The sequence below is a fragment of the Helianthus annuus genome, chromosome 2 (assembly GCF_002127325.2).
Source record: "Helianthus annuus cultivar XRQ/B chromosome 2, HanXRQr2.0-SUNRISE, whole genome shotgun sequence".
In the NCBI taxonomy this organism is placed as follows: Eukaryota; Viridiplantae; Streptophyta; class Magnoliopsida; order Asterales; family Asteraceae; genus Helianthus; species Helianthus annuus.
This window is the reverse complement of record NC_035434.2, coordinates 168882648-168954736: the sequence shown is the minus strand read 5'-3', so window position 1 is coordinate 168954736 and position 72089 is coordinate 168882648. Positions and strand designations below refer to the sequence as shown.

Sequence of the window (72089 nt, the reverse complement as noted above, 5' to 3'; positions counted from 1 at the left end):
AACCGATGGCGGAATCATCGGGGCGCGGCACTGAGCGAAACAGATTGTCCAGAAGTTTCCACAACAACTATTATTACAAATTCAGTTAAGTGATACGTCCCATACCGTATCCCAAATAAATAAACAAGTTATCATAGAATACAACTAAACAAGCAGTACTGTTTCGACAACTCAGATTCAAATTATTACAGACCAAATGTTTAAAAGTACTGCCCAGAGTCATTAAGACTCGTCCGGACAAGATCTACAGACAACTAATGCCATAGATGCTTGATCGAACAACTCCAATGGCTCCATGGCTATAGTTTATTCGCTTCTAGAGACCCCTAGGTAGGCTACGACCTACAACTGCTAGATGGGCTCTAAAGCTTTATTATTGCCTCGCTTTCCTAGCAAGTAAGCATCCTAATTACACAGAGGAAAATGATGCATGTTAATTATCGACATGGGACCATCGGTACCAACGACTGCGGGTTGACCGTTCGAGACGGTTCGCAATACATGATTACCTCCGTAATCCATGCAAGTAATTGTCCTTAACAACCCCCGTGTGAACGGGTGCTGAGTCCAAACTATAGTACTATGTTGCTAAGGCAGGTAGATAGCACTCCACGTGTAAACATAATAAACAGCATTCATTTAGTCAAATAGCACATGCAATTTGGTTAGCGTTCAAATGGTTTGTGTCTGATTGTGATTTGATAGGTAACGTATGTAACACCCAAAAGTGCTAAAAGCAAAAAGGGATCGAGTATACTCACAATGATTGATTGTGGACTGAAGGGAGCGCTGAGAGTAAGATTAGCCTGAATAGTTCGATAGCATAACGAGAAGTAACGCGGAAAAGTAAACAAGTATGGATGGATTGAATGGGCTGGTCGATCGAACGGCAGGTTCGACCGGACGGCCTGTTCGATCGGCAGGTTCACTCGATCGGCTAGCTCACTCGATCGGCTAGGAGCTTCAAAGTTAGTCCCCAACTGAATGTCGCTCGATCGAACAGTCTATTCGATCGACTGGCATTCTCTACTACGATCAAGTTGTGAAAATGGTTAAGTGTTGAAGCATAGTATCTCATGATCCGAGCAGTAATGTTTACCAATCGAGTGACCTATTCGATTGAATATTACTTCGTCAATACTATACTTCAAAAGTTTGGGAAAGTGGGACGCCATGTGCTAGCCGATCGGCTGGCCCGGTCGATCGGCTGGTGTGTCCGATCGGCTGGGCTGTTCGAACAGCCTAGCCGTTCGGCCAGCATTTCTGACCTGGTCGGCCCTTCGTCTAACACTTGGTCGTCTGGTTACTTGCCATTATATCGAGGTAGTTTGATAACGAGTTGAACTATGATACCTTCGTTCTTACCCGTCTCTCCGGCTTGGACAGGAATCACCCAAGTCCGGCCGGTGAACGGTTCGGAATGTCGGTTTAGAGTTTAATCCGAAATCGGTGAACCTTGTTCATAAAACACGAATCTTGAACCTTTTATCCGTTTGAATGATTAGTTAGCCGGTTCAAGCTCCGTTTCTATCGGTTTGAAAGCATTGAGTGTAAAAGAGTTGAAAGAAAGTTGGAATCCTTCTTTCAATCCTTTACATCATGAAAATGTTTAGATCTATGATGGATCTTAACTTGTTTATGTGGAAATCGGTTAGATCTAAGCTAATCATAGTGGAATGAGGCCAAGACATGATGTTCTTCAAGAACACCATGATGACATCACCCAAGAACACTTAGATCTTGGTGATTTCACGGTTAGAATCCAAGTTTTGAAAGATAGAAAGGTGTAGAATCAAGTAATGAGCAGAAACGTACAAGAATTAGAGTGAAAACTTACCGGGATTGAGAGAAATCTGAGAAAACGTGAAGAAGATGGCTGGTTCGGTCAGAGCTTTCCAAAAATGGAAAGTATGACAATGACAGCCCTATTTATAGGCTTCCAAAAGAGGAAAGTGGCATCCGATCGGTTGGGAACTCCGATCGAGTGGGCTGCTCGATCGGCTGGCAAGGTGCTAGCCGATTGGCTGGCCTGTTCGATCAGGATGCTTCCTGTTCGATCCGCCACGCACTTCGAGTATTTTGCGACGTTTTTCAACGTTTCGGTTTCGATGGACGATGATATGAATACGATAGAGTTCCTAGTCAAATTACTTTTAATCCCAACCACTATATCTAACATACAATCTTCTATAAGTCACGTTTCAATGTCGGTTTCGATTGAGTTTGATTGCTTTTCGAGTTTCGATTCGATTTTCGATTGATTTGCTTGAATACCACACCAATCATAAAGTAAGCACGCACAAGTAACACATAAGGCACACACACGTAAAATAATACCACAATTCGCATGATTCGAGTCTCGAGTTCGATTGATTGTTAGATCGGTTTGATTACTGATTGATTAACTTTATCGCATTGTTATTCACAGTCGTACATCGGTTCGCGTTAAAACACATTCGATTACTTCGGTTCTGGCTGAATACAACACTTACTCCACATAATACAACTAAAACACAAAATCGACTATTTACAGTCAAAGAAAGTCAAAGTTGACTTGGACTTTGACTTTGACTTTGACATTCGAAAACACGGGGTGTTACAATTGGGGGTCCTCCTTGAAGAAAACACCATAAATATGTGCTACCTAAACTACATGATGGAAACCTTGAACAACGACGATAGTGTTACCGAAGGTACCCGACCCCGTCACATTGTTCTCAGGCAAACACACACACAATCATCACCTACTTCAATCAGTAAACACCACCCGCATACCCTATTTGATTTGCCGTACCTGAATCGCCGGTAAGGGTGTTAACTATCAGCTAGGGGTACCCGATAAAGCCTACTCGATAACGCCTCTTCCTCCCTTAAATTTGAACAATCAAACCCAACCTAACTCGTTTGGTGTACCGTTTAGTGAACGTAGCTAGTGGATAAACTTAGGGGGTGGCACCACAACCCCAAATTATGCAGTGTCATGTCACTCACTTCATCCACTACCCTAAACTATCCAACTTGATGACACCACTACCCTAGAATACCTTTTTGTTTTAATTTAAAAATGAACTAGCTTACAACCCCGTGTATTACACGGGTTGAGTGACGAAAAATATAAATTATAAACTTCTATACAATCTTTATTAATGAAATGACTTATTTAGATAAATTAGTAAAAATAAAGAACAGTTATATTTTCGTTACTTGTACATGTAATTTGATACTTTATTAGTAATTATAGTTTATATCCAAATAATATAGTTTATCTTAACAAATATATATGGTTAGGGTAAAATAAAAACTTCTACAAGTTGTGAAAACTTAGAGAACTCAACTTAGAGAACTCAACCTTACAAAAGGTTTTTTGAATTTTTTACGGAGGGTGTGAATGAGCGGTTAGAGACTCAAAGTATTAAACTTTTTGATTTTGGATTCAAGTGGTTAAAACCACTAAAACATAGGGACTCAAAAAGTAATTTACTATTAATTAAATTTGAAATTATACGTTTGATCTCTAACTATATTAAATAATATTATACTTATTATATTATTTGATACATTTACATTTGTTATAGATAATTATTTATTTAAATTTGAATTTAGACGTTTATCTCTAACTATATTATTAATATTATATTATATTTTGTGTATAAAATTAATATGTAATACTATTATTAAAAAGGAGGAGGCACCAGAGAGTGACACGTGTACAAAAAGATTTTCGTTTATTAGTATAGGAAGATTAAGTTTTCAAACACAAGATTAAAATTTGTAAATGATAAAAAATAAAATTAACACATAAAAAATGATAAAAGATAAAATTAACAGATAAATAAGAAATTAAACAGTTAACACACAGTTAAATTAATACATGCTTAAAACTAAAAATATTTCATAAATAACTAAAAATTAAAACACACAATTACGTAAATGAAATTTTATATACATTTAAACACACAATTACATAAACTAATAACCAAAGAGGAAATGGGGTGACGAGCAGTCACGATCACTTTCACTTTCACGTATGTCCAACCTCTCGTGTCGACATTGATAATTGTAGCGTTCGGATGGGCCCCTCCCTAAGACCGAACGTAGTGGGGCGTTTTTTGCCCGGAATCTCGCCGGAAAACGCTGGCACCTCCGCCCCCGTGGGCGTGTTTGGCTTTTTTTGGTTTGGGCGTTTTATAAATCACGCCGGGTGGGGGAAATCTTGTCCAATCACATTTGAGCTTCCATTATTTGGCCAATGAGATTTTTAAATTTTATTTTATTTTATTTTATTACAAACATAGTGCCCCACATCCCCACTACACCCATTTTAGAAAACGCCCCATAATGCCCCATTGCTGACTGGGCTGTCACATGGCGCAAAACGTCCAAGGGTGAATATTGCCCACAACACATGGTCTAATTCTTATTCTTGCTAATTGTAGTTGACTAAAAGTATAATCATATACCTAATTCAACTCTTTTACAGTGGAATTGTTAAGATGATGTGGATGATAGTCTTATAAAAACTGATAATGGTGGTTTTGAAGGTTGAAGGTTTGCACGGTGATAGATGATCGTTGAAGGTTTGAAAGAGGTGGGTTGAAGGTGGAGGGTTTACACGGTGACGTGTTGATCGTCAACGGTTCCAAGGTTCTGCGGATTCAATCGATAACGTATAACAATTCCTCATGATGATCAAATGTGGCGAAATTTATAAAAAAAAAAATGGAGACGGTGACATAAATGTGATGAAAAGGTAAAGATTGTGAATTGGTACAAAAGGTAAATTGGTTTAAATAGTGAAGGAAAAATGGTTAAAATTAAATTTATTTAATTGAATTTCCTTTTTAAATCAAACGGTCCAAATGACCGTTACAACATTTAAAATCATCCGGCCTCTTCGGCTTATACTACCCCTACCCGAACATCCTTACCTGACAGACCGGTGTCGGTGTTGCCGGTCCTGTAAGGAATACCCAAAAGCCATCCTGCTTATGTCCCGACCCCTTAGAATTTTCTATAAAATAAACTGAAACATAACCAAATATAGTTATAAGTTTCTTTTCATTTTATGAGACTAGACAAAAGGTAAAAAGGTAATTTTTAACATAATAAATTACCAAAAATATAATGTTGAGGATGAGAGTTCATAGGGGTGGCATTGTACTAGAGATACGATGCCAGCACATTTGATGTTAATACGATTTAAATTATTTAAAATGAATTACTACAATTTAAAAGGCCCATTTTCCTGACCCACTACAATTATATGTCAGGGCCCAAGGTGCATTAAACATAGGTGCCCATGATTGTCCATTATGCATTAAAGTCCCAACAACCCTCGTGATTTTAATGCAGACTGCCTAACATAATTAAGTTACACTCAGTTAATTACTTTTTTTAGGGTTGATGACGACGTTGCACACTCATCACCTTTTAAAGTGGAGGTATCAGTTCGAGTCTCGCCAAAAGCAAAACTGTTTTGGGTTAAGCCATAAGTTTTATTAAAGTGGGTCTTCGAGCGCTGGGTTTTCTCTAGAATTATGGCTAGCTAGGTCATTTACACGGTCTACATTTGCAGGTGCAGGTGACCTTTCGTCATTAAGTTTATTCGTGTGATTGGGCTTTTGTTGGTTGTTTAAAAAAGTTACTATTTTAAGACGGAAAATGAGATTTACTGAAAAAGCTTCTAAGCAGGGCCATTTCAACGTTCTTGAAGTTCCTAAGCAAACTATAAAGATGTGGCCCTTTGAATGAGTATAAAAAACAATCGGTGCTTCTTTCCTCCTTCTAAGTCTCGGTCGCAAGCACAATATCAAAATTCAAAGTATCAATTGAGAATTTAGGGAAAATAGTGATTAAGTGAATCACAATATATAGAGATTACTATAAGAAATTGTCGTTAACCAGCCTTGATTATCTTTGCAAGACCATTAATTTCCCCTAATTTCACGTCTATTTTCCCCTAATCCACGATACTATTTAGCAAAATGAGCATGTGCGACTTTACCGTTAGTGAGAATAATGACGACGGCCTAATTTAAATACACGTTGCATATTTCTTGAAGTTGGACTTAGGCTCTATTATTTAAAAAAATGGTTATTTATTTGAACCTAATATAATAATACACATACTTTATATAAAGTTTTTTAAAATATTAGAATGCTATAATTTTTGGGACCCTAGACTATTACCCAGATTTAAAAGCTCCTAGGTACGGACGGTTATAAGAAACACACAATTACAACTATATTGCACTTATGTAATTGTTCCTTTTAATTATTAGGTATGACTTTATGTCACCGTTCTAAAAAAACCCTATACGTTACAATTAAGATTGCCTAAACTAAAATTGCACCAACCATGTGGTCAGTTAATTACTGCCTGACAACACTAAATTAATATTGTGTAATTTGTGAATCTTACCTTTTGTTCATTAAATTGTTTGGTAGTGGCTCTGGTAACTGAACGTTTTAATAATATTATAAGAGTATATGATATGGTTTAACTAGATGGTGCACCACGTTACTACAACGTAGATAATGAGGTTTTAATTAACTCATCATTTTCAAACTTGTTATGGCTTAACTAAAAAAATAATAAAGAAAAAAAATACAAAATAAACAAAAATGGTGATTTGTTGAAAGTCACATGGCCCCATCTCTTTATCTAAAACGCTCATTAACGCACTGTTCCCGAGTTTAATATACTTAAGAAAAGAAGAGACAATGAACTAAAGAGAGAAAAAGAAGTGGAAAGAAAATATTTAATTTACTATCGTGTTTCCGAGTTCGAAAGAAATGAAAACAAAATTAGAGATTTTATATATTAAAAATATATTCCTTCCAAATCTCTCCAATTTTGAAGGAATTAAAATGAAGGAAATGAACTTTAGTTTTCTTTCCAATTCCCTCCATTTCCAACTCTCAAACACGATTTATTTTACATTCTTTCAAATCTTTTCTTTTCCTTTCCTTCATCATATGAAACTCATGAACACTGCGTAAGAGGGTGGTGCCTCCATGTTTAGCGCTCTCCTTTACTTTGCCCGTGGTAGTGTTAGAGGGGCGTTAAATGCCCATGTGGATTGGAGTGTTCGCCCACCCCATATGGTCTAAGTTCCATAGATCATGGTCAACTTTGTGAAAGATTAACTTTTGGTTCCAATGGAGCATAGGCCCAGGCGGTAGGGGACGCATTGGGCCAAGGCAGGATAAAGGGGTAGCATATTTTTTTGTCCTTTCATAATAAATAATGTTACCACCACATATAAATATTTGAATAAGGTACTAAAACTTTAAGGCATCTTGTATCCTATTCAAGCCAGTACCCTTTTTGCTATTTTTTTAGTTTAGCGTATTTGAGGCATCATAACTAAATAGGTTGAAACAGAGCTATCACTAGCAAATTGATTGAAATGACATATATTATGACTACAATAAGGGATCGGTAACTCGAATTACGGATGAGCCTTCTTTACCGAGTACTGGCATTGTACCGGACCGATATCAACCGAATAACATTAGTACAATACTATAATTCATCTTTATGGTTTTCGGTATTTTTGCACTTTTGATTCTGAATTGGTCCCGTACCACCATAATGGGTACGGTATTCTGTTTCTATTTTACTCAATTTTGATTTTGAAATTTTTGGTATGGATACAGTACCAGTCTTAACTTTAACAACAACAATAATGTAGTTATGATACTAGATTATTTGTTTTTTTTATTAAAAAATCTAGAGTGTTGATTATTTTTACTAAAACCAATATTTTGGTTATGTTTTTATTTCACTTATGTCTTAAATCAATATGTTGGATACTTTGATAAAATCTAATGAATAAGCACTGGTAGAATAACCTATAATATATTACCATTTGTAATGTTTTAGAAAGTTTTTGATATATAGTAATAACTAGTCTAAGTACCCGTGTAATACACGGGTGGCTAAACAACAAATAAATTATACTTTGAAACGTAAATTCTTTATTACAGGTTTGTTTCGAATATTATGATGTATTTTAATCTACATAAATGTAAAGTTAGTACCTCAGAATATTATGATCAATGATACGTAGTGATAATACCCGCGAATATCGCGGTGTTGAACAATGATATGTTTCTTACTTTTTCAAAACAAAGTACGTTGTTATCATATCAATTTGAATTTAAAATATAAAAAAAAAAATTCATCGTACTACAAATGTAAAAAAAGGGGATCGATGATGTGTATTTAAGAAATATGATTTTCGGATGTTCAATATAAATTGAAAATCTGTTACTCTTACACTTATGGTTGCTGGAGTTTCGTAACAAATAACTTCGAATTCGTTTTAGACCAATTGAAAAAACTATCAGTTGTACATTACTATACTTGTAAATAGATTTTACAATTAGTTGTAAAAATATTAAACATCTAATAATAATTTTATATCCTAAAATAAACAAAACAATAGCTATTAAAATTGTTTGAGTTAAATATATAAAAGTAAAAATTTGTTACCAAAAATTACCGTGAAATTTACTGTTATTTTAATAAATATTTACGGAACATATCTATGAAGATAACATTTAAGTAAAAAATCATCATTACAAATATATCATATCAAGTTCTGCAAAATCAGCTTACCTTCTTCACATGCTTCAAGAAACATCAACGGCGGTTCAAAGAATTGGTAAAGGTAACTTTCGACTTCATCTCCGATCAGTTGTAAGCATGGTTGTAAAAGTCCCGCCTAGGCTCCGAGTACTCCCCGAGTACTCGCTACAAGGTAGGCTTCCGAGGCCCGAGTATTGTTCACCTAGGCCAATTACTCCCCGAGTAATCTCCGACTAGGCCGAGTACTTCCCGAGTACTCTCAAATCCGACTAGTGGGCGCCTAGCGACTTTTGCAACCATGGTTGTAAGAAGATTGTTACTTTGATTTACCAACTAAATTTATCATCCGTATTACAAACAACTCACGAATTGTGTTTATTTCCAACGATTAATGACGAATTAGACGTGAAATCAGAGTTAGGTTTTTATTAAATTGAAAGTTCTGTATGTTATATGTATTTAAGAAGGAGTATATGTATTGCATGTGTTTGAGTGTATATAATTTCGGTTAATAGTTTGATTTGGTTGATAGATTTTGATGATATTGTTATGAAAAAAAATATTAGTTAATGGTGTGATTTGGTTGATTGAATAGATATGATAATCATTTTAAATTTATGATCCAGAATTTTTTTTGTTGAATTGTATTCAAAATAAGATTATATTTAACTCATATTGAAGACTATCAAAGGATAATTTTTGGTAAAAAAAAAATAATTGAAACATTTAATTATTTGTAATATTCTATATAAATATAATGTTCAGATAAAAGTTGCTTTAGTCTTGTTTATATGTATATTGTATATAGTAATTGTATCAGCAAAATGTGTGTGAAAATCTGTTTAAGAAGTTATTTTCTTATTGATATGAACATATATGTATCGATTCAAGTTCAACACTAAATGTTTATAACACATGTTGGTATAATGCAGGTTTAAAAAATGAGTCCCTCATGCATTGCAATCTTAGAAGAGCCATCCTCGTTAAAACTTGTATGTATAAAGCTTACAAAATAATATATATAACTTGTATTACAAATTATATAAAACCTAAATTTAACCGCAGGTGCTGCCAGTTTCTTTGGCAAAGGAAAAAAGTAATGATAAATCATGAAAGTCGTAGAAGTTGGCCAGTTTCTTTAAGAAGTGTAAGTGGGGAATGCATTATAACCGACAGATGGAGTAATGTAGTAAGGGATCTTGAATTGACAAAAAGGACGATATTGCGATTAAGGATAATGGAGGACAAAAGTATGGAAATCAGTTGCTTCGTTGAGAACATATGTGGTGAATCTTTTGTAACATTCAATCGTTACAACATTTTAAAGTAATAGTAAGTATACTATTATTTCTTAATGAATATTATTTTATCATACTTGAAATATAAATGATTTACATAAATATATATCAATAAAATGTTACATTACTTTTCAGGTGCTTCCAGAAACTTATGTCACAAAATGTTACTCGTACGTACCAGTAAACGACTGTTATAAGATAAATGCAGCAGGTCATACTTGGAAAGTTGAGACGGACAAAATCAATGATAATTATGTTTTTACAAAAGGTTGTCCGAAGTTATTTCATGATCTTGGAATAGAAGATGATGATTTACTGTTGTTGACGAAAACTGACAACGACACATTTGAGATAAACATATATCGTAGAGGAGTTGAGTTAGTTCTGAACATCAAAGAAGAAAGTGATGATGAATCTGTGCTGGAAATACCTAAAAACACATACTACAAAAACGTTGACTTTGTAAGTATTTTATACTAAATTATACGAGTTTAGTGAAAATTCCGAATTACTTACGTATGTTATTGTATGACAGGCTTTCTGTGGAGATAATGATTCAATTGATCAGCTTATGTGTGAGGTAATAAACTTCCATTTATGTAGATTAATATACATTAGAATTAGCTTTTGGGATTTTACTAAGTATCAATGTATCATAAACAGATGAATGAAAGTCGTAACAAAGAGGAGGTGAATAAGAACATTGTTGGAGAAGAAGTCTCGAACGTGGAAACAAAGAGTGTGATGAGAGAAGAGATAAACCAACAACCAAAAGAAGATGTAATAATTTGAATCATAATAATACATGAGTAGTACTTTTAATAAGTTTACCCATATTTATTTTTTACTTCTTGGTTATTGATGTCAAACATAAGAAGTTGTCTTAACAGGTTAAGAAAAAAGGAAAACAGATTGAGGGATATTGTAAGGCAGACAACAGTAAGGCGCTGATATGCGGAACAGAAGTGGAAATGCAAACCGTTTCAACCGTTGGAAAAAGAACACGCAGCCGGTTGGTACGTATAACAACATTTATTTATGATTAACTGAAACAAAATTAAAATATATAATACATATTTTATTTTAAACATTATGTGTTTATGTAATAATTAGGAAAAAGACATTAAAAAGAGATCTGGTAGTGAATTGAAAATATTAGATGTTGCACCAAAACGTGTTGCAAGGAAGAATTCTGTTGATAAAGATGGTAACTATGAATTTACACAGAAGGGAGGTAACAGAATGGTATGTTTTTACAATACTAGTTGATAAACAGTAAGACTATAACATTCATAAGGCTGATTTAATTGTTAATTATCATATTCATGCAGAGATTGCCTGCTAATGTTGTAAGAATTGGCGGATTCAAAAACAAAGTGCATGTGTTAAAAGTGAGTAACATGAAGGGAAAAACAATCGATATGAATCTTAGGCGACAAAAGAATGGAGATGATGTGAGGTATGCAATCGAAGGTTGGCCAATGTTCATGAAAGACAATGGGCTTCGTTTGGGTGACACAATGCATTTCAAATTCGTAAGCACAGGAAATCTGCTGATCTTATCAGACGTGGATGAAGTTACTATAGGTTGAAAGGTAAATTTATAAGCTAATGATGAAGGTTTTTGCGTACTCGAAATCAAGACTATTTTATGCTACTTATGTTATGTTTACTTTTGTTTTGGACATGTAATCAGTGGTTATGATGTTATGTTTACTTTTGTTTTGGACATGTAATCAGTGGTTAACCTTAAAGACAATTAGTGTTATATCATGAACCAAAAAACCATATTTTTGAATGTAAGTAACGTTGGCATCGTCTATAAAAGTTTGTTGATTAAGAATGTGTATGTATATATATTTACATAATAAGTTGTTGTTGTTTATATGTGAATCGGATTCTTTATATAATTTGGAAGTAATTCGTTTGTCAGACGGAGAAAGATTGATTCTTGGAATAAAAGTTCTTGTCCCAATATTATTACCAGAAATAACTTTTGCTTCAATAATATGATCACAAAGTGTAACGACTTGTAATCTTGTAATCGACAATTAGTAGTATATCATCGAACCGCGTACCGTATTTTTGAATGTAATTAACAGTTGCTATAGTGTCTACAAAGTTGTTGAGAATCAATGTTTAAATAGATATATTTGGAAAGTAAGTTTTGTTTGTTTATATGTGATTCGGATTGCTTATATAAGTTGGAAGTAAAGAGGTACTACAAATGTAATATAACACACGCAAATACATGTTATCTCCTTAATCATTATTATAGGTTATTTCGGATTGCTAATTATTTAAATCATAAATACAGAATTAAAAAAAAACATTAATTACAATTATGAAATGACTAAATATTTAAATATTTTATTTTATAATAATTTGGAAATTGGAAATACGACACTTTAATAAAGTGTTAATATCGATAGTAAATGAAAATAATATCGGTAACATCAACTCATAAATACTAAATAGGTGAGACAACGGTCTCTTCAAACGATGCTACTTTGTATAGTCCTCGAAAGGCCTCAGCGTCTCGTAAGTATAGAAAATCTTTCAGTCCAATTTGTATCTCAAGAATACCACAGCGATCGATCTCAAAAGACCAAGTGTCACCTTTGTTCTTAGCTAATTTGTTACGCCATGAATCAAATGAAATTGAATTTACGTTTGTAAAAGACGACACTTCTGACCATCGTTCGTCTTCAAATTTAAATAGCTTCACATTTTTTTCAGGGGTGTTTCCAAAAATAAACATATGAAGTGTGTTGCGGATTTTGAAAAAACTGCTTTGGCGACCAATAACATCAGTACATTGTGGTATGGAAACCTTCGAGAAAGTTTCAGAATCCACATCAAAAGCAATCATATAACTTTTAGCAGGCGTCCAATAGTGTGGAGATGGAAAATATAAAACATTATTGCATAAAGTTCCGGAAGACAACCAATAAAACTTGAACCGTAATCCGGTCCTTTCAAGAAAGTTAGAGTTTTCCATTCACATGTGTTCCGAGAATACACACGCGGTACAACATCATCCTTACGACGTTGGAGAAGTATTATTTTAACATCGTTAGATGAATCAATATAAATCCCAGCTGCATCTTTCTGTAAATCAAAAAAATTTTTAGGTTTCTTATCACACAAATTCAAAAATTTGTTAGTTGTTGGATTCCAAAGAATCAATTCGTTCGGTAACCAATGGATGGAGATCAGTAAAAGACCATATTCAGAAGCAAGAATTGTTAGATTTGAAAGACAGGTGTCAACGGGGAAGGAAATAATCTTCCTTGAAGAAATGTCTACCTTTCCACTAATCAAGTTATGAAGAACAATTGATGACTTGGTCAGCGTGATAAGCTTACAATCTTCATATTTAGCGGTACAGCGATAGTGAATAATCGCAAAAAAATGTGACGACAATTCGTATCGCCATTGTTTGGAAACACATCTTAATCGAGCAACACACTTTGTTGGTAGCCTTGATAGGATTTCGTTAGCAAACATTTCAAATTCAAGACGTTCCATCCTACAAAATATTTCATAAGAAACAATTGATGAGAATTATGTACTCGAATTTGTGAAGTAAGCAACCAAGTTGCATGAATGATATACAAAACATATAATATAGCAAAACTGAATCGTATGAAGATTAATGACAAATTATAAACAGAACATAATGAAAGATATATAACCAAACAGAAATTCCGAATTGGAGATAATTACCTTTTCTCTCAACACAAATAATCTGACCAACTAAAATGTGCTTTATTTATAATTGCATTGGAAGGTAAACTTTATAATTAATGAGGATATTTTATTTTAAGAATATGATATATAAGATATAATTCACTAATACATTAAATTCATTAAATAAGAAAATAAATGAAAATATTGTCTCCAAAATTAGATAAATGAACCATTCAGAACCATGTAAGTTGGAAATGATGTACCTAATGATAATTTTAATTTCGACATTTAATAGAATATATAAATAAGTGTAACTAATTTTATGTGATTGACCAATTTCCATATTTACATATAAACTATAAATTTTAAAGTAAGAAAGTTTGTTAAATGATGTACATAATTCTAACTTAAAATTCGACATTCACTGAAATAAATAAATAATTGTAACTAATTGTATGTGATTGTGAAATCTCCATATAAACTATATTTTTTAAATTTAAAAAAATTGCGTAAAGTTAAACATAAGAATACAAACTTTTATCTTCTATAATTTGTTTGAAAATAGTTTGTTCTATTTAAGATGCTAGGTTAAATAAGGGAAAAAAATAATTAATGATAACATATAGCTTATTAATCGTTAATCGATTAAGAAAGTAATTAGTCGTTACTATATTAACATAGTCAATTCTTTAAAAAAAGAATTATAAATGGAATGATATATATCATTATTTTTTGTCAAATTAATTAATATAATATGAAGATGTAACAAATATAAACAAATAATAGAATATTCGTAAGATAAGTTGTGCTAATTGATAATTTCCTAAAATTAATTAAAAAAAAAACAGTTGACTTATTTCGGTTAAGTACCCGGGTACTACACGGGTGGCTAAACACCAAGTAAACACATAGAAATACTATACGTTTAAGCGTTAAACTATTATTTCGAAACCAAAATATTAAAAGATTGTTAACCATACGTTTAAGCGTTAAAAAATGTAACAGTCACAATGCCAGTACAATTTTGCAATAGAAAGCCTATCTCTGTTGAATATAATTTAATGCGTAAATACTTCGTTATAGGTTTCTTCGAATATAATAAAAAATGATACAAAGTACGTGAAGTAAGATAAAAAATGATAAACATAAAAACCTCACAATACATTGAATATCTCTTTATATACAACATTCATTGTTTTATTTGTAGGCATGCCTTCATTGTCAAGTATTAGTAACTTGATTCCATCTCGTCTTGTAACCCTGGATAAAGCTACGTACAATTGACCATGTGTGAAAACTGGTTGTCTTAAGTACAAACCAACCTTAGATAGCGACTGGCCCTGGCTTTTGTTAATCATCATCGCAAAACATACTGTTATTGGAAATTGCCTCCTTTGAAATGCAAAAGGAATCTTTCTGTCCGAAGGTACCAAATTCATTCTAGGTATGAATGTCCGAGCACCAATATTTCCACCTGAAATTATCTCAGCTTCAATAACACGGCTGTAAAGTTTTGTCACCTTTAACCTTGTACCGTTACACAAACCATTTCGTTGGTCAATATTTCGCAACAACATTACTGGAACACCAACTTTTAGCACTAACCTATGATTTGGTAAACCAGACACTTTAAGACCATTCAGCACGTCGGGTGAGTATATTTTTTGCTGATCAGCATTGCCATCTTCAGTAGGGCATAGACTGTGAGAACTAAGATACTCTTTTTCTTCACCTGGGAAAACTGCCAACAATCTGTCGTTAATCTCATGAACAACCTCATTCTTAGGCGCAAGTATAGCTCTGGTACTAAAGTAATTACGATCATTGTAGTTCTCCAAGATTGACGGATAGACAAAATCAATCAGGCTAGAAATTGGATCAGATATGTTGTCAATTAAAAGCTCAGGTGGTATTTCAATTATTGCTTCTCCATCATTGGAACCACCAACATTTCCCTCACCAACGTCCAACAACCATTTTGCAAAATTACTGATCTCTTCAACTTCAGATGATGGTCTTCCAACGGTTAACCTCATGTTTCTAGTTAACGTCAACAACTTACACTTACTCCACAGATAAGACGAACATAATGAGGCATTCACAATTTCTTGTCGTCCATCGTTTGGAACAACAGGTAATATTTGCCTAAAATCACCACCAAATACAATTACCTTTCCTCCAAATACAACATCAGACCTGGATGAATTAGATATATTGAAAATGTCATGCATAGTTCTATCCAAAGCCTCAAATGCATGTTTATGAACCATATGAGCTTCATCCCATATAATGAGTTTGGTCTGCTGTAGTAATTTAGCTACATCATCGTCAGGTTTAATATGACAAACGGAATCCTCATTAAGATTCAAAGGTATATGAAACCTAGATTGCGCCGTTCTTCCTCCCTCCAACAGCAATGATGCAATTCCGCTAGATGCAACGTTTAATACGATCTCACCTTTTGACCTAATTGCAGCAGACAATGTTTTCCATAAAAATGTTTTACCAGTCCCGCCATAACCGTAAACAAAAAATACTCCCCCATTGTCTCCATAAACTGCGTTCATAATTTCTTCATATACTGCACGTTGTTCATCCGTTAACAAATTCACCTGACCTTGATAAACATTTTCTAACTCTGTTCTGTCGTAAGCAAGCTCTTCGTTAATCAATCGGCAGCGAAAGTTATCTAAAGATGAAGTATCCGGGTAAGGCATTGATACAAATCTTCGAAGCGATGAATTATTCCGAGTTAAAAACTTCTCGATTTCGCATAAAACATAGTTCTTTAGTTGCTCATCAGGAATTGATAAACCTGTGAAAAATCAGAACCACATATAAATTTAAGAGTGAATTACAAGTTGTGTCCTTTATCTTTATGCTAAATTTCATACGGTGTCCTTTATCTTTAAAATTGATAAGTTTTGTACTTAATGTTTAAAAATCTTACACGTTATATCCTTTAAGCCTAACCTACTTAATTTTAACCATTATGTGAAGGGCAAATTGGTCTTTTTACGTATTTATTTAACAACATGGTTTTAATAATTTTAATAATTAAACACACACGTTCTTATCTCTCTCAAAGACTCAAACACACATTTTCTCTCTAGATCTCCCACCCTTACTAGTTACCACCACCTGCCGCCACCAACCCCCATATCACCACCGCACCACCACCTGCCACCCCACGTCTAGGTCGGATCCAGACCCACCTCAGAATCATTTGCAATGATAAAAAAGGTTTGGTTGCCATGAGTCAAGTCGTTCAAGAAGTGTTGGTTATCAACCGGAGTGTAAACCAGTTTGGATACAAGCCATGTTTGGTTCGAAAACAAAATTCAGTTAACATAAAAGCATGGTTCGAGTCATCATCTTCCCCAAATATGAACCCTGATTTGTCCCTTTCAATTTCACGTCAAATTCGAGTTCCATGATCACAGTTTTTGAATAAAACCTTAGGGCTTTTGATTAGAAAATGAAAACAACTAGAATGGTGGCTTTCTTACCTCAAATCGGTGCACTAATTACGACGGTTGCCCGTCGGAAAATGAAACAGCGACGTCAATAACAACAGAGCAGGTTGTGATTTCGCGGTTGCCGGATTGTTTTGCTGAAAGAAATTGATTCCCAGAGCAAAACAACGAACAATTTAAGGTGTTTGTTCCATGTGAGAAAAGGCAAAACGTGATGAATAATTAAAACCACACCTCGATGGAGCTAAGATGAAACAGGAGATGAGAATAGTAAAAGAAGGCGCTGGGGTTGCTGGAAATCAGAACGCTGATGGTGGTGTAGTGGACGCGGTTGGTGTAAACGGTTTTTGTCCGAAGGCCTTCTGGTCACACAATTGTAGAAACTAAAACTAGAAACCATGTATTCAAAACGAGGAAGAAGATGCAACCAAAAAGGTCAAACTACTTTCTTATTTATTAAAACCTTTTGTTTCACAATAAATAAGTAAATAGACCATTTTGCCCTTCACTTAACAATTAAAAGTAACTGGGTTATGGCCAAAGGACAAACCTTGTAAGATTTTAAAACATTAAGTACAAAACTCGTGAATCTTAAAGACAAAGGACACCGTCTGAAATTTGACACAAAGATAAAGGACAAAACTTGTAATTCACTCTAAATTTAATGGTAAGTTTTTAGTAATTGTCACAAAAACATAATATGAAATTTATAATTTTACCTGAAACACGATGATACTTTGAGAATCTGTACAGAAAATCATCTATTATATACTTCCATGTGCTTTCCCAGACTACTTCAGGTCTAGATAAAGTGCTTGACAGTAACATGGTGGCGAATAAATTGCAAATATAACCTGCGCTACCTGATATATTTGCTTCTTTGATGGCCTCAATGTACTCTGAGTCGTCATCCAACAAACCAAGCGCATAGCAAGCATCTCTAAAAGTATCGTACACTCGACCATTAACTGTTTTAATATCATCAAACGATGTTGGTCCTTTAACTTTGTAAAGAAGAATTCTTAAATAGTACGCTTCACCGGTAGACAGAGAAACGGAATGAATTCTTCCAATTGTTTTTCCTTTTATTCTCGGAACCCATATACGCTTGTCAAGCTTCCACACATAAAAACATGGAAACTATACATATGTTAATGTACGTGCAACAGGGTCGTTAGGATCTTGATTACGTTGCATCCAAGACAAAAACATTGATGAGTTCACAGATGGTTTGTTTAGCACTTGATTAATATCTTCATCAAGACCGAAACAAACTGTTTGTTGTCCAGGAAGATGGAAAGGCAACCGCATAACAGAAGGACTCCTATAATTAACTTCATTCGAAAAAATCCTCCAAGAGGCTTCACACGCCGATATATACCTACAGTCATAATACTCTTTAATTTCATCATTTTCTGGTTGCTCGTTTTCATTATTGCTCGGAACCACCGCAACTGTTGCTCTATCAGGACCTTTATTAATATATTTGAACAAATACTTTATTGACGCCGCTTGGTTGCACCATTCCATGTTTATATGCGCCTGATATCTTTTCAAAAGCTTTTTGTTGTAAGGTACAACACTTCTGTTGTCTAACTCAATTCTATTTTTTAAAACGAAGGAACCTTCATCTCTTCTTCTGTATAAGGGAAATCCGTTACAATCCAAGGTTGAGTGATCTTGAAATTTCTTTGGAAACCCTTTTGAACATTTTCTATCAACCATACATGGAGAGCTCATTCTAGCGTTACCACATGGACCGTGAATCATATGGTCTTTCACAAGCGTATATAGTTCCGGGTCTTGGTTTATATCACGGATTTCTGCAGAAATAAACTGATCAACATGGTCTACAGTTGGAAGTTTGTAATCATTCTCCATGAATAAGCACATATGCGCATGAGGCAATCCTCGCTTCTGAAACTCAATAGTGTAAACAACTACACAAAAAGGTAAGAAACTGTTAATTATCATTGAGATTATGTTTAAAAAGTAAATTTATTAACATACCAGCTGAAGCTTTTCCAAACAAATCACGGTCTTTCAAATCTTTACAAATTGCATCCAGCTTTATTTTAAAGATTCGCGATAAAATATCAGGCCTATCCTCTGGATTAAGATTTGTGTCCTTAAGAAACCTTTGAACCTCCGGCCACTTGGGATTGCAGGTAATGGTTATAAAAAAGTCGGGATAACCATACCATTTACAAATGGCCATAGCGTCAAGATAGTTTTGCATCATATATCGTGACCCGCCTGTAAACGAAGATGGAAGGAAAATACGTTTTCCAACCTTAGACAAATCTTGTTAGCCGTTATATCTTAGTTTTCGGATATTCTCATATGTATCAGACCTGAGATCTTGTTGCTGAAATCTTATAAAGTTAAGTCGCTCGCTCTCAATCATCGTATAAGCATCAACCAAGAACTGTTGGAATAACCGTCGAGAAAAATTTAGAATCAATGAAAACTGGTTACTACGATCTTGTACACGATACGCAAAAGACTCTCTCATTGTACAATTCGGACGTTTCTTGTTAGTAACATCAATGACACCCCTATGGGGTATGTCAATTCTGTAACCGTCGTCTCCATATGGGAACAAAATAGGATACTGAAGTGCAAGATAGGAAGGATGCAATTCACTTATTCTTTTTAATGACCCTGTTTGTGTCTCGACAACGATATCTCTATTCTCAAGAGCGTTATCAATATCTCCAACAATAAGAGCAGCAACCTCAGAGGAAGTAGGTAAGTTATAAGTCCGACCATCTTGTTCTCTTTTCCCAATAAGGCGAAGCTTTAAAATGGTATTAGGATTCTGTTGGAAGCAATCTCTAACCATCCTATAAATTTTCACAAGCACATTGTTGGCATCCAACATTGCTTTGATTTGTTGTATTAGCTTATTATCAGTTTCGTCTGAAGAGGTTGATGACGAAGCATTGTCTGAAGACCTGTTTCATAAAATTGAAATAGTAAGTAAATATATACTTAAAATAAATGTTATTAAAAAAATTAGTTCATGCATGGTACCTAAAAACTGATTGCCTGTTTGCCAACTCATTTTCAGTATCATATATGTATAACTGACAAAATTTAGGTTTCCCTCCGTTTTCTGGCACAAGACTACCAATAGAATGGTAATTTTCACCACTAATTCTGTAGCAAAAAGGAGCATTACCAGTATTAATGGTCTGGTCAACCTTACCACCCATTGACGTAAACGCGAACATAGAATTGTAACGTCGAATGTTCTTTAAAAAGTGTCTGCTTTCATTGTCATTGGACATGAATAGACTTTTATAATAAGGTGTCGCAGATTTGTAATCCGGTAACACAACTTTGGCATAACCACAACATAACATATGACATATTTTGCCACCCTCTTTTCTTCCGCTTCCTTTCTCTGCATCCCATAACTTTGCATAACAAACTTCACAAGTAATAACTTGATCACCATGATCCAAATAATCTGTTAAAACATACAACATTAGAGTTATATATACAACATTCATTACAATAATAAGATATACGTATTTAAGACTTGGTATTTTTACACTATGTAGCACTACTTATCACCAAACCTAACCTGTGGAAACACCTTTATAAGGATCTCGTTCGACGGTTTCCTCTGTGGTCAAGTCGATCATTGGTATAGGAGATGAAATACGTGGTTTGGATACCAACTTACGTTTACCAGATGATAGCCTTTGCAAATTATAGTTCAATGATGATGTGCAGGTGGTTGATGTGATGCCAGTTGAAATATTAATTCCAAAACCGTTTTCTCTCGTTGTCCGATTGCTGGTACTACAAATAATGTTACCTACTACAATTGACAAAAAGGATACTCAAAATATCGATGCAAAATAATACAAACATAAAAAAATATAAAAACATTAAATTAAAAAATTACTTACTTGTTACCATACTTGACGGACTTGGAGTAACATTATTAGCCACATCAGGAGTGGATTCAAAATTGTGACAACCAGTTTTGTTGACTATGTTATCCGATGTAACACCTATGGTAGTAGATCTTCTTTTGTCAATAATACATCTAGGTAATCGCATGCTATCTCTATGTTGTGTAACACACGGAGTGGAAGTGGAATTAATATTGGTGGATACAATATTAAGGGATGACGATGTAGTTCCCCCATTTGATCTCTTATTATCCAAGTATAATTTTCTTAATTTTCTTCTATGAGATGCCTCGTCTCGAGTAACAATTGGGAGGACAGCTAACAGAAAATCGTAGACATATTGACAAAAATTATAATGAACAAACAATAACAAATCAAAATAGTTAGTTGTAGATAAGGAAAAAATAATTTTCAATTTGTTATAAAAATATATAGTTAAAATAATACCATTCGTTATGCTTGATAAAGGTCTTCTGCCTCGTCGAACTTTGAAGAGACATAAATAAAAAAATGGAAGAATTAATAAACAATTCGAGCATAATAGTTAGCTAACTAAGTAGGTGTAAAATAATATAAATGGACAATGAAATAATTAGTGTTATACCGTTAACAATGCCGGAGGATGTGTTTCCATTTCGGTGAACTGCAGATATATATATATATATATATAAAATCAAATAATTGAGAAGGAAAAAAAATGTAAAACTTTAAATAACTTACCATCCTGAGTGTTTTCTTTATCAATCTCATTGTATACGGAGTCAATCTTTGGTCGTTTAGGCATTGCTATGAATTAAAAAAAAAGTGTTACATTACAGAGTTGGTATGTTGGATCACATGTTAAGTAATATTTAATCAATCAAGATTCATATATAAACTGTAACAAACCATTATGGTGGTAATTGTGTACATCGATCTATATTTTATACGGACTCATAAATCATAAAATTTATATAAACGGATATAAACAAAAAGCAGTTGCACAACAGTGTATATCAACAATAGAATGAATTCACATTAATGAACAAAAAATAATACGAAAAAAATAATAATTTCTAAAAACAAAATAAAACAAATAAATTATATAATAAAGTGAGTACTTGGGAACAATAAAAACAGAACCAAAACAAATTATATAACTTCTAACTAAAAGGAGAAATAATAGTCTCTATAAATAACGCTCCATTAACTCCGTTAAATGTATCAACATCTTGTAAATAATGCAACTCTTCGTCCGTTACTTTAACGGTAACCATATGTCCCCAATCACTAATTAAAATCCATGTGTTGTACTCAATTATATGTGGTTGGTGCCGCGTATTTTGGAAAGAAACTGTTTGAGAATTCTGAAAAGATAAAACCTTATGCCATACTTCACCTTCGAGTTTGAAGAGTTCAACAATAAGCTCTTTAGGTTCGGAAACAACAAACATTTGAATATTCCGTTTTAATGTGATAAGATGCCCTTAGCTAGAAATAAGATCTTTAGTCAAAGGAAAATTAATAAGTTTGAATGTTTCAAATAAAACATCAATAGTGATTGGGGACATATGGTTACCGTTAAAGTCGAGAATAGACACTTGCAAATACATTATTGTATCGACGCTTGATGTGGAGTACTATAAGGTCGTTAGATTGGTTGTAGTACAAAGTGAAGTCTCGATAGGAAAAGATATACTTTTCGTTGAAACAAATTCAATCTTGCCACAGATAACGTTATCAACATCTATTGACATATCATTCAAAGATATTAGCTTCCGATTTTTAGATTTATTAAGGCATACACAATGCAAAATGGCAAACTGATTAGTTGATAATTCTGCACACCATGCTTTACTAAAACATTTGAATTGACAAATTGATTTTGAAGGGAGCCTAGACAAAACTTCCACGACTAAGGTGTCAAAATCAATAACTTCCATGATCTGAACTACATCGGAACAAAAAAAATATGAAATACATAACAATTATGATTTGTGTATTATATATGTATACATATATTACTATAAAGGTGCATTATAATGACATCATGCAACTTAAGTGAATGATACTATGCGAAAACAAATATTGTGAAAAAAAATACATACAGGTTCAAATAAGATGGTAAATCATTAAATAACAATAGATTAAAATACAAAGTGAACAAACTAACCGAGTTCAAAGGTTGAATACCCAGGAGCAAATTAGCAACGGAAGATAAGTGTTTTGATCAATTCTTATTGAATCAGCCAATACGAAATGAAAGGGGGATATAGAACTAACAAATTGGAACAAATCTATATCAATATATAGATATAGAATATACAAAAAATGGAAAGATATTTATGTAATATGTTACTTTTGGAAGTGATTAAATTGTAATATAGGTTTCCATAAATGAATTTGCTTACCTTATATTCAATATTTTATTTAGGAAAATGAGATTGATGACATCTTTGCAATTAAATAAAAAAAATGTATTGTGGAAATATGAAGATTGTAACTACTTACTATAATAGACATATCAAACACTAACAACATTAAAAACCTATTACAAAATAAGTTATTGGTATCATTACAAAACATCTAAATAAACTAAACCATAGGAAAGTACGCAAAGTTTTCATGTTCATCACCACAACCACCAAAATATATTGATGTGCGTGAAGTGTGTTATATTTTTAATGTATATTTAAGCCCTTTTTACACTTTTAGCCAAGTTTTAAATTTATAAAACACGATATTCACTAACACTAAACACACATATGGGCAAGTGCACCCATCGTTGACGTAGTATAGTGTTGGTAAGATACCGAGGTCGTCCAAGGACACAAGAGCTTTTAATACCGGTTTATCCTCAACGTCTAATCAAATCAAAAAGTGAGAAAAATGTTTTTTTAGCTAAGAAAATAAAAACTAACTAAATGCTGAAAAATAAAAATAAAATAAAAACAGATAGACAAGATGAATCACTTGGATCCGACACGTGTATTAGTATAACCTTTGATTATTTTCGCACTTTTGCACTTGTTTAAGAGATTATCTTAGTTATTGTAGCAGGCCCCTCTTTTGAAGGCGACGTTACCCTTAACCCAGTAGTTTGAGTCAGCAAGGATACAATCCTAAAGGGTCGGATTATTGAAAGATAATGAATTAAGTTATTAATGCAAATTGTGGTAGGCCCCGCTTTCGGCGGTGACGTTAGCCTCGGCTAAGTAGTCTGAGTCAGCAGGGATACAGTCCTAAATAGCCGGGTTATAGTATTAATAGTAGTTAACTTATGAGGGGGTCAAAGAGTTTGGATCCCCGCCATCCAATACCTATGGGCATTGAAGGAGATCCTACTAAATTTGACCCAGGTCCCAAGCAGGACCTCTAAACGCTGAACAAGGGCAAGACCTTTACCAAACCGTTCCCTTAACCCCCGACCAGGTAGCCAACATACCTCCATATAGACCGTGGAGATATGAATGGTGAAAATCTTTTATTTTATATAGACAGTAAAATAATGCCAAGACACCACGGACAAACGATAAGGAAAGATCACATTCAACATAAGCAACTAGTTATTAAAGTCATTAATACAAAACCAAATAAAAAGTGCAAAAGATTAAAAATAAAAAGTATTATACTAAACACTTGTCTTCACCAAGTGATGTAAGAGACTTAGGCAAACATGACCTTGATTGTCAAGAACTCTTACGATCAATCTTGGATCCCGAGACGACTCACACACTCTACGATGGACAATGGATGATGGTGGTGGATGATGGTGTTATGGTGGTGGTGGGTGGTGGATGAAGTGTGAGAGAGGTGGTGTGCCAAGGGATGAGATGGAATGAAACCAAGCACTCCTATTTATAGGCTGAACAGAAGGCTGGGCACGGCCCCGTGTCCGCTGGACACGCCCCCGTGCCCGTCTGACACTCTCTCTCCTCATTAATTGTAATTCGCAATTACAATTAATGCGCCTGCTGTACTTTCACCACGCCCCCGTGCCCGCTGGACACGGCCCCGTGGTGGGCAATGGAAGCTTCTATAAGTTTGTCTTTTATGCTGCTTCTTGGGCACGGCCCCGTGCTGGCTGAGCACGGGGCGTGTTCAGACTTCTGCTTTCTCTTCTTTGCCTTGGAGGATGCCGTTGAGGGTCCGGGCAGTCTACTTTTGTTCCTTTTCTTGTATTTATGCTAGAATTAGTTGTCTTTTTGCTTCTTTTGTGAATTTGAGCTCATTTCATCCTGAAAATACAAAAGAAAGACAAAAACACTCTTTTTCCAACATTAGTACTTAAAAAGGGTTAGTTTTATGCCTTAATTGATGTGATTTATATGTTGTATTTTACACACATCATATATCTATTTAAAAGACTAACAAATAGCTAACCAAACCATAGCTGTTTTAAACACACTTTATAGCAGTCTTCGTTAGATTGAAGTTACATCGTTCAACACAATCTTCCTCTGTGAAGTTACATATGTGAAGTGCAACATGTGTCCAAACTGCAACTGGTTATCATCCATGAATTTCCTCCATCCATCAACAGCGTAATGTAACGTACCACTGTTTAACTCTGTCTTTGTTTCATAAACGTCAACATCACCATTCATGTTTTGCACAGATATAGTTGCAAGCTTTCAGACAGGCCGGCTCTATTAACAACCTCAACAGGCAGCCGCTAAATGCGTTGAAAGAAAGCAAAATATAAGCAAACATAAAAAATTATAAAAGTTTTTATGGTTGATCATGTAAAAAAAAGTACCAGCCTATACTCTGCTTTACGGCTAAAGTTGAAGAATTCTGGATCCATGCCGAGACCGGAAACTTTGTTTGCATTCCTTGTAACCTTCTTTCGATGCTACACATTTTGAACAGCAGTTAACCGTTTCTTTGCCTTTTTTAAGGAAAATAAATATATAGAGGTAGTTAACAACAAATATAGTATATATTGTACAATTAAAGTTATTTAGTACAAAGCCTATTTATGAAATTGGATAACATACTCATTTGGCTGAAAAACAAATAGTTTACTTAAAGATTTTTACACATAATATATACACTTTGTAAGACTTAAAAACAATTAAGAACATTGATTCTAAAAGTAATCACTTTTTACTAAACTAATACTGGATTCATTCTACTTGAAAATAAATCTCAACATATTCAATACGACCACAAAGAAATAAAATACGAAAAATTCAATAATTTAAATTTTAAACTTGTTATTCAGCAACAATTATCAATTTTCTATCAAACCTTATGAATATAACTAAGAAAATAGTGATAATACAAACGGATATTAGTAAACTTAAAATAAAATACATAAAATATTTAATACCTTGACAGTTTGAGCAGATGTTGTAGAACGTTTTCGGCCTTTGCATTGTTTGTTGAAATTATCGACTGTGACGGATCGGTCGACAAAAAGTTTACCTTTTCCCTTTCCTTTAACCTGTTGTGAAAGAATAGAGTTAGCACATGAAATATTTTACATCTTATATGTTTTATAAATTTAAAGCTAAAATTATTCTGCATCAATTTACATATACAAAATGTACTATATCTTGAGAAAAAAAAAAGGCTAACATACATCCTAGACTGTCTTTCAATTTGATCTAATAAAGTTGGAGGTTATTTTTCTAATATACTAAAGTTATTAAATTAATTGTACAATGTCATAATTATTAAATTAATATTTGACTGGTAAACCTAGGAAATAAACAATATAGTTGTTAAACATCTAATACAACTAATATGAGCATTGAAACTATTTCATGTACCTTACTTAAAAAGCAAATTGATTAAACAATGTGTTTGTACAAACAAACAAAAAAAACAGCCTATAAAAGTAATGATATAGATGAAACCGTAGGTTTAAAATCAATACTAATGTTGGTATGGGTTAATTGAAGCTTGAATTCATAAACATGAGTTATAATACGCAATTATCATAACTAAATTAATATAAATATATAATAGTAGTTGTAAACTTACATCTTGGCTTGTCTTGAAACGTAAACCATCACCTACTTTCAACATCTCTTTAACATGAACCTTCTTCGGTGTACTTGACGTGACTGTTCCTGATGGACTTTTATCAGAAGTGGGTTGGTTATCATCTTCCTCTATGTCTTGCAAACATAATATTTAAAAAAACTTAAAAGAAGGATAAAAATGGATACAAAATTTAATACTTAATAGATACGAACCTTAGAAAGCGCTTTATCATAATCGGCCTTAGAGATCTGAATTACGTCATCATCATCATCAGATTCAACTTTCTTGCTCAACCTTATCTCAACCTCGTCTCGATACACGGTTAAGCCAAACATAACATCATTAAGTTTTTCAAAAACCAGTAAATCATCTTCTTGAACGCCAAGATCGTTGCAAAGTTGAGCCCAACCTTGTGAAAATACATAGTTTGAATTAACCTTACTTGTTGACACTGTCCACGGAGAACCCTTATAATTAATTTCATATGAGCCAGCCACTACATTGTCTCCAAAACATTGTTGAACAAAAGAATCTTCAATGATCTACATAATATGAAACATAACACATTGAATGTTGGCTATGTACGTTAGATTATAAAAAAGTGAAAAACATGTTAAAGATAAGTTGTAATGAAAATGAAATGAAATTACGTACCATAAAACCCATTCTTAGATGACGATTAATTGTGAAATAAGATTGACGATATACGCCATTAACATAAGATGAAAGATGGAGACCAAAATGGTTCAATGGAAGAAATGTAAGCAGACAATCCTTTTGAAGTTCAAGCTCTGAAACAACTGTTTCCCAGCCGTCAGTTAAGACCGGCATACCTTTTACTCGTTTCAACATTACGACCCAGTTTTTCCCACTTGAGTGATATATACGCAGCTTCCTATCGGCCCAATCCTCTCCATAGAATTGAGTAACAAATGAGATCGGGACATCCTATATATATAATAGTGTTAACTATATTTTAGTATTATAAGTTTCAAAAATCAAAATACTAAAAAATATTACTAAAAAAACTGAATTATAGGTAACATATAGAATGCTTACTATACTCAATGATGATGGCTTCAGAAGATACTTTACAAACGAAGTATACATTTTCAAACCTGCAACAACAAAAATGCTAAGACGAATGATTTCAAAAAACAAATAATTTCACATTCTCATACTTTACTGAACAGTAATATATACAGTATAGAACAAAAACACTACAGACAGAACACTGATTGACCTAACAATACTGAAGATTCAAATCATGAAAACACAAACTTATGTGGTTGAATAATCCAAAATTTCTATGACCTTACAGATATTATTATAACTAATTTGAATGATTTTGAAATTTAAAGTTCTTATACCCGTATCTATCAAATTTAAAGTGAATGATTAAATACAGAGTAATAACCTAACGTTTATGTATAAATTATACTCGGTATATAAACAAAATTTGAACATAGGATAACAAAAATAAACTACAAACACTAATTTCTACCAATTAAAGTCTAGATCTTACGGAAAACAACATAAACGGTTAAGATTCGAAGTATATCAATGTATAGGTAAAAAATCAAAGATAGAAAGGATTATATCAAAAATTCATCAATAATCTAAAGGAACTTAATGTTGTTACCTACAAATCAAGATGCCAAGCCCTAATTCCGGAGTCGATCAGCTTAATAGAGAAGATTCCGGCGATAATCGTAGCAGTAGTTCCGGTCGGCGATTCACTTTAACATTGGGATGATGAAGTTTTGATATGATGGTTGCGTATGGTAAGGAATCTAAAACATAATTACAACCGTCATTTGAAATGTTACATAAACAACCCCTATCCTTTGAACATTGACGCCAATACAATGGATTTAACCATAAATTATAACAACACCCTTTTAGTTCCACTAATGGTTAATAAATATTGAAGAAAGTGTTAAAATATTAGTATTTTTAAATCATGTATATCTAACCACAAAGAATTTCCTTACAATGTATAACCACAAGGAGTTTATTTAAAAAGGTTAAATTCTGTATATTTAAAGTTTTTAAATTTAAAAACGGATTTTATTATTTAAATTCTGTATTACTTAAAACGTTAATTTTTTTTTAAAATAGTATGAAATACTTTCTATAACCTGATTAATATGTATGTTCAGAATTAATTATGGTAACTGTTTATAAAAGAAATTGATAACGTATTTTGTACATTACCTAAATACATTACATCTATAATTAAATTGCTCATAATTTAGAAATGATCATGAAATTGATTTATCGTTACAAATTTAATAAAATAATATGAATATTTTACAGTTACATATAACACAAAAAAAATATAATTAAAGTTTTATATAACAAAAAAATTTATAATAAAATTCAAACTTTATAAATAAAGACTTTGAAAATTCAAAATTTGACGCTTTTACTGGGACGGAGAGAGTAACATTATTTTTTTAAAAACGGATTGTATTAAAAATGATTCTGATTAATATATATGTTTATATTAAATTATACGTTTTTTAAATAATGTAGAGTATATATAGTAAAAAAAAAGTAGAATAATCATGACATATATAAGAAAAAAAAGTATAATTAACAACAATTAACAAACAAAAAATTTGTTTCCCGAAATAAACAACTAAACCATGAAACAATCACGTTCATATAAAATAACCACACGAGTCAAACCAATAACCCAACAAAAATATCCAAAAAATGAACACAAAACAAACGATGATATCAAATGTTTAAATTATAGATGACTAAGTTTCTTTCTTTGGAATTAGAAGCACTTCATCGACACCACTGTCTTTACGCATCTTTGATGAAGACTGGGAAGAAACATCATCCACGTCATACACGGTATCCAAATTGCGCTTCAAGTCACGTTCGCTGTTCGTATCCAAGTCAGCATCCTTCTGATCAAACGATGTTGTAAAGCCAACTTTAAAAACATTTGAGCAAGGGGTTACATCGTCTCCCGTTTGGGATATAGAATCCTATAAAAATAAAATAAATAAATAAATAGGGATGAGTTATAAATATTCATTTAACAGATAATGAGTAAAACTTAAATGATATATAAGGTAAAGGATAGTAAACCTTAACAGGCAAATCATCATTACGATTTGAATCGGATGGTTCGACATTGACGGCTTCCTCATCAATAGGCTGATTTTTTTTATAAAAAGTAAAAAACAAAAATGATATTAATTAATAGTTAAACATTGTTGGCAAATTGTAATAATAGTACAAAGGTGAATATGAATAAATATACCTGAATAGTGTCAAAATGTTTATCAAGCTCGGACAAAACAACCGGGTTATCAGTCATCTTGGAGACTGAGTAGCCATCAGACTTCTTGCTGATGTTAAAAGAAGAAACAGCAACCTTGAACGCAAACTTCATATTGAGTAAAGAATTTAGCTCCTTTGGAAAGCTTCCTTCGTTTGCTAACTGTTGAAAAACAAAATATACTTTAGTGTTGTATAATAACCAAAAATATGATAAAATGAATTATTTAGTACATACTTCAATGTTGTTGTCTAAAAGCTGATTAGCATTAACCTTCAAAAGCTTTGTCACCTCACGCTCAAACAATGTTAGACTCACAATACCAGTACAATCTTGCACACGTATATAAAGCCTAATTCTGCAAACAAATATTAATGAGATTTACTTTTTTTGACAAACAAAACTTAACATGGATAATATTTACCTTGGAATTGATGAAACGGTCCTTGTATTACAAACATCAGTCTTGCATTCCAAGACAGTAGCCTCTTCAAAACCATCAGTACCATCCTGCTTCTCTTTAACAACAGTAATGGTTGAAACCTTTTTGTTGCAGTTTGTGCACGCGTTGTAAAACCACTCATTGTTCGATGCAAAACTCTTGATAGTCCCAACAATGACAACAAACTTCGTCTGTGTTTAAGATATAGATAATGTATAACAAAATAGATAATGTAAAACATATTAAAACAATTTTTTATCTGTGTTACCGTATCTATTGAGTTTAACGACCCAATGGGATAAAAAGTCAAGTCAGAAAGGAACTCTTCAGTGGCAGACTTCACAACAGAAGAACTTAAGCCAGAATAACTGGAAGAAATTTCGGGAGAAAGTTTCTCGATGAATCTAATAAAAAATGAAAAATAATAATTTAGAATCACAGAAATGCATACAAAATTATAAAAACATATTAGGATAGTGAACCTTTGTTTAAACTCAGCAACTTCATCAATATCACTGTTAATTAAGACTCGGGTGACGGTATACAAATTAGAAACCGACAAATGCCCTGTACATAATTATAATTTTTTTAATTAATTTAAACAGTTATTTAAAGTGACACCGTAAAGAAAAAACACAATATATTTGAAGTAATACGATACCTCCCCAGAATCTGTATTTCCCAAACTGAATGATTACGACGACATTTTTTTCACCTCGATTGCTGCTCTCATACTCCATTATTTGATCCGCATAACCGTCCCAAAGTGTCACAAAGATCTGCTTATTGCTGAACATTAAAAAGGTTAACAAAAAAAGTAGTAGTTTAGAATACATAACATAAAAAAAATAATATTATAAGGAATAAAAGTGAAGATAAAATAAATAAATACTTCAAGTCTTCAAGCATAAAGGTGACTTTCTTCTGGTTTTTTCCATTATTAGTTTCCATGTCTACCTCGAAGGGAAAACTTTTGATCACAAAACCAATCACATCTGGGGAAAAAAAGTAAAAAGTGTCAACAAAAGAAAAAATGTGTTATGTTGTATTATATAGTTTTAATTGTATATGATACCAATTGGACTTTTAAAGAACTTGTTGTCAGCTGTTGGATCCTCCACAACAGAATCAAACGGAGTAAAATCAAAACCCCATTCAGAACCAATAGCATTGTGGCATTCCTCAACAATGGTGTTGTTATTAAGGTTAATCTTCAAACCACTGTTAGCGTACTTGACCTTCTGACGATTCTCACCCAAGGAAGGATTTCTAATCGTCAAACAACGCTTTTCTTCTAAAAAGATGTTGATATCCAGATGCGTTTTTAGCCAAAACAAAAGCTTGCATTTTTGTTCCTTGACAAACAACAACATTATTTTAGAAAAAAAATACGTACTTTAAGAATTAACAGTATATAATATTAAATTAAAACATAAGTCTATGAACACTTACCTCACTGTCCATGACTATCATATCATAACAATAAACTTTTCTAGCGGTATTGAAATCAGCTCTTGTCCACAAACGAACAATGCGTATTCTGATGGTGTAGTTATCAACGTTGAGGTCCAAATTATTCAACAGTGTGATTGCAGCTTCTTCCATTTCTGCATAAAATTCAAAGGAAAGATTAGAAAAAAAAACAATATATACTAACACATTGTAATAAATTATCAATCAATATCGTATAGAACAGTCAATGGCATTCTTACCAACGCTTATGAAAACTGATAGACAAATTGCTGAGTAGAGAAGATTGATTACAATGTGAAATGTTTAAAGAATATTTATAATAGGTAGGCAATGTTAATTAAGTAAACATTGTATATTATACAAAATTAAAATATCAAAAAAATCAATTATAATAAACGATGAACATGGAAATATGTAACAGAAAGGTCTTTTCTAAAAATACAGTCAATCAATCTAAATGTCCAAAAATAGGATAATATGTCATAAAAAATGATAAATTGAAATGTAACAAACCACCTTAGTAAACGGATTTGAAATATTAAATTCATTCTTTAGCTTTAATTGAAAATGAAGCTTTCCAGCATTATACAACTTTAGCAGTTATAAACTCAGCACTGAAATATGACATATCACACATTCAGGAGCATATCCATATAATGTGCATCAATATCACTATCTATACTATATTTCTTTACTTTTTAGGCTAATTATAGGTCTGTAAACGATTCAACTGGAAAAAAATAAATGGGGCATATTATCAATTTCCATAGTTATCAATTTGAAATTGCAAAGTACGGAGGGAATTTTTATGATTAATAAGTTTCAAAGTAATGAAAAAATCTAGAATTTGCAACCTATTATCTCGTAGCTGAGATTCTGTAATTATAAATAATATAAAATCTATAATGCAAGGTGTATAAAAAGTTTATAATGTAACAACATAGTGTTATATATTATAAATAATATAAAATCTATAATGCAAGGTGTATAAAAAGTTTATAATGTAACAACATAGTGTTATATATTGTATATATAATACTAAGTTCATAATACTGTTTTATGAATACCTTAATATTATCTGAATACCTTAATATTAAAATCTTTATATATGCAAAAATTAGTTTATATATCGTTTTTTGATATATAATATGTGTAGATTTGTTAGATATATATAACACATTGAACTTTGATTTTATAAACACTATATTTAGTTGTAAACAATAATCAGCAATGTTAATATGCGAGTATATCAATTTAATTTTATCCATAAAAGTAGTTTGTATATCGTTTTTTATCTATGATAAAATGTTATAGTGGGAAAAAAATTTACTAAAATAATAGATTAAACTTTTAAGTAATGGCATATAGTGGTTAAAATAAGAATTAAGATGAAAGTTATATAAAAACTTGAAGTTCAAGAACAAAACCAATGTTAAAACCAAAAATCTTGAAAGGCAAAAAACATGCCATAATTGTCATATAACTAATTACTACGGCTAACGTAAGGTACAACCCTCTCAACACTCAAAACCTGCTCATTTTCATCAAAAGAATAGTGAACCTGGTCACGGACCTTAATTCGAGCGGCTTTCATGAACTTCTTCCAAGAGGTTAAAGCGTATCGAAAACCACGACCATTGGTTCTTCTTTCACGTCTGGTACCGTTGGTAATCTGGAGAGGCGGATCCAGATGTAAAAATCTTATGGTCAAATCTTTTAAACCTTCATGAAGCTTAGCCATGCGTGAAACAGGATCAGGAATTCTCTGTATTGAAATAAAATTAATAATAAAAGTTAATGTTTATTAAGTAAAAAAAACATAAAACTTGTTTATATCAGTTTTTAAAATGATATCCAAACTTACAAAATAATCTTCACCAGCCATACGAACAAATCGAGTAACACCACCATGTATTTGTTCTTCAACTTCATTTTCAGCGTCTACAGGTGCAACTTTAGTCTGCAAATTAATATATATAAAATGTATTACATTATGATATGTATAAAATTTATAATTAACTACCAATATTGAATTTACCTCATCAAGATCTACGTCAGGATAAGTTATTTCAACACCGTTTTTCCCAAAGACTTTTAAATAGAAAAAATGACCAAAACCTTTGGTGAATAAGAAATAACTACTAACCTCCAACTGAAACAGACTAACAATTACATCCATACCAACGGTAAAACCGACTTTGCCGTCAAACGTTACAATGGAAACGTTAAACGTTTGGTTGTCTATCATTACAGTAGAGATTACATCATTTGACGAATAATCGTAACTCTTTGGCAAAATACATTGAGGAATGACTGTAGGATGATAAAAAAACAAAGTGAAAAAGGTTAGTATTAATATATCTAAAGTAATAATTAAATACATTAGGAAAAATAAAATCATATTTATCTTACATAAAAGTTACATGATGGAGGGAGCATATATGTCCAGAAAGAGCCACGACTAACCCCATCAACGAAACTTGTTAATTTAAAGGTAGTAGGATCTACAGGATTAAATACTACCAAACATCCTTCGGTTAGACCCAAGTGTTCTACAACATTGGACCAACCATGAAAGAAAAATAACTTCCCTTTAGAAGCGCTTAAAAAAACATTAAAGACACGGCCGTCTTCAGTGTGAATCATAACATTAGAAGGGCCTTTGTCAACACCCCATAGTTTGGAAGCAGCATCCTCGGGAATGGACTAATAAAACAATGAAATGCAAAATGAATTATAATTATAGTCAAAAGATTAAAACAATACAATAATAATAAACTGTATTTAATAAGAAGAAAAAGAAAAGAACACAAATAACTAAAGTAATAATTATTCATTTACCAGAATAAGTTGGTCTGCTCGATTCATTACCCTACAGAACCAGGGTCCTCTGTAACTGAATTACATAATACAATGTTAACAAAATATAACATGTTAAGGTTATTGTTAGAAAATAATAAAAAAAGCCACAAAATACCTTGATGAACTTTCACCCATAGTGAATACCTACAATAACGGGATACATAAACAAACGACATCAAATCAAATATTATGCAATCAAAATAATTAACAAACAAAGGTTTCATGAATAAGTTGAATCAGGATTTGTATAACTTAAAAATAACAAATTGAAAATTTTTTATAAAAATATTAATTCATAATTAATAAAAATATATATTACATAACAATCGATAAACTGATTTTCGTTTCAATAAGTTGAATCAAGATTTGTATATCAATTGTATTTAGAACAATTGTAAAGAGAGATTAGGGTTTATGATATCGATAACAATTAACATATATCCGTTACAATCAACTACAACATACAAATCAAACAACTTAATTGTGGTTTTATAATAAAAAATAAAAATCAATAACAGAGGTGCAATATACTTACCGATGCTTGTATTTGGATGTCTGATGATGAACAAAAAAAAAGAGCACGCTTCTCAAGTGAACGATTGAAACATTATATTAAAAGCAAAATTTTGTATATATGCAATACAAATGGAAACGGTTCCAAAATTACCTAAAATAAATTACGATTATTTAATAAGATTGCAACCTTCCATATATAATGAAAATAAGGCGGTTAAAAAATTGAAGGGAATATAGAGGAGATCTGTGGTGAGAAAAATAAACAATCTGTTGATGAAGCAACCAGTGAGAGAAATTTGATGGAATTTTTTTGAGGGGTCGTTGACATTGCCGAGGAGCGTAAGGAAATGATATAACTTAGCATTTCCTGAGACTCCTTGACAACATCAACGACACCTCCATGTTCCAAGCAAAACACTTTCACTGTATTTTTCTTCAACTGAACGATTCTTCTGATTACCTTTAATATGTATCATCTAAAATGTATAATACAATAAGTTAGTGAATAATAAAAACAAAACGATACCTTAATGAAGAAGTCCCAGGCAAATTAGAAACCTACAAAAAAAGGTTTGAATGACAAAAAAAAAAAATCAGATCATATATTGTAAATCATCCGTAATGTTAATACTAAAAAATAAACAGATCTTGAGAGAAAATCAGATAAAGGCTTAAATTAAAATAAAAATGATCAAAAAACAAACAAATGAAACACATTTAAAAATATTACATTTAAATAATTTAGGGTTCATAGAATACAGATTCAATCAAATTAAAACAATTTTTTCATGAAATTCAGATTTAGCGATTTGAATCAATGTAACATCAAATTCAATAACAAAAACATACAGAACGGGAGTATGAATAAACATTATATTCAATAACAAAAACATAATGGTAATAAACAAAAAACACATATCTGGAATTACATTCGGAATTAGGGTTTATACAACAGAACAATACTTCTTCAAAAAATTAATCAAAAAACAAAACAAAAGTTATTAAAAACACAGATCTGGATAATAAACATAAACAACAAATCTATAATGACAATCGGAGATAGGGTTTTTTGGATAATAAAAATTAATCATAAACAAAACAAAAGGTAGTATACATTACAATCGGTTTAGGGTTATGAGTAAACATCAAATTCTATACCAATAACATACAGATCTTGAGAGAAAATCAGATACAGGCTTAAATTAAAATAAAAATGATCAATAAACCAACCAATCAAACACATTTAAAAATAATAGATTGAATTAATTTAGGGTTCATACAATACAGATTCAATCAAAATTAAACATTTTTTTTTAATTAAATTCAGATTTAGGGATTTGACTAAATGTAACATCAAATTCAATAACAATAACATACAAATCTGGAGTATGAATAAACATCAAATTTAATAACAATAAAATAATGTTAATAAACATTAAACACAGATCTGGAATTACAATAGGACTTATGGTTTCTATAACATAACAATATTTCTTCAAAAAATTTATCAAAAACAGAAGAAAAGGGATTATACACACATATATGGATAGATAACATTAACATACGAAATAAAAGATATTATACATTACAATCGATTCAGGGATATGAGTAAACATCAAAATCTATAACAAAAACATAAAGATAATAAACATAACAACAGATCAATAATGACAATCGGAGCTAGGGTTTATTGAACAGAAGAATAGTTTTTCAAAAAGTAAATCAAATTCCGAACAAAAAAATAATGATTAAACCAAGAAATTAACAATCTACACTTACAGCTTTCGATATGGATCAAAGAACAATTTCAGAAATCAATTGAAGATGATGAAGAAAAGGACGCAGTATATGTTGAAGAGAGAAGGCGGTGCTATTCGAGATAATTGAAGAGAGAAGGCGGTGAAGGTTTTTGTGTATTTAATAGCATTCAAGGAAATGAAGGAAATAGGTAGAAAATGAGAATGGCGCCCAATATCACAATTATCTGGCCAAAGAGAATAGCCACATCATGGTCAAATAGTCAACCATTATTTTGCTTTAGTATAATAGATAGATGTTTTTTACATTAAGTCTTATATAAATGTTTGCTAAAACGTATCACATTTAAACTTTACATGAACATTTGCTAGAATATATCTAGCCTGCTATTCGCTTCCGTCTTGTGTCTCATTTTTTTTATTCATTTGACAATTTTAACATATTATATTAACAGAAAAATTTAAAATATTAATTTGACAATTTTAACAGAGTTTTTTTTTCCTATAATGATGTTGGTGGAGAAACTATTTACCAAAATGGTGTTGGTGGAAAAATATTTACCAAAATAATGTTTTTGGTAAATTCTTTTGTTTCTCATTCCTAATCTCATTGGATAATTCTAATAATTTGAATAACTATTAATTTAATCATGATATTGTGTCTCTCACTTAACTTAATTGTTTTTTAAATCTTAAAAAAGCCTTCTTTTTTTTTTATCAAACCTACTTTTATATATATATATATATATATATATATATATAGTGAGAAGATCATGCGAGAACCACCTCTTATTGTGAGAACCGCGAGAACCAATGTGAACACACCAAAATGCCTAAAAATAGCTAAAAATCACACAAATTTTTTTTTTAATATTTTTTTATATAAAAATCGCTACTTTTCGAAGCCAAAAATTTTTTTATTTTTGGCCACTAAAAGTAGCGTTTGAGCATAAAAAATATTAAAAAAAAAACTTTTTAGACTTTTTTTTTGATTTTTTTAGATTTTTTTAGGTTTTTTGAGGGTTTAGTTTTTAACATTTTAGCTTGGGGGGGGGGGGGGGGGGCGGTTTAGGTTTTTGGGGGGTGGGGGAGGGGGGTTTAGGTGTTTTTTTTTTTTTTTTTTTTTTTTTTTTTTGGGGGGGGGGGGGTTAGGTTTTTTTAGATTTTTTTAGCTATTTTAGGTTGTGTTCACATTGGTTCTCAAGGTTTCTCACAATAAGGGTGATTCTCGCATGAGACCCTCCCTATATATATATATATATATATATATATATATATATATATAAAAGACCCTCTTGTGATCTCAAGAACTTTATCTATACACATTTATATTCTCATAATTATATAACTAATAAAAAAACTAAATATTATATAAGAATTCTAGTTAATATGACTTGTATAAAAAACACTTTAAAAATTAATTTTTAGAATATTATTCATGCTTTTTTTTCTTCTATACAACCCAATAATTTTGTTGCATTATAGAAAAACTTAAAAGAGGGGTGGCGAAAGAAATGGGTGTAGACGTGTAGATGCTCGACATCTTCACTAAATTATAATCTTGTCATCCTGTCAAAAGATATCATTTCTTTTTCCAATGATTGGATATCTAGTATTAAATACAACTAATTTTTTTTTGTTTGAGTAAAGAATATCATTTTCTCAACCAATTCATTAATGAAAACTGGAGTGAAATTTGTAAAAGAATACTGCATTTAAACCAAAATCACAAGAAATACGAACTACAATCATTTTTAACACTTCTACAATATACATTATCAAGGACAAAGATCAAAAGAAAGAGCTTGTAAGGTGAGATTGAGAGAGAAAAATATATGTACCGTAAATGAACCGAAATTCAGCGAACAGTTCGTGAACCGTTTGACAGAAAATTCGTTTATGTTCGTTCGTTTAGTTAATGAACGAACGTGAACAAGAAATCTCGTTTGATTAGTTAAATGAATGAACACGAACAGATGTCTCGTTCATCTAATTGCGTTTGTGAACATTCATTCATGTTCGTTTGTTTATGTTGTTCATTAAACATTTAGCTTTTATTATTTTACAGTAAAATGCACGAATAGTCCCTGTTGTTTGGTGAAATTTCATCTTTAGTCCCCAACTTTTTAAAATAACATGGATGCTCCCTATGATTTGAGAACTTGTTACTCGGATCGTCCCTGAAACGAATGGACATTAGTTTTCTCAGTTAAGTAGGTTTGAAAAGACTAAACTTCTCTTACTAGAATAAAAATTAAATAAAATAATAAAAATATAGTTATTCTTTAAACACACAACACACATAAAACACACAATTCTTTACTCTTCTCCCCTTACTTTCTCTCTCTAACCCTAATCACCTGCTACCATCACATGTCATAACCACCACCACCACCTACCAACCACCTCCGGCTGTCACCACAACCGTAACAACCACCACCTCCGGCAAACGGACGAGGCTTTGATTCTGATACACTCTATCATTCATGACTTGCTCCGACTACCACCCCACGAACTCTCGATTCTAAATTTTGGGGTTTCGATTTAAACATATTCAACAGATGATATGGAGTAGATGAGTTAGCAAGTGGGGGTGCGGCGATGAAATTTTTGGTGGAGGTCGATTAGGGATGTAGTTTACGTCATCGTCGGAGAAGATAAGTGTAGTCGGAAAATGAAAAACAAGATATTGTTGGGGTGGTGAAAAAAAGGGAGGGTGTGGGGTATGGGATAAGTATTTTATATTTAAATAAAAAGTGGGGTCCAAATTAGTTATTAAATGATTAATTATATTTATTTTAATTTTTTAACAGTAAAAGGTAGATTTGTCATTTCACATGAACTTAAGCGAACTAACTAACCTCCATCCATGTTAGAGGTTATCCGAGTAACAAGTTGTCAAATCATAGGGAGCATACATGTAATTTTAAAATGTTGGGGACTAAAGATGAAATTTCACCAAACCACACGGACTATCCTTGCATTTTACTCTTTATTTTATCTAAGCTTTTTATATTCCTTAATTCTTATTTATATTATTACCCAAAAAAATAAAATATGAAACCCTACCTCCACCTTATTTATGCACCGTTCCCTTTTCCTTCTCATTATTCATATTGAAAAATTCCATCGAACTTCGTCGATTTTATCTGTGTTTGTGAACCGTTCATGAACATGTTCCTTTCCTTAGTGAATAAACACAAACAAAAAATCTCTTGACACATGAACAATGACACACGCTCATTTTATGACATTCGAAAGCGTGTGTCAAGGAAAAAATGTCATGATTTACAAAATTCACTAAATTTATGACACTCTTTTCTGTGTGTCTATCTTTTTAGTGTCATAAAACAACCAAGATTTATATTGACACGCGAACAATAACACGCGCTCATTTTAACAAATTATAAAACGCATGTCAAGAAAAAAATATGTGTCAACTTGACATACATAAATTCAATAAATTTATGACCTTCTTTTTGCGTGTCATCGTTTTAGTGTCATAAAAAACAACACTATCAAAATATGTATGTCAAGTTGTATGAAACTCTTTTTTGTGTCAATTTTTTAGGAAGTCATGTTATATTTCCACTACTAGTATATGAGGCTAATGTAACTTTTTAGGAGTAATTTTTTAAAGTTATGTTGTATTTGACTCTATTGTAAATTCCTTTAACATAAAGGTTGCATTAAAACATCTAATGCAACCTTTTTTTTTATTAAAAATTACAAAATTTTATTAAAATTGCAACCTTTTTATTTAAAAGGTTGTGAATTTAACTAAATATTGCAGTTGAAAGGTTGCAAAATTTAGTGAATGAAACTACTTTTTTTCTTAAAAAGTTGCTAATATTTTTGAAAGGATGTAAATTTTATAAAAAAAAATTACAACAGTATCACGATCGAACGAAACTACTTTTCAAAGAAGCCACTAAAGATCAGTGGTCTAGAGTATATCCTTAATATAGCTATAGGTAGTTTTATCTTCCAATATTCATCTATGTCAAATTCTCAAATTCTAAAACAGAGAAGCTTTTCAATAGCGTCTACATATTCACACACCCAAAGGCCTATTTCCACACCTTCAAGACGCCTAGTACAAGTCTAGACGGGGCGTGTAGGGTTCAAGTCTCCGACCAGTTGGTCAACCTCGTACCACGTCAAATCAGTCACTTAATACGGCACGTACAAGGCTAGACACCTCGTCTTAAAGAAAATGAGAACAAAAAAAATGTATATATATACGTCGCGTACAGGGCAAGACTGGACACCTAGTGTGGTCCAAAAGACCATTATAGCCCTGTGTTGCCCCCAGTCTAGCCCTAACTCAGGGGTATAATAGTCTTTTAAACAACCCTAAATGCCCAGTCTAGCCTTGTACGCGACGTCTAGCCCCTCAAGTTTAAAAGTTAAAAAAAAGCAAATTGGCAAATTACCATTTTAGCCCTAAGACACCCCTAGTCTAGGCCTAACTCGGGGATAAAATGGTAATTAACCATTTGAGAACTATTCTGCTCAAATGGTTAATTACCATTTTAGCCCTGATTTAGGCCTAGACTAGGGGTGTTTCAGGGCTAAAATGGTAATTTACCATTTTCTTTTTTAAAATTTTTATACTTCAGGGGCTAGATATCGCGTATAGGGCTAGACTGGGCATCTAGGGTTGTTTAAAAGACTATTATGCTCCTGAGTTAGGGCTAGACTGGGGGCAACACAGGGCTATAAGAGTTTAATTTGATATAAAAAACAAATTTTGTCACAACAAACTAAATTGTGCATAGATGAGGCAATTTACGAACCGAAACGAAACCGTTTTTTTAAACCGATAGTAAAACCGACCAAACTGGGATGGACCGAACCAAAACTGGTCTTTTAAACCAGTAGTAAAAAACGACCAAATTAGGATGGAACCAAACTAGTTTCAAACTAAAACCCGTCAAAGTCAAAATAGGGCCCAAACCGATTACTGTTTAGAAAAAAAATGTTTTGTTCACCTCTACTAACAAATAATATAACTAGTTAAACCTTATGATACTAAAACTCAAACCTCATATACTATAATTATGATATTCTAATATGTATGTTTACATTTACCGTAACACTTAACTCAAACCTCATATAATAAATTATGATATTTACCACTTAATATTTTTATAAGTTTCATAAAACATTCAGAAAGAATATAATATTATACTTATATAGCTTTGTAATTTTAACTTTATTTTTAAACCTAATATTACTTAAAAAATAAATTTTGACTTTCATTTCCCTCCCCAAAGCCAGTTTCCCAATTCCAACCCACTTACCCCATAAAATTCCAGATTTCCCACCCATCGAGCCATTTTCACCCTCCATCAAACCTCCACCGGCACCACCATCGCTGCACAATGCTATTGCCGTCTTCGCTGATCGTTGACCACCACAACTTTCCTCCAATCGATTGGCATCCAAGCTGTTTGCAGATTTCGAGATGAATGAGCCCGGGGCTAAACGCATAAAATTCAATAGGCCGGTTCAATCGTGTTCTTTATCTTTCATTCTACAACCCAAAATAATTTCACTTTCTTATGCTAGTCGGGGGATGGTCTCATGGGGCAAAACTGTTTATACAGGTAAATACATCTATACTATATAATAAAAGAAACCATTTTGATGACACTTGTTATCATATTAGGCCATGTCTTATGGACAACTACAATTTTAATTTAATCTCTTCTAATTAATTATAGATAATCTTCCTACTAAATATTATTTAATTTAATTATTACTTTTATATTTATCTATTTACTTCAAATTCAAACTTAGTTATCTAATTTAATATTAGAGTAAATTACGATTTTGGCCCACGTGGTTATATCACTTTTACCCTTTTAGCCCAAAAGGGAATTTTTTAACATTTGAGCCCTCAACATCTTTTTTTTTAACCCTTTTGGACCCCAACGTCTTTTTTTCTAACACTTTATTTGATATAAAAAATTAGATTTATTCAATTCGTATAATACACGGGTTTTTTTAAGGATATATATTTTTTATTATTTAGTAACGGAAAGTACATTTATTCAACCCGTGCAATACACATATTTTTAGAGATGTAACTTTTTTATTATTTGGTATATAAAATTACATTTATTAAACCCATGTAATAAATGAGGTTTCTTAAAGATGTATTATTTTATTATTTGGTAAACAATATTACATTTATTCAACTCGTGTAAAACAAGCGGTTTTAAAGATATAACTTTTTTATTTGGTATATAAAATTATATTTATTCAACCCGTATAATATGGTTCTTATAGATATAACTTTTTATTATTTAATATATAAAATTATATTTATTCAACCCGTGCAATAAAAGAGGTTTTTAAAGATATATTGTTTTATTATTTAATATATAAAATTCATTTATTCGACCCGTGTAATACACGGGGTTATAACCTAGTACTAGAATATATGTTTATTAGTTTCTTTTGCTTCTTATTTTTTAGAGTTAAATGCCATTTTAGTCCCTGTGGTTTGGGCCATTTTGCCAGTTTAGTCTAAAAGTTTCATTTTTAACCTGTGGGTCCAAAAATGTTTCACATTTGCCATTTTAGTCCACTTGGTTAACTTCATCTATTTTTTCTGTTAACGAGAAGGCCAATTCGGTCATTTTGTATGTAATTCTGTTAACTAAAAGGACAATTCAGCCTTATAAAATGACCGAATTGGCATTCTCGTTAACAAAAAAAATGGATAAAGTTAACCCAGTGGACTAAAATGGCAACTGTGAAACCTTTTTGGACCCACAGGTTAAAAATAAAACCTTTAAACTAAACTACCAAAATGACCCAAACCACAGGAACTAAAATGACATTTAACTCTATTTTTTATTTGTTGTATTCTACATAGTTGGGATATTTGATGGTAGTTATTGGAGTTAAATTAGATTAGCATGAACCTTGTTTAGTGTATCAAATTTTATGGTCGAACTAACCATAATAAGGCTAATTATTTGCAAGATTCAATCGTGCACTCCACATGTTTGATGAAATGTCTCAATGAATAATTTCTTTTTGTTTAATTGTTTCATATTAATTTACATTAATTTGCTAAAAGCATTTTGGTCGATCTGACCATAATACGTCTAATTTTATTGTCGCTTCAATTCTAGAACTTGTTAAAAACTGTTAGGTTTGTTATGTTTTCATCATATTTTGATATTATAATAATATCCCTAAATTCTCTTGCGTCTTGCCATTTGCAGATAGTTCATTTAAGGTCTCTGGAAAACAGTGGCGGAACTAGAAGAAAAATTTAGGAGTATCCCAATTCTTTTGCCTACGATCATCACTAAGAATTCGAGGGCTCTTAAGGAGCCTTGTGCGCCTACTAAAAATGGGCCCTAAAATTTTTCTTTTACATTGTGTCCTCATTGAGAATTAAAGTTCCATTAGAGGCCTTATACGTCTAGTATATATATATATATATATTATTAGTAGTTTACAGACCTGTGTATTATACGAGTTGAATAAAAAATATAAAACAATTAGTAATAAGATTTAGAAATTATAATATGATATTTTGAGATAAAATATAGTTGAAATCACATAGTGATTGTATAAATGAGCGTTTTAATCAATTTTTTTAATCCATACTTTTTAATATATAGTCACTCTCTCATAAAGTGAGAAAATAAAAACAATTAAATTTGTAAGATTCATATATAGTTCTCTATAAAACTTTAAAATTATTTAGAAGTCTTTTATAAATAATATTTAGTCTATAATAAAAACATCTGCAACAAAAAAAAGGAATTATTAATAAAGTAAAACTAATACTAAATAAAATGATAAATAGAGAAAGGGGTTGTTTGGTAGCCTCTTAATGGTCATTAAGATGTTACCTTTTAATGGAACCATTAAGAATTTTACCAATGAGAAGATAGAAGAATGTGACATGTGATGATTTACCATTTAGAGGTTGCCTCTTAACCATTCAGATTTGAGGTTACCTCTTATTCATTCAAAGGTTTTAAACCATTAAGAGGTAGCATCTGAATGGTCATTAAGAGGCTACCAAAGAGCCCCAAAGTTACTAATTAATGAAACATCCCTTTTCCGTTCATCCTTTTATGTTAAAAAAACAAAAAACAAAAAATGCTTAATCATTTAAGGAAAATAAATAATTAAAATTAAATAAAGTTCAAATATTGAAAGATACTTTTTACTCGAAAAACGTGTCTTTCCTTTTACATTCACGTATTCATCTTCTCCAACCTTTTATTTTTGTCACTGCAACTTTCTGTCAACCGGAAAGTCGACCGGAAAATTTCATTTCAGCTTATCTTTATCTACACTCATTCATATACACTCAGGGGTATCATAATATTTGCTCAGAGTATCGCCAGGTAAATCAAACGGAGATAAAAATGAAAATTGCACTTCGCCAAAAAAGTTGAGGGGTATCCTGGGCCACCCCTCCCAACCACATAGATCCGCCCCTGCTGGAAAAGGAAGAAGATTTATGTCTTGAATTATGACTTGGGCTTTCTTACTTATATATAAATATTGTAATCCTTGTATGAAAATTTAATTGTATCTCTTGACCAAAATCGGCTGGTCAAATTTGCATAATATATGATGACGGGTGAACGGGTCAGCGGGTTAATGTGTGATGTAGTTGATATAATTATTCTTATAAGAACTCCAAATCACTCTTCTAATAACCACAGATGTTATATATATATATATATATATATATATATATATATATATATATATATATATCAACATCAATTGTTACTTGGAGGATGATTGCCTACTGTTCTAGCAAGATAATGGTTAGTTATTCTTTTGATCTAATGTCATGCATTCACACACTTTTATAGAGCATCTTTGTGGTACCATTACATGATTCACTCACCATTTGCTATTTAGATTGGTAGATGTGTTAATTAGTTTGACTTTGTATCAAGTCTTTTCAATTAATTACTTAAGGATCCAGATATAGTCAAATTCACATTATTTGTAGATACAACCTGCACATGAAGTATGTCATCTAGCCTATCGACATGTTATATTGTAAACCGACATGATATATTGTAACCAACATGCTACTTTTTCGTTTCTTTACTATATCTTTTTTCAACATCTATTGTGAATGGGTCAGTGGGTTAACGGGGGACGAGTCAGCGAGTGAACGGTCAGCAGGTCAGTGGGTTAACGGCTCAGCGGGTGAACTGGTCAACGGGTCAACTAGTCGGCGGGTTAACGGGTCAGCGGGTGAACTGGTTATCGGGTGAATGGGTCAGCGAGTCTGTTGGTCTGATTATAGTTACATGTGTTTTGTTTTTTACAACCTGTGACAATTTGTGATCAAACTTAATTTATCATGACAACCGTTTTTTGCACATTTAGGATAAGATGAGGTTCTGAAGAGGTTACATGTGGAATACCTGATGTGCTTACGCAGGCCTTAGGACGCGGGATGGGTAGAGAGATCTAGTCATTCGATGCTCTGAATTGGTGATATTATTTACATAGTTTTTAGAAAAGGGTGATGACATCATCCTATTGCCCTATAATCCCGGGTTTGATTTTCCATCAAAATAACTGTTTGTAAAGAAAGGCCTATTATCTTGATTTGTTTTGACTGAATTTTGGTTTTTGGTGTTTTGTAGAAATTAATGGTGTTGGCAGTAGTAAACCTGAAAACTACTACATGTTATTATCTTGATACCCCAAGGTCTAGCAGTGTCAATGAGCAGTTGAGGAAAATTATTGATATGTAAGTAATACAAATTATCATAAGAGTTGGAATATTCTTTGATGAGAAAAATGCCCGGATAGTCCCTGTGGTTTCGTCTTTTTTCACCTATAGTCCCCAACTTTCTAAAATTACCTGAATAGTCCCTAAGTTTTCATTTTTTGTTCCCGGATAGTCCCTGGGTCTAACTTCAGTTTGTTTTCTCTGTTAAGAGGGGTGTGAAATGACAAAAATACCCTTTCCTTAAAAGGCCAAACCACAGGGACTATCCGGGCATCTTCTTCATTTTTATTTATAAAACCCCACCACCACACTTCATCTTCAACCTCCACCCACCATCACCCTCCTCCACCCTCCACCGTCACCGCCACAGTGAACCGAACCTTGACCGGTGTCGACTGAACCGAACCTGAATCTGAAGTGAACCGTACCTTGGACCGAGTATACCCGAACTTAACATGACCCGGACTTTAGGTTGTTAGTTTGAGTCTACTTTGTTCGTTAAAGAAGAGCAGTGTCCCCTATTGGTAAATCAGAAAAAGTTCCCGCGCGAAAGAAAATCTTAATTAGTCCAGGATAGCAAACTGGGCGTAACATCTAGACCAATACAGAGTCCTGAAGGAAGATTACTTACTGTGGTTTTGGAGCCAAGAACAGCAGATGGATGAATAACATTGTTGTGCACAGAGAATGTACATCCAGATAGGTGACTTGCATCTCCTATCACCTGACGACATGCTCAACAGTCAAACCTCAGCAACAACCTTACACTAAAAAGAAAAGAAAACGAAACTCACATCTCGGTTAATGTCACTATACGCTTGAATGGAATTTAGTCTTGCACAATATTTGGTCTTGTTGGCAATATCAACACAACATTTATGGGTTTTTCTCTTAGCCGGGGAAACTCGGTTAAGCAATAGAAGCTGAGACAAAAAATGAAAACTTGGGGACTATTAAGCAATAGAAGCTGTTACATAATAATGCTAATAAAATAAAGAAATAAAAGGCGTGTGGAGTCTTAGCAAACCAACCAGCTGACTTTTAACAAGATAAGGCAGCACATCCTGCTTTAAGCTTCTAAAAGTTTGCTTTTGATTAAGAACTTGCTGAAGAACAGACCTACAAAAATGATATTTAAAGTGTATGAAATAGAAATTGTAATAGATCAATTTATTATAGGGGTGTAAACGAGCCAAGCCGCTCGTGAACTACTCGATAGAAGCTCGAAATGATCCATTCAAGCTTAAACGAGCCTGAGTCCGATATTAAAAATAAGTTTGATGGCCGACGGTGGCTAGCTGTTTTACCGGCACCGGCGACAACTGTGATTGCAGTGGTGGTGATGGTTTAAGTCGGGTTGGTTCGGGTCATGTTAAGTTCGGGTATACTCGGTCCAAGGTACGGTTCACTTCAGATTCAGGTTCGGTTCAGTCGACACCGGTCAAGGTTCGGTTCACTGTGGCGGTGATGGTGGAGGGTGGAGGAGGGTGATGGTGGGTGGAGGTTGAAGATGAAGTGTGGTGGTGGGGTTTTATAAATAAAAATGAAGAAGATGGCCGGATAGTCCCTGTGGTTTGGCCTTTTAAGGAAAGGGTATTTTTGTCATTTCACATCCCTCTTAACACAGAAAACAAACTGAAGTTAGACCCAGGGACTATCCGGGAACAAAAAATGAAAACTTGGGGACTATTCATGTAATTTTAGAAAGTTGGGGACTATAGGTGAAAAAAGGCGAAACCACAGGGACTATCCAGGCATTTTTCTCTTCTTTGATATATTTTTTATAGGGCAATGGTCATGTTTGTTGCACGAAGTGGTACAAGCATGAGGGTTAAACTCAAATCGGTCAACGCTATGGTGAGCACTTAATTTCTTATTTAAATTGTGGTTGGAATGATACTGTAAATACAGGAACCTTTTACTTTGAACTTAAATCACAACAGTTTCACACTTCTTGATACTTTTAGTTGTGTAGTGTCCATGTCAGCGATGAAGTACAGAATGTGGCTACTATGTGATGAAGTTCATGAGATAGAGAGCTTGCAAAGGAGTTGAAATTTTGGATAATGACAATGTAAGTTTAAGCAAATTTTAGCCTGCATGTTAGAGAAATCTGGCATTTAATGCTTAAGTTCATAGATTCTGATTTTTAAGAGAGTTAATAGCCAAAATGGTCCCTGAGGTTTGCTCACTTTTGCCACTTTAGTCCAAAATCCAAAATTTTTAAATCTGGGTCCCTGAGGTTTGCATTTTGTTGCCATTTTAGTCCAAAACTGAAATCAGATCAGATTTCACAAAAAAACTGCTTTTTTGTCCTTTTCTAAAGGAGTATTTTGGTATTTTGTTTTTATTTTAACTCAAAATTGATTAAAAATAATAGAGTAAACTAAATAAATCACCCTATTTAAAGGGTTCATCTTCCCCAACTTCACCTGTTCAAACCCTAATCAGACACATCTACATCTTTCCCCTAATCAGACACAATTTCACCTGTCAAAACTGCACCTTCATCTTCATCTTTCCCCAATCCAAACCCTAATCAGACACATCCATCACCGTAATCAGCCACCACCTCCACCCTAATCAGCCACCTCTATCACCGTAATCAGCCGGATCTGTCGGTCTCTTTCCTGTTATAAGCTCACCGTAACGCACCCCTTCTCCTCCCGTGAAACCCTTCCCTCTTCTGGATCAATATGCACACATACACACACCCAAAATCTTTGAGAGAGAGGGAGATCGAAGAGAGGAGATCAGAGAGGAAGTCGGAGAGAGAAACATGGAAACGATAGAGATGGTGGCTAAGGTGGTTGCCGGCAGTGGCGGTGATTATTGTTGTTGTTCAGATTTGGTTCAGCTGGGCTTCGGTTCATGCTTGGTTCAGGTCCGGCGGCCGTGTAATCGGGTAAACTTTTCAACACCCTCTTCTTTCTTTCAAATTTTTCTCGAACCACCTTCTCCGGTGGATGTGGGTTGTTTTCAAGTGTTGATGGTGACGGTGGTGCTTGGTTGTTGATGACAGAATTGGCGGATGTGGGTTGTTTTCAGGTTTAAGTGAAGGTGGAAGCGGTGGCTTTTGATTTGGTGGAGGTGATGCGGTGGTGGCTGATGGTTTGTGGTGGCTGATGGTTATGGTGGATAACGGTGGGGAGGAGGTGGCGGTGGTGAGAAGGGGGATAACGGTGGGGAGGAGGTGGCGATGGTGGTGGTGATGATGCGGTGGTGGGGATGCTGTGTTTTAGTGAGAGAGAGAGAACTGAGAGAGTGAGAGGACTGGTGATTATTAACTCTTTATTAATAATTAATATGTTATAAAAAAACCTAAGATGGACCAAACTACCCCTGCATAAAAAGACAAAACAAGCAGCTTTCAGCAGTCAAAATAAGGGGTTTTTGAAATTTGGACTAAAATGGCAACAAAATGCAAACCTCAGGGACCCAGATTTAAAAATTTGGGATTTTGGACTAAAGTGGCAAAAGTGAGCAAACCTCAGGGACCATTTTGGCTATTAACTCTTTTTAAGATTTAGTTTATTTAATTGTTGCTCAGGTTAGGGAAGGAGTAGTGGAATACTCGGCTGCGGATATGGATGGCATTCGTGAAGATTGGACGACTTATGCGACTACCTTTATTATTAAGTGACAAACCGTATTTTAGGTGTCCATAAATGTATTCAAACAATTTTTTTTTGTTAACGTTAAAATATTTGTACTATACTTGACAAATGATTATGTAATGGGTAGTTTGGGTATGTATATGTGTATTTGTTTTATGAAGTAGATTTATTGTTTTTGTTATTATATATGCATCCATGGTAAATTAGTAATTCTATAATTTTTTATAAATAATTAAAAGCATTACACGCGTAAATGTATGTCATAAATATGTGTCATAAATGCGAGTCATGAATGTATGTTATTAAAGAGTGTCAGAGCATCACCAATAAAGAAGCCTAAAAACACATAAAAATGTGTCACGTCAGCTGCCACTTCATAAAAACACCAATTCTTTAAAAACATCTAAACCCACCCAATAAGAAAACCTAAAGCCGTTAACACATCATCACCACTGTTTTTAAATTAATACCCAACCCCACTTGCCTGCCAATGGACCCACCATCCATCTGTTTTTCTTGTTTTTGTAGACATACATCACACAAAAAATGGGTATGAAAAACAAACATCACAATAGGAAAAACATGCAAATATGCCACATAGGCATAGAAAAACATTGAAAAATCACCTATTGGTGATGCTCTCATAAAATGTGTGTCATTAAGGTGTGTCATAAAAACATGACACACAAATGCATGTCATGTTAATTTTATGACTCCTCAATTAACGACACGCTTTTGCGTGTCATAATTACCATTTTATGACGCACAATATGCGTCAAGAAATATTTATTTTTTAGCAGTGGATTCATTTACATCGATAAATATATGGAATCACGAAGAGTGACTCTCATATCATATGTCCAATTTTAAATGTCGTACACATGCCCTCCAACATCCCACTATTCAACTAAAGCCATCGTACTTTCATAATCTACACTTTCACCCTTGAAATCTAAACAAATCAAATTAGGACAAAACAAAACTGAATTGAATTGATATATTTCAAACAGATATTATTAAATTTTGGATCAGATCAATAAAGAGTGTTAATTGTTTGACAAACAACCAAACAATTTCAACGAATGTTCCCAGCCCAGCCCAACCCATCTTATCCCAGCCCAGCATTGCATTTGTTTGGGCCAGTGTCAGCGAATGTTTTGCACTTTTACCTATATGGCTATACCTTGAAAGTATCATGATAGAGAATTTATTGATAAATATTTTTTTATTTAATTTTTAACCTATAACTTTAATTACTCTGTTTTAAAAATGTTTTTTTTAATTGATTAATTTTGTTTATATGCATGTTTAGTTCATTTGCTTTAACTTTTATAGTATACATGTTTAGTTCCACTAAGTTTATTCTTTTTTAGTAATTGATCGTGGCTTTTACTTTTTGAAGGCCATGTCACAGAATAGTGTCAGATTGTCTGACACTTCCACATTGGCCCGTGCAAATTACGATATTACCCCTTGTTCAGAATTACGATTTTGCGCCAAGTTCAAAATTACGATTTTGCCCCAACTTCAAAATTACAATCTTGCCATCATTAAAGCTTTTGACAAATTACACTTTTACCCCAGTCAAACTTACGATATTGCCCCATTTCAAAATTACAGTCTTGCCATCGTTGTAGCTTTTGACCAATTACGGTTTACCCACTGTCAAAATTATGATTCCCCCCAGTTCAAAATTACAGTTTTCAATCGATTTATTGTTTTAGCAAACCTATGGTAGTTCTTTATTTTAATTAGTTGACTCGATTTAATTTTTATTCGTACCAGGCAGTTGCCTAGCACTCGTTCATTGGTCCTGACAAATTATAAGTTTACCCCCATCTCAAAATTACACTCTTCCCATCATTTTAGTTCTTTTTCCTAGCAAACTTATAATAGTGTATTAGTTTTTTTTTTCTAGCAAATTATGTATAGGCTTGTAGCTCTGGGCCGGTCAAGTAAAAAAGGGGCCGTGTTAAAAAGATTCGATATCTAGATTTTCGTATTCTTATAAGTCCAAAAGCCCAAAGATTATGACAATATTGAATAATCTAAAGACACCAGATTGGAACACTATATATGACTATATGTTACCTTTTGTATTTGTTGTGGATGTGGATGTGGATTTTAATTTAATTTAAATGTCCAAATAAAGGGCATTTAGTCCGATGATATCTTAGTGAGTTAAATAGTGTCTCCACCACCCTTGTAGGGTCGGGGGTTCAAGTCCTACTATGGATTTGTTGTGTAGAATTAGAACCAGATTAGATGAGTGTGAAAAATATGGATCTCACTATTCCCACACCCTAAAATCTTATTTCAAACTCCTACAGCTATACGGCATGTAAAAAGAATCTTGCACAAAAAAATGTCAGAGAATGTTTTTTTGTCTTCATGCATACGAGCTGTATAACATTATACGACCCGAATACAATATTATACGACCCATATAGAATGTTATACGACTTAATATTTTCTTCATCTATACGAGTCAGATAACATTATACGAGTCGTATAACATTATACGACCCAATATTTGTCAAGTCAGATTATTTTATAAGGCCCGTATAACCCTATACAACTCGTATAGAGGGTGTGAAAATAAAATTTTTGGGCATGTGGCTTTATTAACACCCAAAAATTTTAGGGCATGGCTTTATTACCCACTGGATATTAAGCTAGAAGTGGAGAGTTCAAATAAGAAGAAATTTTTTGTAAGAAAAAAAAAAGAGTTAATTGCTAAATTTGTCCCTGAGGTTTTACACAAATTGCTAGATCAGTCCAAAATTAAGATTTGCTGCTAAAACAGTCCAAAATCAAGATTTGTTTTGCTAATACAGTCCAAAAAACAGGCGCCGTTAAATATAGCAGTTGGACTGTTTTAGCAACAAATCTTGATTTGGATTGTTTTAGCAGCAAATTTTGATTTTGGACTGATCTAGCAATTTGTGTAAAATCTCAAGGACAAATTTTGCAATTTTCTCAAAAAAAAAAGGTGATTTTTTAACTGTTTTTTATATTTAATTTGATATTAATACCCCATTAATGAATTTCAATAAAAAAAGTTCTAGTAATTTTTTTAAAGAATGTGAGAATAAGATGTAAGGATGTAGCAATAGTGTGAGCCTTACATAAAACATGAGTTTACAATTGCGATTACAATGAGTATGATTCTTTATGTGTTTCTCTTGTATCTTTACTTAAAATTTGATTATTTATTTTACATAAGAACATTACAAAATAAAACATTGTTATTAGTTTAGACGTAATGTTGTAACTACTATTAGGAATTTGATTATATGTGACATCGACGGAATAAATGGAATAAAGACGAATATGTCAACTCAAAATGTATAAAAACTAGTTTTTTGCCTCGTTCGTGTTGCGAGACACTAAGCCAAATATTTCTCTCTGATAACATGTACGTCTGTGTTTCGGTTACTTACATACTACTTATAACACGATATCAAAATAAATTACACCGAGTCTGTCACACCCCCAAAATACCACCTAGGGAGTGTTCCTGATAGGCGTGTGACGTACCAGCAATGAGCCACTAATTACATAGAACCCATACATGTTTCTAAAATAAAGTTCTTGATTATTAATAAAACACCATCCAAGTTCAAAAGAAAACCAAAGTATTCAGCGGAAGCAAAATCAAACGAAGTTAAATAGTTTAAAACCAATATAAGGTATCAACAAATCAGTAACATAAATTCCTCCAGTCGACCCATGAGACTCCAGCTACTCCAGACAGCAAGTTCCAATGCAACAGCTAACGACCTACAAGCATGCAAACAAGTGTGTCAGACTACGCTGGTGAGTTCAAGGTTTTGTTACCGAGTTTAGTTTACAAGATGTATATACAAAACAGTTTATCAATTTGATTTGATGTTGTTACTAACTCGAATACCGAAATGGCTACAAGATGTGTTTGCCCAACCCCAATGTCTCTATCAAAACATTGGTCATGCTTTAAGGAAATTAGTTCACGCCCGTCCTCCTAGGTACGGTGTGAGGGTGCCAAACCTAATAGCGCTATCAACTAATAACCTCGTTGCCTCCTCGGCAACTGTCGGTAGATGTAAGGGGTCTTATATGATAGAAACTGAGAATAATAACAAACATCCCATTGTACCACGCATGTTATCACACAATACCCATGTTACGTTCATGAAACATTCACATCTTTTATGCAAGATATACAGCTAACTACATCATGAACGATCCGAATTAACACAGTGGATCCTGTCCCTATTGTTATTACCACTAATAACTAGAAGTCCACTCTATCGCACCATACATGTAACATCTTTGTAACAATTAACACGTAACCACAAAGTAAACATTTGAGTATCACACATATCACACAGCCGATAGTTAATTCACGTTTACACTTCGCATTACAAGTTCACACTTTATCACACATAGTAAACAACCCCCAACACTTCAACCCAACCGTTCAGGCCCACTATTAAATCAGTTTTCTTCACAATCCACTAACTAACCACTTATGTATAATACAAAAAAAGTGCAGCCCATTACTAAGCTGTGTTACGCCCAAACCCCCATTCCAACACATCTTTTCATCATTTAATGCACATGTTAGGTTTACTGACAATTATCAAAGTAAACAATTCCATATGATTACTAATACTAACCCTCAATGGACCGAACAACTACATCATTTGTTATAATTGGACCAATCACATGGTAATGGATATCACGTGGGTCGTCAATTAATGAAGTGTGACAACCACATGCATATATATGACTATCTTAGGCCCTAGAGGTTTGACTATTAAAACTATGAATCAAGAACAGTCAACAATGGTTTAATATGTAATTTATTTGCCCAATAAAATTGCATTAATAATTCTTATCTTGACCGATTTCCTACCCACATCGGTCCAATGATTATTTAACACTCATATGAATTCGGTCCAATGATCATATAACACACATATGTGTCGGTCCAATCATCATACGATTCAGTGGTAACGTGGATTGAACATTATGGCAGCTTTATTAATAAATTGAGAGATACCCAGCATGGTTTATCATAATATAACCCTAGACAACATAGTTCAACACAGTTTATTTGCACATACACAAAACTATATAGCATCACCCTCCTATTATCACAAATAAATCAATCATTACAAGTAAACAATACCATACAATTAATGAAGATCGCAGGCAAGAATCACTAACCAAAACTTGGCAATTCAACGTTGCTATCTTGATCAGGGGGGTGGGCTCTACTGACTTCGTGCGATCAGGGGGTTTTAGTTTTATTTGATCAATATTATTTATCTATATATAATTGTAAGGTTGGGCGGTGGATGTTTTAATCGATCTGGGCCAGGCCCACAAACAACAAGTATTAGCTGATGATTACGATGGGGGGAAGGGGTTTCTTCAACCGCAAATAAAGGAGAGGGTGTAGGGTTAATTGGACTATAATACCAATTACTAAATCAAGTGGGTCGGTTGCATGATAATATTATTTATTAGAACACTTGGGCTACAAGGATTGTTAGATTGGGCCATGTTACATTTGGGTTATTCTAGTGTGTGAATGTGGTGAGTATGCAGCCCACTAGAGAAGGATAACGAGAAATAAAGATCGTAAAATAGGGCGTTATGGACCTTGAAAGTTCGGCTTGTCACATCATCCCCAACTTGAAAGAAATTTCGTCCCGAAATTTGACAAGCGAGCACAAAGAAGTGAAGTGATAAATCAAGATTGTTACGGATTTTCCCCAGGTGCCACATCATCCCCAACTTGAAGAGGAATTTCGTCCCGAAATTCACTAGTTGCATTAGTCGTAGGTTCACCAGGCTTGGACTTGTCCTTTGGGAATAAATGTGGCTACTTGAGCTCCATCTGATCCTCGCGCTCCCACGTGAACTCCGGTCCACGCCATGAAGTTGCAACTCATTCATCACACCTTTCTCTTGCACTTCTGATCATTCTTGGAGCTCCAAAGCAGACTCAAGTGGTCATAATTCGTTCATAGGACTCTTGTAGGCACCCTTAACCTTTCTTAGTTGAGTTCTTGCTTAGTTATAGCTTAGAAGTCAAACCGTCGTAATTAACGGTTGACTTCACGGTTAATCACAAATGGTCCAGTGATTAGCCGAATCAAAGGTAGTTATATGTTGGTAATTATGTGGGCTCTAAACCCTTAAAAGGGCACCCTCTGATTCCCACTCTAACTAGTCCGAATGTCGAGTCAAACTTGATTAGAAAAAGTCAACAGAATGCTAATTTGCGATTTTATTCATAATCAGTAATGTAGATAGCGTGTAACCTGTTTTAACACTCATACAACATGATAATAATTATATTAGCTAGTCTAAGCTTGTTTGATCCGACTATTTACCATTTTGACCCGGTTAGGAACCGAAAGTCGCAAAGCTTTAACTTCAGTTCTGACCCGTTATGCTATGATTTAGATATGCCATAGGACTCTCTTAGGACCAGGTTACAAGATGGTATAACTCTCTGTGACCGGTTCGTTGTTTGTCCTAGTCTTTTGCACATTTCCGTTAAACGCCTAAAAGTTGACCATAACGCCCTTCTCGCTTTAAAACGAGAATTTTGGACATGTGAAAGGACAATAACCTTAGTTACTGATTTCTAAGCATGTCCCTAAAATTTCACGTCAATCCGAGGTCTAGAATAGGAGTTATGCTAAATAGCGGAATTACGGAAACTTTAGTAATTAATCGGCGCAATTAGCATAAAGCCTACCTAAACCCAAATTTCGACACCAAACCTTTTACACACTGATGTAAAATAATATTTTGAGATTTTTAAAGATTTTTAATTACTTTTAACCTGCACATAACCTGCGGTTATGGCATCGATTCGGTAAATACCGAATATACCCTTTTCGGACATAACTTGAGTTCTACATGGTATTTTGACCCGATTCCAGTTGCTACTGATTTTTAAATAATAAATAAAGTATTTTGGACTTTATAAACTGTTCGGAAAACTCAGATTTCCTGTAGAACTCGGAAATCTCTTTTATAATCTTTAAAAAGACCGAAATACCCCTTCAGGGCGTATTTTGGATTTAAACTCATTACGGGCATTATGGAAGGTATCCTACTGAAACCACAAACTAATAGAGTATATTAACTTAGGAAACTTGTGTAGGACTCTTACGGTTACCCGTTACGCCTTTTGCGCGCACGGTTCGGTTTATGTAACTAGCTTACATAAACTAGCCGAAACGGGTCAAACCTTGTCATTTTTACTTCAAAATCCAGAGTGTAGTTATTATACCCATATAAAACAAGTCTTCAAACTGGTTGGGACCAAACCACATTCCATTCCCGGTTTTCACCTTTCACGCGATTAAACCATATTTATCCTTTGAAACTGACCGGTCTAAGCTAAGGCTAAATTAAAGACCCGTTAGGAATCTAATATGTTAATAAAACCTTCGTTCCAGATTGAGCGCCCCAGTAGAAGTACTTGCGCTTGCTGATTAGAATATACGGCTGAGTATAAATTGCTTTTGCTAGCTCAGGTAAACACTTTAACTTATTTTCCCTATACGGGCTTGGGATACGGTATTATAATAATACTGCTTGGTCGGGTATTGAATGTTTAGTCGGATTGTGATTAAATCATTGAGGTAACCCGCTTTAATCTGTATTGTTTGAAATAAAAGCCTTTAGGGGTTAATGACGATGTCCCGGATATCCCTGACATCATTGTATTATAAAATGGCTACGCCTTATGCACGAGGTGTAGGCATACCCCTGACAGTGCATAAGGGAAACGGTATCTCACTCTCTTGTGGGCCTATACTTGTGGCGTGTCTGTTAATCTTGACTCGATTTCTACATCGGGCCCTGAACGTACAACGAACATGTAAATATGTATACAAGATTATAAAGATAATTGTCCCAAGTTATAAAAGATATGTTGTGCCTTGTGCATTCAAATCAATTTTATTAAACCTTTTCAAAAGAGTCGGTTAATTGTATTTACCAGTGTAAACTGACGTATTTTCCAAAAAGGGTTAAGTGACAGGTATTGAACATAATTGGCTGGAAGCTCAGGGCGTTAATAAGGAATCTTGCAAGTTCTAGATGCCTAAAAGTTTGTTGAACAGTTTTCTTTTATTTGATCCGCCTGTGGATCCTTTACTTTCCGTTGTAATACTTTGACATTACTTAATATTCGGAATGTAATATATTTATCTTTTGCTTCCGCTGTGCATTTATATATTGTGTTGGTTGACTATGATGACATCAATTACGTCACGATACTCCCCACCGGGCCCACCGGTGATACGTGGAAATTCGGGGTGTGACAGGTTGGTATCAGAGCGAACATTGAGTGAATTAAACACTAGCCTTTTGTGTTTAATCTCAATGACACAGTAGCACATTCCTTAAAAAACTTCTGAGTCTAGACTTATCATAGGAATACTCTCGATTCTAATCTGGAATTTATTGCTTCCAATTATTTTTATATATTGGATACGTCGCCAAGCGAAGAAGCTGTATTAGGATTTCTCCTCATCCGGAGCCTGGAAATGCTGAACTTCGTACCGCGACTAGGATAAAACGTGTATCCAGGGAGAAAACATTCAGAGATAAGGTGAACACTCCTTTTTGCTGAAGATCATATCTTTATTAAATCCTTGTGAAGATATGTTTATCTTTTAGTCCCTCCATGGACAACATCATTCCTTTCAAGTCCCGTTAGGGCAATTATGTATTCCTTTTATCATTTTGTATGAATATAATATATCAAATAAATCAAATTATTATCCCTTTTCATAATTGATCTACCAGTATATATATTGAAAGAATCTTAAAGGGTAAAACCTAGCTTGAATGTCATTAAAGACCTAGCTATGATGGAAAAAAAACCTGTTTAAAAGAGATTCATATTCTCGTTAACATCCGCAAACATGTTAACACTCTTGACAACAGTAATACGATAAAATTACACTTGTCATCTTTACTTCGGGAAATTCCGAACCCTTATCTAGCCTAGTAATTTAGAATCATGGCTTAAATCATCAAATAAAGATGATCATACTATAAACATCCATTAGTGATGAAATGCTTACGGGCCATACTTATTGTCCTAAGGGACAAAAGACAGTTGAAGTCTTTGACTCTCTGTCAAGAAAAGGCAATGAAATACGTTCAAACCTTAATGCCTCGATTCTCTGAAATCATGGCTTATAAATTAAAACAGTCCTTGTGACTAGGCCTTTTGCGCCACTTTAATATCCTTAATGTTTTATAAATAGGATAAATTATAATGAAAATACTAGTTAAATATAACTAACAAATTAACCAATATGGTTTATATTACCATGGTTGATGAATCGTCAAAAATGATGATTCCAAAATAACCTCTGAGTAAATAATTGTCATTATGTATGTAGCAATCAAGCTACATGGCTGGATCGGATGAAGTCAACAGCCATCCGAGGGAGGGTAATGATGCTCCCAGAGTTAATATAACGGGTGCAGAACTGCGGGCATTAATAGATAATGCCGTTACACAAGCTCTCGACAGACAGTATGATGAATCAAGTGATACACACTCTAAGACTCTATCTGTGGCTCGTAGTAAGCCCCTTTCTAAATCACACGAGTCGAAGGAAGATGATAATCGTAACTCGTCAAATCAAAAGAGTGTCCCGTCTAGACAGGTGGTGCTTTATCAAGAGGCACCAGTTAAGACCTGCTCATACAAATATTTTGTCTCCTACAAGCCCAAAGACTTTACAGGAGAAAAAGGAGCCATCGATTGCATGACGTGGCTCGATGAGATGGACACCGTTGTAGATATTAGTGGATGTGCAGACCAAGACATTGTGAAGTTTGTTTCACAATCTTTCAAAGGAGAAGCCCTAGCTTGGTGGAGGTCACTGATCCAAGCTACGGGGAAGATCCCTTTGTACAACATGACTTGGGATCAGTTCGTTGCTCTTATCAAAGAGAATTACTGTCCTCAACACGAAGTTGAGAAAATTGAGACTGAATTCTTGGCATTAGTCATGGAGAACTTAGATTGTCAAGCGTACCTTACAAGTTTCAATACTATGTCTCGATTGGTTCCTTACTTAATCACGCCGGAACCAAAGCGTATAGCTCGCCTTATTGGGGGTCTAGCCCCAGAAATAAAGGCAAGTGTGAAAGCATCAAGACCTGCTACGTTCAGGTCAGCGGCAGACCTGTCGCTGTCTCTTACACTCGATGTAGTCAGTAACAAGGCTGCCAAAGCCTCTGAAAATGGAAAGCGTAAAAGGGAGGATGAGGATTCTCATCGCTCCGATAAGAAGACAGAGAGGAACTCTGAGGATAAGAAGAGTTCCGGGTTTAAGAGAGACAGCCAGTAGTCGGGTGAGAAGACCAGGTGCGAAACCTGTAGGAAATACCACCTGGGGAAATGCATATTTGAATTTCAGCCTCTGCCTTGTGGGATTTGCAAGTCTAAAGAACATAAGACGTTGGAATGCAAGAAGTTGAAAGATGCAACCTGCTACGGTTGCAACAAAAAGGGGCATATCAAGACTAACTGCCCTAGAAATCAGAAGAAGCCCGAAGAAGCCAAGAGAACAAACGCATGAGTCTTCAGGAGGAACGCCCAGGAGATGGTGCAGTATAATAAATATATAGCAGGTACCTTTCCTTATCAAGCAGTTTATGCAGAAATTAGTTACTACTGGCACATATAATTCTATAATGAATAATAATTGTTGAGAACTGTTGTCTCCGCCTGTTTAGGACTCCGGTCATTTAATGCGAGATGGAAACTTGCCGATGATACTTAAGAAAAACGCTCCAACAAATCTTAGATTGATATGTGTATCTATTAGGAATTACTCTTTTCTGATACCCTGATGACAAGCTTTCATACTAACCAAAATTCATCAATATATTAAAGACAGATGTGACGATTTAATCCCCTGTCAAAAAGATGATGGATTAGGTCCAAACCTTAAATGCCATTGATGGTCTTTCATGACCTAGGCTAAACATAATGAATATATATATTAAATAACATTCATTAAGAATGTTAGTACTATATTGGTCTGTATGGTCTATAGATACCATGGTTAGTATATGTTCAGGCCATCAGGATGAAGAATAGCAGTTGTTGGATTGCAGCTAAGAAATTGTTTTATTGGTGTTAGGAACCAATATCGAGTATGGCAAACTCAGATAAGACTGCCATTGATCGTGTTATGAATGATGCGACACATGCCAATGATGCTACGATTGTGAGCCTTAGAATTTCTGAAGGTGTTCTTCAAACTATGATAGACGCAGCTGTTGGGAAGGCTGTGAAAAAGGCTATGAAAAAGTTCAAGGAACCCCAGGCTACTCGCTCCAAATTTTATCTAGGACCACATTTCCTTACTCATAAGGAGGATCTTGTTCATGCCTCAATTGCAAAAGATGAGCTAAAAAGGAAAAGGGAGGAAAATAACTCCCAGAGCTCTATGAAGAAGAACAAACAAAAGTCCAACCAGAAACCAGTATGCAAGACTTGCAAGAAGTGCCATTATGGGAAGTGCAGGTTCGAACCAAAATCCCAATCACAACCAAGGGTTTGTGGGATCTGCAAAACAGGGGAACATAAAACGTTGGACTGCAAGGACATGGAGAATGCAGTCTGCTTCGGCTGTAATGAGAAAGGCCACATCAAGACCACGTGCCCTAAATATGTCAAAGGAAATGCGGCTAAAGAAGGAAAGCCTAAGAATGAAAGCGCCTAAATACCTGAGCTAGTTCATAAATAATGGCCTCAGGTACATTCCCTAAATTTTTATCAGAAATTTTTAAATGCTAAGAGTCTTTATTTTGGTTCGGATACCAATAAATCCTTCATAAACGATAGGTATAGCAAGCTTTTAAAAACGTTTCATAAAAACCCTATATATTAAGCGTAAGGTAAAACCTACGGGTAGAAAATTCACAGGAACCATTCCTTCTATTCCTGTCGGAAATCTTCAATCATAAAGTCCTAATGTACCCTCTCTCCAGATAAAGTACAACATCCTATAAAAATTGATATCCCTTTGATCTCCATTGATTTCGAATACCAAATGGCATGACGAAAGCGCCATATGAGGATTTGTGTATCTTAATATGTTCCATAGATTGCTTCCATGCCTGATCAGTATGGGGGTTTAATGCATGGAACCACAAGGATATTCAAATAAGCATAAGGTACCAAAGTCAACCAGTAGTATTCAGAGAGGATATATAGAAAATGGAAAAAAAATTTCTTTTCTTTTTCCAAGTAAGTGTCTTGGATTAAATCTGTGAACTCGTACATGAGTCACTCATTTGACACAAGCAAGGATGGATGAACTGGAGCCTGAGATTCGGAAAATCTCTGTAATCTCCATGTATCTCGATTATCTTCTCCTGAGACTACCCTGTTTACCTCCCGAGAGGCGAGTAAAGTTAAGATTTATATCCAATATAGGGTTGCATCATTATTATGAAATCTCCAAGACAGCTAGTACCATTATTGGAAAGGGTCGAAAACCCTGATTTAGTATGTTTTGAAATAGAGGATTCATATAGCCTAACTCAATATTCCGAGAGTTCGGTATAATTAATTAAGTAAGACGGTTCATTTTGCTTATGCATTATTACCGCAACCCTAAATAGACATCGATCAGGAAATTCCATCAAACTGCCCAGGATCATCGATTTGTTCGACTAGTGACAAGGATTAGCTATTCCCTGAAATTAATTAAGCAGTGGTTGGAATAACCATCTTACCTTAAGATAAGCTCTCTATAACGATTGATATATACGCATCAAGGTTGCTCCTTTGGAGACCTTGTATAGGTAGAATGTTAAACATCTATTGTTGGGACAATAGATTGGTAAGCCCAATGTTCAGGATCTGAAAGTTGCATTGGAAACAACAAATAAGATCATACCAATCACTAGTCATCTGTAAGAAGCCAATATTCGACAGAAAATCAAGGATTACGGAAAATAGCAAACCTCCTAGGTTCTTGATAAGGAATAAGGTTCCACAAGAGGTATCACCCAGGAAGGGTGTGCCAAATTGTTAAATTTTCAGGCTAGTTAAGCCCTGAACATATATAGAATCATTCAAATAAAATCGAATATATCGAGATCAAGTAGCTTATAAACTAAAATCTATTTAAGAAGCTTGACGGAGCTCGCAATATACTGCACACTAGTGACTGAAGGATGTATTTCACCAATGAGTCAGGAAACACTCTCACACAATGATATGTAGATTTATGATGTGATAAGCATCCTGTATCGACTAAGGATCGACAGGATTAGAGGCCCCAAAAAGATACATGTACCTATTATAAAGGTCAATTGGAGTACCTTAGAGGCTCAAAGGTACTGGGGAAGATTAAGCCCAATATAAGACAGAAAATACTTCCTTTACATTAACAAATCTCGAGGTCGAGATTTTTTTTAAGGGGACGAGGATGTAACACCTCGAAAATTTGCGTCCAATAATGTATTGACACGTGTCTTAGGTTTACACGTGGTGTTAAATACTAAATAAAGGATTAAAGTTGACAAACATTGAAAGTATGCAAATTCGAGGGTTAAAAATGTCAACAGTGAATAAATATATTGTACATTAACCCTAAATGATGCTCATACCTTCAAACGAATAAATCATGGATCACACGAAGCTAAATATGAAAGAAAGTGAGATTACAAACTATAGGGGTTAAAAGTGTCAACATGTTTACGTTATACCTCTGAGTGACCTTTTGACAAACCCGAAGCCTTGTAACGGTTAATTATGCTCACTAGAATGCACGATATAAATTTCATAAAGTTTCGTTATCGTATGAGAGAGTTATGATCAAATTCGTATGCGAAGGGTTAAAAGCGTCAACGTTGAAAGTTATGACTTTTCGGGTAACAATAAAGTTAACCGAGGACTAAACAAAATGGGTAAATGTCTTGAAGCCCTTAAACATCAATTTAGATGGTTCAAGGGGCAAGAAACAAAAGTCTAATCGAAGTTTGAAGAGCCAAGGATCAAAACGCAATAAATCTAAAAATTCAGATTCTGTGCAAGAAGGTGTCGCGCCACGCGAAGCCCCAGGGGGGGAGTCTTCGCGCCACGCTAGGGCCTACCTGATACAATTTTTCTTGTTTCTTGTATGCCCTTGCCCTTGTATTCGATTTTTATCCGATTTTCCTCATCTTGCTTGACCCCTAAGTGCCTCCTAGAACCTTAGGGACATGTGTTGATGATCCATGGTCCATGATAGTTTGAGTTGTCAACAATCTATGGTGATTGGAGTACTATATAAAGCCATGAAGTTGCAACTCATTCATCACACCTTTCTCTTGCACTTCTGATCATTCTTGGAGCTCCAAAGCAGACTCAAGTGGTCATAATTTGTTCATAGGACTCTTGTAAGCACCCTTAACCTTTCTTAGTTGAGTTCTTGCTTAGTTATAGCTTCAAAGTCAAACCGTCGTAATTAACGGTTGACTTCACGGTTAATCACAAATGGTCCAGTGATTAGCCGAATCAAAGGTAGTTATATGTTGGTAATTATGTGGGCTCTAAACCTTTAAAAGGGCACCCTCTGATTCCCACTTTAACTAGTCCGAATGTCGAGTCAAACTTGATTAGAAAAAGTCAACAGAATGCTAATTTGCGATTTTATTCATAATCAGTAATGTAGATAGCGTGTAACCTGTTTTAACACTCATACAACATGATAATAAGTATATTAGCTAGTCTAAGCTTGTTTGATCCGACTATTTACCATTTTAACCCGGTTAGGAACCGAAAGTCGCAAAGCTTTGACTTCAGTTCTGACCCGTTATGCTATGATTTATATATGCCATAGGACTCTCTTAGGACCAGGTTACAAGATGGTATAACTCTCTGTGACCGGTTCGTTGTTTGTCCTAGTCTTTTGCACATTTCCGTTAAACGCCTAAAAGTTGACCATAACGCCCTTCTCGCTTTAAAACGAGAATTTTGGACATGTGAAAGGACAATAACCTTAGTTACTAATTTCTAAGCATGTACCTAAAATTTCACGTCAATCCGAGGTCTAGAATAGGAGTTATGCTAAATAGCGGAATTACGGAAACTTTAATAATTAATCGGCGCAATTAGCATAAAGCCTACCTAAACCCAAATTTCGACACCAAACCTTTTACACACTGATGTAAAATAATATTTTGAGATTTTTAAAGATTTTTAATTACTTTTAACCTGCACATAACCTGCGGTTATGGCATCGATTCGGTAAATACCGAATATACCCTTTTCGGACATAACTTGAGTTCTACATGGTATTTTGACCCGATTCCAGTTGCTACTGATTTTAAATAATAAATAAAGTATTTTGGACTTTATAAACTGTTCGGAAAACTCAGATTTTCTGTAGAACTCGGAAATCTCTTTTATAATCTTTAAAAAGACCGAAATACCCTTCAGGGCGTATTTTGGATTTAAACTCATTACGGGAATTATGGAAGGTATCCTACTGATACCACAACCTCTTTAGAGTATATTAACTTAGGAAACTTGTGTATGACTCTTACGGTTACCCGTTACGCCTTTTGCGCGCACGGTTCGGTTTATGTAACTAGCTTACATAAACTAGCCGAAACGGGTCAAACCTTATCATTTTTACTTCAAAATCCAGAGTGTGGTTATTATACCCATATAAAACAAGTCTTCAAACTGGTTGGGTCCAAACCACAATCCATTCCCGGTTTTCGCCTTTCACGCGATTAAACCATATTTATCCTTTGAAACTGACCGGTCTAAGCTAAGGCTAAATTAAAGACCCGTTAGGAATCTAATAGGTTAATAAAACCTTCGTTCCAGATTGAGCGCCCCAGTAGAAGTACTTGCGCTTGCTGATTAGAATATACGGCTGAGTATAAATTGCTTTTGCTAGCTCAGGTAAATACTTTAACTTATTTTCCCTATACGGGCTTGGGATACGGTATTATGATAATACTGCTTGGTCGGGTATTGAATGTTTAGTCGGATTGTGATTAAATTATTGAGGTAACCCTCTTTAATCTGTATTGTTTGAAATAAAAGCCTTTAGGGGTTAATGACCATGTCCCGGATATCCCTGACATCATTGTATTATAAAATGGCTACGCCTTATGCACGAGGTGTAGGCATACCCCTGACAGTGCATAAGGGAAACGGTATCTCACTCTCTTGTGGGCCTATACTTATGGCGTGTCTGTTAATCTTGACTCGATTTCTAAATCGGGCCCTGAACGTACAACGAACATGTAAATCTGTATACAAGATTATAAAGATAATTGTCCCAAGTTATAAAAGATATGTTGTGCCTTGTGCATTCAAATCAATTTTATTAAACCTTTTCAAAAGAGTCAGTTAATTGTATTTACCAGTGTAAACTGACGTATTTTCCAAAAAGGGTTAAGTGACAGGTATTGAACATAATTGGCTGGAAGCTCAGGGCGTTAATAAGGAATCTTGCAAGTTCTAGATGCCTAAAGTCTGTTAAACAGTTTTCTTTTATTTGATCCGCCTGTGGATCCTTTACTTTCCGTTGTAATACTTTGACATTACTTAATATTCGGAATGTAATATATTTATCTTTTGCTTCTGCTGTGCATTTATATATTGTGTTGGTTGACTATGATGACATCAATTACGTCACGATACTCCCCACCGGGCCCACCGGTGATACGTGGAAATTCGGGGTGTGACATATATCAAGGGCTTAGCACCAGCTGTTAAGGGGTACGTTACTGCTGCAAACCTAGACAATCTGCCCCGTATCGTCCGTTTAGCACATAAGATTACTGACCAAGAGGTCGAACGTGGCAATTTGCCGCCACGTGTTTCTGCTACTACTTCCACTGCTACCGCCACCACACCTGCTAGTGATAATAAACGCAAGTGGAACGATACTCATAAGGCAACCAGTGCAGGTCAATCTCAGAAAAGGTCCGATAACAACCACAGCCGCAGTTTCAGTCAGTCTTCTTCAGTTAATCAAGGCCAGGGCAACAATCAGAATCAGGGTTCCTATGTTGGAAAGAAGCCACAGTGCAACAAGTGTGGCTATCATCACTATGGACAGTGCCTCCGAACTTGTCGTAGATGTGAGAAAGTGGGCCATGAGGCCAAAGACTGTAGAGCCCCACAGCCAAAGCAGCAGCAGCAGCAAAGCCAGCAGCACCAGCGACAACAAAGGCAACAACCTCAGCAGAGTCAGGGTTTTAAGAAAGGGTGTTTTCAGTGCGGGGACGAGGGTCACTTCAAGCGGGATTGCCCTCAGCTGAATCAGAATGCCAATAACAACAACAATGCTGGGAACAATAACAACAGGAACAACAACAATGGGGGCAATGGAGGAAATGGTGCACACGGGAGGGTGTTCACTATTGGAGCTGGGGAAGCTAGGAATGATGGCAATGTAGTGACTGGTACGTCACACGCCTATCAGGGACATTCCCTAGGTGGTATTTTGGGGGTGTGACAGAGTCAACCAATTAAAACAAAATATTACCATACTTTGCTAAAAAAAACTAAAACGATTGAAATACTATAATTTTAAACTGGGAGCAAATTGTAATTTTTCAGGACAAATGAGCGTGAGCCAGGCAGTCGCCTGACACGAATAAAAATTACATCGAGTCAATCAATTAAAACATAATACTACCATAGTTTTGTCAAAAAAAAAAGTTAAAACGATGGCATGACTATAAATTTATACTGTGGGTAAGATCGTAATTTGACAGGAAATACAACAAAAACGATGATAAAATGTAAATTTGAACTGAAGGCAAAATCGTAATTTGGCTGGCAGGGAATAAAAAACAAAACCAATGATAAAATTGTAAATTTAAATAGGGCAAAATCGTAACTTAACTGGACCAATAGTTGTAGTTCCACAAAGGATCTCCGGTGAATATTATCGTTACACCATAAGGTCTCATCCAAACATCTAAAAACAATTGTACACCAAAATCAAGGTTAAACACCAGCATTAGATGTTCAATAATGAGATCGCGATTAACATAAAAAAAACACATACCCCAATAGATCGTTCACAAAGAAACAAAAAGCAGGCCAAAAAATCGAATTCAAACGACGAAGTAAGCCGCCGTCTTCAACGACGGAAGGAAACCCCCAAAAACGGGCATGCAACAACAAATCCTTAAAACCAACACAAAACCCCAACATTAAACTCTAAAAAGAACCTCTGAAGCGTAATGCGTCGTTTCTAAGATGCCAAAACACACGTAAATAATCGAAAAGAAGACAACAACAACAAGAAGAATCTACCTGTAAACATCTCAAGGCCAAGGACCGGAAGAAGTTCGACCATCGCAGGCGACATCATCAAAAAGGCGGTGGGAATTCGTCGGTCGCAAAGAAAGAGTGAAACTTCAAAGTGAACTTAAACCCTACTAAAACACCGACTTTAAGAAAACAACTTACAAAGCCAAGCGTACAAACCTAAGAAGCACATTAAAGCACTAATGTGTGAGGTACAACTAGGAGAAGCATAAGTATGTTACAAATTGATAATGTATGAATTTGATTGAACTAACCTTTTCTATTTACGATATTTGGTATATGTTATCTGCATTTACAACAACTCATTAATAGTTTTTCTTCTTTTCTTTATAGAAAATAGATATAACCGACATATAGGTTAATGTTCCTAATTTGCTAGTCCGTCGAATAACAGTGTCATCGTTAACTCATCGATGATATTCATACACCCATCTGCCCTGATCTTCTTCTAAAAATATGCTTATCGACGCCCCTTTTCCCCATAGGCCTTAAGTGTTAGAATTTAGCGGACCAACGGATCGTTTAGACGTTGAAGGTCCTTTGATGTATGTAAAAGTATATAAAATTTGATAAAACAAGATTTTTATGAAATGTTAAGAATTACAAGTGATAAAACTAATGGTTTAAGAAAATAAAGTATATAAAAGTCATTTGAGATAAAAACAAAAAGTGGATAAAACAAGATTTAAATGAAAAGGTTAACAATTACAATTCAATTTGGGTTATTGGATATTATCACCCCCAATAATTGGCTATTGGCCGCTGCCACCCTCAACTGTCACTTTGACGCCCGTCACCCCCAACTTAACACTTAGTGTGTTCTGTCACCACGTCGTTAACTAATCACTAGCTTTTGATCTTGTTACTATACTTTTGGGGTGTCGTAATATCCCTAAAACCTTCCTAAGATCCCTATGACACCCCAAAAGTATAGTACCACGATCAAAAGTTAGTGATCAGTTGACGACATGGTAACAGAACACACTAAGTGTTAAGTTGGGGGTGACGGGCGTCAAAATGATAGTTGGGGGTGGCAGCAACAAGTAGCCAATAGTTAGAGGTGATAAAATCCAATAACCCATTCAATTTTTGTATTTGTACTTTCAACATTATTGTTCTCAACTCAATCATAAGCCATTGAATGTATGTAATAACTAATAAGTTGTCAATAATTCTGTCAACCCATTCTAAGCTAAACAAATAAACCCACTTATTTAATCCTTCTTCATGACAACATTTTCAAATGAATTATTTATTTGTTGTCATCGATCACCATATATAACAAATAATTTAAAGACACGGAATTCTCTTTACAATGTTCTTTAAGATAGTTGTGTATATAACCCTCAATATATTTGTCGCTTATACTCCTCGTAGGATTATCTCGTTGTTTAATGCAAGCAAAAATATGCATGAAAGAAAACATATAATATCATGAATAACTCACAAACCATACGATCTTAAATAAAAAAGGAAAAAATGGTGTTTAAAGTAAACTTGACAATCAAGTGACGGAACCAAGAGTTCTTAGTAACTTAGTAAGCGGGTCAACCTTATTTTCTCTAATAACCGACGAGTGTGACTAAAACCTTTTGGGTTATTTGTGCATTAAGAATAGATCTTCCTTTACAAATTTGTCTTGGAAAGATTAGTGTAAGTTTGCTTTGTAATCTCTTTCTGTTGTTTTGCTATAGCGTCTTACTAGTAGCGCTTTTTAATGAGATTTGCCATCCCAAAAAAACTAAGCGGGTCAACCTATAATTTCTTCTCTACCGACTACAAAATATTGTTCTAATTCACGGTTTTCTTAAGGAAACTCACATTTGATAAAATAATTATGACAAATTTGGGTGCGGCTGGAAGGTTAGCGGACTCTCTTGACATGGGTTTCCATCGATGTTACGTTTTGTGTTCAAATACAAGATGATGGTTCTTGAGAAAAAAAAAACGATAGATCTATAGAATAAAAAAGGTTGATCCTGTCATGATATTTGAAAATGAGATATCAACTGTAGAAATGACACACGAGTCTTTGACTTAACGTAATATAAAGCAATACATGCACAGTATGACAGTAGTGAAAAACTAACCCTTGGTGATTTAAACATGATATTATTTATTGTCAATAATTTCCACTGAAAGCAATTTTATTTTCTTTTCTTTTGTGTCAACTAGAAGATGATGTCTCTTGGAAATAATACTCTTCATGACATTTGAAGTTGAAATAATAGCAGAAAAAATATAGACGAATCTTTATTTGTTATCTACTTACAGAGATTGAAAACCTTGTGATTGGTGAATAAAAATCAGAATAATATGAGTATATTCTTTATTATGACTTTTCTTAACTTTGTCTTACATTTTGTATGTGTTTTAATTTAATAATTAACAGTTTGATGTTTTGTTGTAGGCTGTGGAGTTAGGATGCCAGCCTAGTAGTGAGAACCTTTTCTAGTGGACACACACCAAAAAGGAGCATCGAGAAGTGTTAACACAATATTTGAAGTATATTATAATACTCCCATGCAGTTAAATAGGAGAATCACGGATGTTGAGACTGGATCAAAATTCGTCGAAGAGAACCTTTGGTAATCCTTTGGTGAAAATCTCGGAAATTTGATATCTTGTGAGAACATGGAGGACCCGGACATGACCTTTAGCCCCCTTCTCTTGGACGGAGTGAATGTCCCTTTCAATGTGTTTCGTACGTTTAAGTTGAACGGGTTTACCGGTGAGATGGATAGTACCAACATTGTCACAATAGACGAGAGTGGTATGTGTGGGTGGGTGATGTAACTCTAGGCAGCGGCGAAGCTTGACCCGAATGACCGGGGGGTCGAAAACGTATATAACAAAAAAATTCTATAGAACCGGGGGGTCGAAAACGTATATACCCAAAAATTTCTATACGAAAACTACATATATAACACTACTAAGTGACAAGTTCGGGGGGTCGGGCGCCCCTCCCCGCCCCTTCTATACTTCGCCAATGACTCTAGGAGTAAATTTCAAAGCCAACTACTTCCGAAACCGCATTAGCAACCCTCCGATACTATGCT

At 34.0% G+C, this 72089-nt stretch overlaps 2 protein-coding genes across 2 annotated transcripts; both read right to left on the bottom strand.

Annotated features, from left to right (window-relative positions):
- Positions 1–12762: 12762 nt before the first annotated feature.
- Positions 12763–19281, bottom strand: LOC110900338. The gene is made up of 6 exons (XM_035982962.1): positions 19074–19281; positions 18288–19003; positions 17783–18179; positions 14866–16402; positions 13204–13426; positions 12763–13005 (listed from the first exon to the last, which is right to left on the bottom strand). Exons 1-6 carry the CDS (start codon positions 19279–19281, stop codon positions 12763–12765), a joined length of 3324 nt encoding a protein of 1107 aa, XP_035838855.1.
- Positions 19282–29651: 10370 nt separating this feature from the next.
- On the bottom strand, positions 29652–32172 carry LOC110907662 (replication protein A 70 kDa DNA-binding subunit B-like). Its single transcript, XM_022152613.2, has 11 exons — positions 32161–32172; positions 31784–32063; positions 31601–31703; positions 31370–31497; positions 31191–31275; positions 30977–31112; positions 30691–30899; positions 30504–30624; positions 30249–30428; positions 30074–30142; positions 29652–29970 (listed from the first exon to the last, which is right to left on the bottom strand). The coding sequence occupies exons 1-11, from the start codon at positions 32170–32172 to the stop codon at positions 29734–29736; spliced, it is 1560 nt and encodes a 519-aa protein (XP_022008305.2). The 3' UTR covers positions 29652–29733.
- Between the last annotated feature and the right edge of the window lie 39917 nt (positions 32173–72089).

What these genes read in the sequence shown, in the direction of transcription:
- LOC110900338 (XM_035982962.1), bottom strand. Translation starts at nt 19,281, where the DNA reads ATGGCCATTTGTAAATGGTATGGTTATCCCGACTTTTTTATAACCATT. An exon ending in AAGTGCTAAACAAACCATCT is followed by an intron (nt 18,180 to 18,287) that starts GTGAACTCATCA and finishes TATGTGTGGAAG; the next exon opens with CTTGACAAGCGTATATGGGT. An exon ending in GTTTTCACACATGGTCAATT is followed by an intron (nt 13,427 to 14,865) that starts GTACGTAGCTTT and finishes AATATTTTGTAG; the next exon opens with GATGGAACGTCTTGAATTTG.
- LOC110907662 (XM_022152613.2), bottom strand. An exon ending in GTTCTTTAAAAGTCCAATTG is followed by an intron (nt 31,704 to 31,783) that starts GTATCATATACA and finishes TTTTTTCCCCAG; the next exon opens with ATGTGATTGGTTTTGTGATC. An exon ending in ACCGTTTCATCAATTCCAAG is followed by an intron (nt 30,625 to 30,690) that starts GTAAATATTATC and finishes ATTTGTTTGCAG; the next exon opens with AATTAGGCTTTATATACGTG.